This window comes from Gossypium hirsutum, chromosome A12, assembly GCF_007990345.1.
Source record: "Gossypium hirsutum isolate 1008001.06 chromosome A12, Gossypium_hirsutum_v2.1, whole genome shotgun sequence".
NCBI classification, from domain to species: Eukaryota; Viridiplantae; Streptophyta; class Magnoliopsida; order Malvales; family Malvaceae; genus Gossypium; species Gossypium hirsutum.
In genome coordinates this window covers 48,742,028-48,814,116 of record NC_053435.1, presented here as the reverse complement: position 1 = coordinate 48,814,116, position 72,089 = coordinate 48,742,028, and the positions used below count along the sequence as shown (strand labels likewise).

Below are 72,089 nucleotides of genomic sequence, written 5' to 3'. Positions count from 1 at the left end.
ATGCATGTTTTAGTTGTTAGTTTGAGTTCTACCTAGCCCATGGTCTAAATCTTGCTATGTGATGGAGATGATATTCGGCCATGGGTGTTGTCTTTCTTGGTTGGTGTTTTGATGTTGTGGTGATGAGGCATGAAGATGATTGAGCTTGAGTGTTTAATAAAACAAAAGGTTCTTGGATATTCGGCCTTGGTGTTTCTAATTGGAGGTATGTTGTTTTTATTTCTTGATAATTTATGTGAATTTGAGTTAATTGTTAAGCTCCTTTCATAGCCCATGAATTAATATTTGTTATTGGTTGGAAATGATGCATTCGGTTATGGGTTGATTGGGTGTCTTTCAAAGTGTTAAATGTGTTGGAAATGGTTTGATAATGATGATAGTTATGAGGTATAATCGGTCATGTAATTAGCTCAATTTGAAAATTTTGTTTGTTGTGTAAGTGCATGAGATACTTGGGTAAATGAACCGGTTTGAGTAATGCTTTAGTTGGGAATGTGTTTTTGCTAAAATGCAAAAATATATATATATTCGAGTGGGTACTAATTATTATGAAATGGATGCAATGACAATGTATGTGATTGTATCTTACATTGAAATGATTAGTTTGTGCCTTAATTGTGGCTCGACAAGAAAGTATATTAGGTCATTATGGGTTTATTTATATGATGATGCTATAATTGTAGTATTGAATAATTGTAGCCTAATAATGTGTTCGGTTTTGCATGAGTAGGGAATATATATATGGTGTTTAAATAACTAGTTATTAAGGTCATTTGTAGCTTAACTATATGATATACATGTATTAAATTAAATTGCCTATTTGATAAGTGATTAAATAGTAAATGATATTGGTTAAGTAATTAAATAAATCTATTTGTTTTATATTAAGCTCAAGAGCAAAGAGGGTCGAAGTTGGATAGGGGAAAAGAGAAAGTAATTGAGTAGCCTTTCCGCAACCGTTCAAGTATATCCGAGGTAAGTTTTAAGTGTTTAAACATTGAGTAAATCCAATTATAATAGGACATGATGAGTTGATTTAATAAGATATGATGTGGCCATGATATGTTCTAAGCTCAAATGGTAAGTTCTTATGTGTTTGAGCTTGGGAATTTAAGGGTAATTTGAAATAGTCTGCTTCGGACAGCAGCAGTAACGTGACTTTAGAAAATCACCATAAATTTATGGACTTGAATTAGAGGCTGAATGAGACATGAAATTAAATCTTAATGAGTCTAGTTTCTTATAAAAGAAACCGTGTAAGCAAAGGAATTTCCGATAATGAGATATTTAAAGTTGTGTGAGACGGTGTCAGAATGACTCCGAAATCCCCTGTTCTGTTTTTAGAAAATCATTATAAATTGTAAAAAATGGTTATAAGATAAAATTTATATGCTTAGACTCCTTAATGAGTCTAGTTTCAAATGAAATCAAATACAACACATTTTGAATTCTGTAAAATGAGAAATTTGATTCGTAGTGAAGAGTGGTCAGATTAGTGAAACAGTGAAACAGGGGAAACTTTAAGAAAAATCTGGTATTGATTGGCCAAACATAAAATTCTGGAAATTTTATGGATGGAAGATATACGAGTCTATATTCAGGAAAAATTAACGGAAAGTGATTTGGAGTTTTGTAGCTCCAGTTATAAATAATTTAGTGACTATTGCTCAGGAAAAACAGCTTGTGCTGAATTTGAGATTATGTTGTGAACCTTGATAAACTTGTTTTAGTTGCTCATAAGCTATTGATTAAACCCATACTTGAATTCTAAATCGTGATATTGTAAGTTTATGAGTATTCGAATATGAAATGATAGTAAGGCCTAATGGCCGATGTGATGAATGTGAAAGTGTATATATATGTGATAAGGCCTAATGGCCGATGTGATGAATGTGAAAGTGTATATATGTGATAAGGCCTAATGGCCGATGTGATGAATGTGAAAGTGTATATATATGTGATAGGGCCTAATGGCCGATGTGATGAATGTGAAAGTGTACATATGTGATAAGGCCTAATGGCCGATGTGATGAATGTGGAAGTGTATATATATGTGACAGGGCCGAGTGGCCAACGTGATGAATGTGAAAGTGTATATATGTGATAAGGCCTAATGGCCGATGTGATGAATGTGGAAGTGTATATATATGTGACAGGGCCGAGTGGCCAACGTGATGGATGTGAAAGTGTATAAATGTGATAAGTCCCGAAGGGCATTTGTGTCAGTACTATATCCGGGTTAAAACCCCGCAGGCTTTATGCGAGAATATTATCACTGATTAATGTCCTTAAGCTTCGTGCTTGTACTATATCCGAGCTCTAAAGACCCGATAACTTCGTGTGGAGATTATGTCCGGGTAAGACTTCGTAATAAGAATTGCTTATAAATATATTCAATGCGAAAGGTTAAACAGGTATGTACTCCAAGTTTATATGTGAGCTTGATTTGCACTAAATCATAAGGTAGTTATGTGATGCATACGAGAGCAATCTATGAGACTATTCCTATGATTATGTGACACCGGATCAGTGTGAGAGGTGATGTGAAATCATACGATATATCTATGTCACATGAGCTCACTTTTATGTGAAAGTTTATCTGCCTATTGTATATGATGAGATGTGCAGATTCGGTAAAGGGATGGTATGCCCGAAGGAAGAGTGAAATAAAAATACGAACAACTATGTTATAATTTGATTGTTATCTGTTGACACTGCTTAAAACTTACTAAGCATTGTAATGCTTACTCCGTTTACTCTGTTTCCTCTGTTTTATAGATCTCATTGCGAAGCTACAGGCTCGGGGATCGTCAGCAACTAGTCACACTATCACTATCCACTGTTTGGTACTGCTATGTTTCGGATTGTCTTATGGCATGTATAAAATAGACTAGTGGCGGAAGAATATTTTGGTTAATGTATATAGCCATGCGAAAATGGCTTATATATGTTTGAGCATAATGTTATAATCATTTGGTATGGAATGGTTAATCGCTATCATGATTTGTGCTATTTATGCTAAAAGGGCTAGTTGAATCATGGAAACTATGAAATAGGTAATGTCTACCTTAAAGGCAGATGCTGGCAGCAGCAGTGATGTAGATTTGGAAAATCACTAAAAATAGTAGGATTGGAATTAAATAGTTAATAAATTATGTAAACAAACCTTGATGAATCTATTTTCATAGGAAAGTAACGAAATGATCATATGGACAGTATGTTAAGAGATATTCAGGTTCTTGTGAGACAGGGCCAGAACGGTTTCTGGATTCCCTGTTCAGACTTTGGAGATTCATTATAAATTAACCAGAGATAATTAGGAGTCATGCCATATATGTATGGATTCCTCTCTGAGTCTAGTTTCTATAGAAACAAACGGCATCAGTATTGAAGCCCTGTGCAGGGAGATATCCAAGTTGTAATGCGCAAAGGTCAGTGTAGTCGATCCCTGTAACATGGGAGACTTTGACTAATAAACTGTACTAATTAGCCTGACCAAAAATTCTAGAAAAAAATATGTAGATGGGCATATGAGTCTAGTTTCAGGGAAAAATTACGAAACTGATTTTTGAGTTGTGAAACTCAAGATATGATTTTTAAGGTGACAGTATCGCAGTTAGCCAACTGCCTGGAAAATTTTAAAATGGACTGCGATAGTAAGCGAATTTAGTCTGTGAACCCCTCGTGTCCGACTCCGGCAATGGTCTTGGGTACGGGGTGTTACAAGTACTGTATGGACGAAGGTGTCGTACACCTAGTTGTTGGATCGAACTAGGAGAGCGACAAGTTCTTGGACCAGAGTTGGTAGCTGATACTGAGGATAAGGTCAGAATAATTAGGGACCGGTTAAAAGAAGCATCAGATAGGCAAAAGTCGTATGCGGATTTGAAGCGTAAGGAGATTGAGTACTCAGTAGGTGATATTGTTTTCTTAAAGGTTTCTCCTTGAAAGAAGATATCAAGGTTCGGTAAGAAGGGCAAGTTGAGTCCGCGGTTCATTGGGCCTTATCGGGTTTTGAAGCGAGTAGGCCCAGTGGCTTATCAGTTGGAATTGCCTCCAGAGTTAGACAGGATTCACGATGTTTTTCACGTCTCCATGTTAAGGTGTTATCGTGCTGACCTTGCTCATGTCCTGCCAGTTGCAGAAATTGAAGTTCAGACTGATTTGACCTTTGAGGAGGAGCCTGTGCAAATATTGGCTCGAGATGTTAAGGTTCTCAGAAGGAAATCTGTCCCGTTAGTGAAAGTACTTTGGCGTAATCATGGAAGGGAAGAAGCTAATTGGGAATCAGAAGAGACTATGCGTCAACAATGCCCTCAACTAGTTAGATCAGGTAAATTTCGAGGACGAAATTTCTTTAAGGAGGGTAGAGTTGTAACGCCCCAATTTTCAGGAATTCTGTGAATGTTTGCATAGGTTTAATTATGTTAGTGGGTCTCTAGAAGGCCCAAGCTTAATATAGAACCCGGCAATTTTAGTTAATTTTTGTTCTATAAGAAAAAGGAGGGTGAAATTATGAAATAGAACCTATATGAAAATGTTTGAAAATGCTATAGGCTAAATTGAAGTGGCCAAATAAATAGGAGTGCAAAATAGGAGGATTTGCATGACAAACCTCCCATTTTACATGAAGTGGCCAGCCATCATGTTGTTGTAGACAATATGAGCATTTGATATCCATAATTCATGGTACAAATTGATAATGGGTTAGGTAAATGTTCCATGATAATGGATTAGGTAAATATTCCATGATAATGGGTTAGGTAAATGTTCCATGATAATGGGTTAGGTAAATGTTCCATGATGGGCATTTCATGTCTTTTGTATTAAAGAATTAAATGGATGAAAAATGAAATTTTATTAAAAAAAAGGGGTGAAAAGAACAAAGTTTTGTCCATCTTTGTTCATCATAGCCTAAAGTTAGAGAAGAGAAATGAGAGGAGAAAGCTCTTGAATGTTCGGTCACTTGGGGAAGAAAATTGAAGGTAAGTTTTTGGTACCTTGCTTCTATTTTGAGGTTCATGAGTTCTTATTGATTCTACCTTAACTCTTGAAGCATATTTTGGTTTTTAGCTGTGTAGTGAGCATTTAGTCATGAATTAAAAAGAAGGAAATGGTTGTTGTTTCATGTGACACCCCTAATCTGACCCTAGTCGAAAAGTGGTTTCGGGACCACGAAACCGAGTTTTATAAATAATTGAAAGTTATATTCTATGTTCATGAGGTGAGTAAATGCATGTGTAAAAATTTCAAGCATTAATTTTGCCATTTGTATGTGAAATTTTGAAACGGGACTTATGTGAAACATTGGTAAAATAGGTTAGGTAAATATATAAAGTGATCTAATAGAGCATGTATTCAAAAACGTGGACTTGCATGTCAATTTGACCATTTTTGAATGTAAATGGCCGGCCAACACATGCATGTAACAATGTGTTCTCTTGTCTCCATTTTTAATTGGTGGGAATTATGTATAATAAAGACATAAATAAACATTTTATTATAAAATGATTTTTATATATTGAAATAATAAATTTATATTAGTAGTGGTGATAAAAACAAAGTTCCATCATCTTTTTTTTCATCTTGCCGAAACCATAAGGAAAAGAAAAAGAAAAATGGAAGAAAGAACACCTAAGGCATTCGGCCATCTTGTGTTGGGAATTAAGGTATGATTTCATATGTTTTTCTTTGGATTTTGAGAAATTTAAATTGGTTTTAAAGCTCCTAAAACGACCCATGTATGTGATTTTGTGTTTGTGATGCATGAAGCATTCGATCATGAGCTCAATGGGTTACATTGTGTATGTTTTGATAATTTGTAAGGAGAAATGTTTCTAATTGAGTATAAACAAACTAAATTACTATATGTGGCTCAAATGAGCTTGAGTAGTCGGCTAATGAAGTTAGTTGAGTTATAATACTTGCTTAATAATGAAAAGAACATGAGCTTAATGCTCAAATAGCATTCAGCTTTGGACTAAGTTAAATTAGTTAGGAAATGAGTTCCAAGATAGTGAATTATGTGTTAAAAGAGGGATTTAGGTTGTATATACGTGTTTAGATTGAAAACAAGAGGCTATGTTAGCTAATTGAGGGATTCGGCCATAGTATTATAGTGAATAATAATTTGAACAAGGGTTTTAATTGTATGATAGGTTTTCGGATATGGTTGATTGGATAATAAATTGGTGTGGATGTTTTGAATGAGATATGTACAATTATAAGTTAAATTTAAGGTTTGTTAAATTTGTCCTTATCATTGCCGAATGAGTTCAATGGCTAAAGAAAATTGTTAAGTGCTTAGTTAATGTGCATTCGGTCATTTAGGATGAGTATACATTTGATAATGTTTTGATACTTTGAAATGGAATTTAATTATTAAATGAGTTATAAGCTTGTTGAATTTTGAGATGTAATTGGGAGTAAATTTGACATGAGCATATTTTGTTAATGACATATTGATAAATGTTGAGTTATGATACCATGATATTAAGCTTAAAGGCATACGATCATGAGATGGATTAAGGTGAACTAAATGATATTCGGCAATGGTACTTTTTACATGAGGAATTCGGTGTTAATTGTATTAAATAAGGTTGAGGTAATTGCCGAATGTGTTTATAATTAAGTAAGGTTAATAATAGAGCAATGAGTGGCTAGTAGAATCTAGTTAGGCTTCTTGTTATATTTGGCCATGAGTTTGTATAATCGGTTTGTAATAGATTCAATTTGTTTATTCAAGCTCAAGAGCTTAGGGAGTCTAATTCGGATAAGAGAAAAAGCTACCTAACCGAATAGTCAATCTGTAATCGTTCGACAATTTCCGAGGTAAGTTCTTAAGTAATTGAGTTTGATTCCTTTGTAAGTTTTAAGTTTTAAAATGGGATGAGTATGAATTATGTATATACGTTAAGGTCAATGACTTTTCTAAATGACGGCATATATGATATTATGTTTTAAATATGTGAATGAGAACTTTACAGAGTAAATTGTATAAATCTGCTAGGGACAGCAGCAGTAGCGTGTTTTGGAAAAATTACCATAAATTGTGGGAGTTGAGTTAAAGGCTGAATAAATTATGTAATTAAAGCTTGATGCGTCTAGTTTTCGTATAAAAGAAATCGTGTAAGTAAAGGGGTTGCCGATAATGAGATTTTCAAAGTTGTGTGAGACAGAGTCAGAATGGCTCTGAAATCCCCTGTTCAGTATTTGGAAAATCATTATAAATCGTACAAAAATGAATATAAGATAAAATTATATGCTTAGACTCCTTAATGAGTCTAGTTTCAAAAAAAATAAACGAAAACATATTTTGAATTCGGTACAATGAGAAATTAAATTCTTAGTGAAGAGTAGTCAGAGTAGTCAAGCAGTAAAATAGGGGAAACTTTAAGAAAAATATGGTATTGATTGGCCAAACCAAAAATTCTGAAAATTTTGTGGATAGAGGATATATGAGTCTATTTTCATGGAAAATTAATGGCACATAATTTGGAATTTCGTAGCCCAGTTACAAATAATTTAACGACTGTTGCTCAGGAAAACAGCTTGTAGAGAATTTGTGGTTATGTTGTAAACATGGATAAAACTTGTTTTAGTTGCTCATAAGCTATTGATTAAACCCATACGTGAATTCTAAATTGTGATATTGTAAAATGATATATGAGTGTTAGATGGATCTTTGATATTAAAATTTGTGAAATTGTAAGTTTATAAGTATTCGAATATGAAATGATAGTATGGCATGAAATTGAATTATTCATTGGAAAATGATAGATGTAGATTCAGCCAAGACAAAGTGTATACATGAAAGTATATGTGGTATGTGAAGTATATTTGGATAATTGTGATGTGAATACATGAAAAATTATATTTTGATTTAGGATTTTATGAGATGAATGTGAATGTGTATATATGAGATAAGGCCTAATGGCCAATGTGATGAATGTGAACATGCATATCTGTGATAAGGCTGAATGGCCAATGTGATGAATGTGAACATGCATATATGTGATAAGGCCGAATGGCCAATGTGATGAATGTGAACATGCATATGTGTGATAAGGCCGAATGGCCAATGTGATGGATGTGAACATGCATATGTGTGATAAGGTAGAGTGGCTAATGTGATAAACGTGGAAGTGTATATATGTGGCGAAGCCGAATGGCTAATGTGAGATATGTATGAGATGTGTATATATATACATTGTGGCCAAATGACAGACGGTGGAAGGTGTGTTTTATTAGATATTTGATGAGGTAAATGAATTACAGATATGATAGTCGATGTGAATGTTGTAACATGTGAATAAATATGCATGAAACTCTATGATGTAAACCCGGGATTAAAGACCAGATGACCATATGTGGTGACTATGTCTGGTTAAGACCCGCTGACTTTGTGTGGAGATTTCATCTGAGCTAAAGGTCTCGCCAATAATCCGAGTAGAGTTTAAAGCTATAAGACTTCACAATAAGAATTGCTTATAAATATATTCAATACGAAAGGTTAAACAGGTATGTACTCCAAGTTTATATGTGAGCTTGATTTGAACTAAATCATAAGGTAGTTATGTGATGCATACGTGAGCAATCTATGAGACTATTCCTATGATTATGTGACATCGGATCAGTGTGAGGGGTTATGTGAAATTATACAATATATCTATGTCACATGAGCTCACTTTTATGTGAAAGTTTATCTGCCTATTATATATGATGAGATGTGCATATTCGGTAAAGGGATGGTATGCCCGAAGGAAGAGTGAAATAAAAATACGAACAACTATGTTATAATTTGATTGTTATCTGTTGACACTGCTTAAAACTTACTAAGCATTGTAATGCTTACTCCGTTTACTTTGTTTCCTCTGTTTTATAGATCTCATTTGGAAGCTACAGGCTCGGGGATCGTCAGCAACTAGTCACACTATCACTATCCACTGCTTGTTACTGTTATGTTTTGAATTATTTTATGGCATGTAAAGAATAGACCAGTGGCCGAAGAATATTTTGGTTAATGTATATAAGCCATGCGAAAATGGCATCTTTTGAATGTGTACTTATAGAAGTTTAAATTGTATCCCTGACTGTCTTTAGTATTTACCTAAAGGAATGTTCTTTATTAAAAAAAAATATTCGAATTTTTTACTGTTCTGATATGAGTTTCAAGTCCGGTAATGCCCCTTTACCTATTCCGGCGACGGATACGGGATAGTGGTGCTACATTTCATGTTCTTTTGATGAAAAATGGAAGATAGGTGAAGTTGAGCCAAACAAATGAGCATGCATGTGCCTTAGATGCTAAGGGGAAAAATCGGCTAACATGTTGTGCTTTAAAATGATGAAATGGAGATTATACTTAAGTAAAATCATAGATATGTGATGATTGATTGGTGATATACATGTTTAAATAACAAGCATGCAAGTTAGGTGTGAAAGAGTGATTTGGTAATAAATCTGCTTGGGACAGCAACAGTAATGTGACTTTGGAAAATCATCATAAATTCTGGGAGATGAGTTAGAAGCTACATAAATTATGTAATTAAATCTTAATGAGTCTAGTTTCAAATGGAATAAACGAGAACATATTTTGAATTCTGTACAATGAGAAATTTGATTCGTAATGAAGAGTGGTCAGATTAGTCAAACAGTGAAACATGGGAAACTTTGAGAAAAATATGGTATTGATTGGCTAAACCAAAAATTCTGAAAATTTTATGGATAGAATATATATGAGCCTATTTTCAAGGAAAATTAACGGAACTTTATTTGGAGTTTTGTAGCTCCAGTTATAAATGATTTAGTGACTATTGCTCAGGAAGACAGCTTGCAGTGAAATTATGATTATGTGGTAAACATTGACAAAAATTTGTTAATGAGTTGCTTATTGTTTTCTTATAAGCTTACTATGATCAGTAGGTGTGGTTGGCCGAATATTGTAAGGGGTTAATACGTAGTTTGTATTTGAATAGTTAGATTAACGTGTTAGTAATCCAATTGTAGGCAGTTTGTGTGTGGATTTCGTCAGCATATCGTCGCAAATAGGTGTGTAACTAACACCCTCTTTCTTAGTCTGGATCAGCAAAAGTCGAAAAGCCGAAATGCCAAAAACCGGTATTTTGTAGATTTGCGAGTGTGTGAATGCTCGTGAGGTAAATCGATTAATGTTTTTGGTAAGCTGCAAAATTTGGACTACAAAGTGCATGATTTCTATGCCCTCGATATTTTTGGGCTTGATGGGCCAAAATTGGAATGATGGGCCAACGAGTCCAATTCAGTAAGAACCCTCAGTACGTGATTCTGTTAGTACGTGAAAAGTAGGAATATGCATGAAAAACCCTAAAATAGATAAATTACTGAAATACCTTTAAAAAGGGAAAATTTACAGTTTTACCCCTAGGAGATAAATTACCGAAATACCCCTAGGGTTAAAATGACCTAAATTCATGTATGACTGTTGTTATTTACTGCATGCCATGTTGTTATTATTTGATGCATGGGATTGGGATATTGACGGAGGAAGTACTGAAAGTGGCTTGTCCACGTACTGGAGGCTTTGCCTCAATTTACTGTTAACTGAGCAGCAAGGCTGCAACTGTGGAATGTTGGGCTGGGTGGGTTGAGCTATTCGCCGCATGGAGTGTAGGGCTGGTACGGGTGGAGTGTAGTGGTTGGTGGGTTGAGTAGTCTCCCCAAATGGGCTTGCATATGTTATTAATGTTGCATATATTTTGAAATGGGCCTATGGGCCATACTGTTATCTGAATAAGGAGCTAAGGCCCAGTTTATTGTAATCTGAAAAGGGCTCTGGTCCAGTACCACTGTTACCTGAATGGGCTTAGGCCCAATAGGCTTGAGCTGACTTGGGCTTTGAATGGGTTTTCCTTACATATTGAGTTTCCCCAAACTCACCCCTTTTATTTTCATCCACGCAGGAAATCCCCAACCATAGTGGGCTTGGAGCTGTGAGGGAATTCGGAGTGGCCACCCGTTCTGAAAGTTTGATTTTCTTCTGGTGAACTGGACATCCTTTTATTTACGTTTGAAGTTTTGGGTTTTTAAATGTAATAAGGCCGCTTAATTATTTTTTATGGTTTTAATATGTATTACTAAGATAGGTATTACTTATTTTAACTGTTGAAATTGGATAGCTTTAGGGCGCATTTTCAAAAACAACATTTGATTTCAAAATAACACGACAACAAATAAAGCTTCCGCAATGAAAGTATTTTCCAAAATTATTCACTTTTCCTAAAAATGACTTAATCAAATCGGTTTCCTAGAAATATCCATGGCGTTAAGGTGTGGCAATGGCGGTATGCATGTCTAGGATTGGATCCGAAGGGAGCTTACTACTTAAGCAGTCCGATGGACTCACCACCTCTTTTCCGGTTTCCTACCTGGTGCACAGCTTCCATTCACTTTAACCTATAATGAAATTATCTTTTAAAACACTAAGTAAGTTTTTCTGGACAAATAATATAAAATGTTTTGAACGCATGTCAGATCTGGTCATAACGTCTGGGCCGGGTTTGGGGTGTTACAGTTATGGCCGAACCCGATGTATCACATTGAAGTTAAAAGTCCACGTTTCGTTTTAGAGTTTTAAAAACCGTCTTTTGTTAAGTTAACAAAGTGAATGGAAGCTGTGCACCAGGTAGGTATCCGAAACAGAGGAGGTGAGCCATGAAGGCTGCTCAAGTACCAAGCTCTTCGATTGGATCCAATCCTAGACATGCCCACAACCATTGCCACACTTTGATATAATGAGTTTGAAATCTATTTGAGTGAATATCTTTGATAAACCGATTAGTTGTGACGTGCGTTATTTTGAAAACAAGTATCATTTTGAAAATGCGCCCTAAGTCTAGCCCATTTGAATTGTTATCAGAAAAATTTAGAGTTATTTAAAAATAAAATAATCCCAGAAAAAAACAGTTAAAATGGCCTTATTACAACCCAAAAATAAACAGTATTTAAGATAAACTACAGAAAATCGGTTACTTATTTTAAAGTCCAAAAACGATCACCGAGGCCACTCTGAATCCCTTCCAGCTCCAAGTCTACACATCAAGGCTCACCTGCAAGGTTAAGGAAGGGGGTGAGTTTGAAAACTCAGTGTGCAACAAGCCCCTTTCAGAGCCCAAACCAAGATCAGCCTACTGGGCCTAAGCCCAAATTTAGTCTCAATAAATACTGGGCCGAAGCCTTTCGTTTACCGGTTACTAGGCCGAAGCCTTTTCATAATTCACATCACTGGCCGAAGCCTTTACTGTATATGGCATGGCCCATAGGCCCATTTCATTATCATCTGTAACATCAAAGAATGCATGCAAGCCCATTTGGGGAGACTACTCAACCCACCATCCACTGCTCTCCACCCATACCAACCAACACACCATGTGGGGAATGATTCAACCCACCCAACCAACACACCACTGGCAGCATAGCTGCTTTATCATATAACTGGAGGCCTAGCCTCTTTAAATAACTGGGGCAAAGCCCTTTTCGGTAAACTGGGGCAAAGCCCTTTTTCACTTCCTCCATTCATATAAAACCCAACCCATGCATATATGAATATAACATGTGCATATCATACATATCATGTGCATATCATTTCAAATCATGTCAAATCATGTCAAATCATGTATATCAAAATCTCATGCATCAAATTCATAATTAAACCCTAGGGGTATAATGGTCATTTTTACCTAGGGGCAAAACAGTCATTTTTCATATTATAAGGGTAATTTCATAAATTTTACCAAATATCAGGGTTTTCTATGTTCATTAACAATTATCAATAACTCCAAGTGTTTAAATAATGATTCTAACGCACTTTATCAAATTCGGGCTTTTGGGCCCAAAACCCCTAATGGGCCCTACGAATACTGATCTAACCCTTTAAGCCTTCATAATCCAAATTGTACATCAGATCCACTCGTTTAACAAGCAGTATATCCAAGTTCCATTTTCTATCAAAATTTACCCCAAATGGGCCCGGAAGCCCATTGGGCCCGATTTCAACCCCTCGAGGCCCAACTTATCGTGATGCCGAAAATTGTGCTCTTACCTGTTCCAACAATCCCGATCATCAACTTAGCGAATCTAACTAACCTATGAGCGTTCGCATGTTCACGAGTCCTCAAAATGCCAGAATTTCGACATTTCGGCTTTTCAGCATATATCGATTTAAGCTACGAAAGAGGGTTTGTTATACACCTATTTTGTGAAGTTCACCAACGAAGTCTCCCACAGCAACCTACAATTATCCACCTCCATTTTTAGTGTACAAATCACACTTATCAAACCTAAAATCTACCTTAACTATTCCACACAGTCTCCCTTCTTGAACCGTTTAAAGCTTAGAAGATAAAGGGATTGGCCACCAAAAAGTGAAGGGAAAAAGAGGGTTGCTGGTCAATAAAGAATCGACACAACCAAGCTTCACAGTTTCGGCTTTTGTGGCTTTTCGGCAGAAGTGGAGGTAAGGAAAGAAGTAGTAGATGAACAGAAGGGAGTAGTGAACTGGTTTTGGAAAAAGAAAAGGAAGAAAGATGATTGAGAATGGTGATTTTGGTGTAGAGAAGGAAAATGAAGGAAAAAGGAATCACTTTCAGAAGTTTACTTAAGGAAAACGGCACAACCTAAGTCCTTAATGCCGAAATACTAACCTAATACCCCTCTGCCGAAATCCCCTCTCCAATCCCCTTTATTCGGCCAACTCTATCCCTCTCTCAAATCCCTAAAATCTCTCCCCTTATCACTCCTTAATCCATGCATTTGACTGATTCAAACTCTCTCCAACAGAGTTCCATTCGGCTTCAAACCTCTGCCTCCTCAAGGCATAAAAATAACATCACATTTGCCATCACAGAGAATCGAACCCAGGTTTCCCCCAACCACTTGCACGACACCTTTTTAGCAGCCTAGTGGGGTCACTTAGCCACTCTGCCAAAGGCTCTTTTTCTGATACATTCCACCCACAATTTTTAATAAGACCACCTATCCAAAGCCCCTAACTTCTTAAGTCCAAAATTCAAAAATTCTATTGGGTTTTGGCCATCACATGGGCCTTCCATAAGTCCATTTACACACTCCAATTATGAATTTCACAACCAAATATCAAATTTTAAAAACTTTACCAAAATCTCGAGAATCACGAAAAAAAACCCGAAAATCAGGATGTTACAGGTGGCACATGGCCGTGTGAAGGAGACACATGCTTGTATGTTAGAGTTACATGGCCGTGTTAGTAGCCCATGTAACTTGCTGTGCATTTTGTGCAAAAATTAAGCAAAATTAAGGAGAGTAGACACGACCATGATGCAAACTCACATGTTTATGTGAATTAGAAACACGGTCATGTGTCCAAAGCACACGCCTATGTGAAAATCAAAAAAATCCCCAAACAGTAGCCATACAGTCGTATGGTACTAGAAAACGTCAAAATCTTTAATTTCACAGCATCACATGGCCGTGTGGACCAGCCGTGTGTGGCACGCATCCATGTAGCTACTCGTGTGGTCACGAAACCACACTGAAATAGGCTGTAAGTCGTGATTTTGCTATAGCAAAGCAACCCCTAATCACCAATAGTTCAAAAACACACCAGAATTTTCAGAATTCCATTCAACCCAACAGCAGTTCAAAACCTAAATTAAACAGTTTTAGAAACATACTTGATGAATGCCTCGAGGCACTAAAATTGATCGATTCTTCTCTCATTCTAGCAATACGCTACACTTTCAATGAATGTGAATGTTGATTCTCTAACGAAGTGATAGGAACAAAAGCTTTAATGCCCAACCAAGTTGATGCAAAACCCCCCAACAACTTACTCCAACTGAAAAGAACAAAACAAAAGAAAACAAAAAGAATAATGGAAGAAGGAGAAAGAAATAACGTGAGAAAGAGGGAGAGAGTAGAGGAACGTGAAGGAATTTTCTAATTTTCTATTATTATTATTTCTATTTCAAAAATAAAATAAAAAATAAATTTTATTAACAAGATTTTGATAAAATTTATCCTATCAAAATTTTCAAAATTGAAACCAAAAATAAAACATTCCCCACATTGCACACATGAACTCAAACCCAAGACCAGAGGCAAGCTACCTACAGAGCTAGCCATTGAACCAATAGGCTCATGCTGCTCCTAAAATGCGAAAATAGAATTAGAAGTCCAACCGAACACTAACCCTAATAAAAAAACCTTAAAACTTCTAACCCCAAATTTTGGGGTGTTACACTGCCTAACACATTCTTCCTCTTTATGACAATTGTTGTGCTCAACTTGTGTAACAATTGTGGCTATTCTTCATTCAACTTCTTCACTTAATTCAAGGGTATCATAATTCATACCAAAACTATTATACATATTGTTAAATTCATCCATAACCTGAAAAAGTAATCAAATGAAAATAAATTAATATTTTGTGACATTCTATACAACACAAAGAAACTTGAATAAAAGCATAACATAAAAATACCAAACATAAAAAAATATCATACATTAGTTTTACACATAAAAAAGTAGTATAGTTATATCACAGTAAAAATCCTAAGGAGCTTGTGATGGAGGTGGTTGATGGTATGGTTGGAAAGGAAATAAGGATGTTACTACCAAGGATGAAAATGATGCAATTAGATTTTTTTAGCAAACTGACGTTGAAGCCACTAAACCCTAACATCTGGATCTAAGTTCAAAAACACTTCATGTTTCACCAGTATTTGGAACATTTTGATGGAAAAATAGTACAGATCATCTTTTTTTGGAATTTCATCTCCCAAAATACGAAAAGCAACCATTGCATTTGAAATAGTATATTGAGAGTGAGGAAAAATAATTTCATTCACTAACTTCCTTGGACTAGCCATACTCTCACAAAATTTCTCAATCTAATAAGTTAATTTATTTGTTGATGATTTTCTACTTGAACTTTTTTTTTCCTTTACTGTGTACAACCCCAAGTGTTTGCTTTCTTCGATTAGGAGTTTTATGAGAAGGGTTTGATGGTGCCTCATGTAACACCCCGTACCCGAGACCGTTTCCGGAGTCGGACACGAGGGGTTAACAGACTTAATTCACTTATTTTCACAGTCCATTTTAAAAATTTCCAGACAGCTGACTAACTGCGTCACTGTCACCTTAAAAATCATATCTTGAGTTACAAAACTCGAAAATTAGTTTCGTAATTTTTCCCTGAAACTAGACTCATATATCCATCCACAAATTGTTTTCTAGAATTTTTGGTCGAGCAAATTAGTACAGTTTATGAGTTAAAGTCTCCCCTGTTATAGGGTTCGACTACCCTGACCTTCCTGCATTGTGACCTAGATATCTCCCTGTACAGGGCTTCAATACTGATGCCGTTTGTTTCTATGGAAACTACACTCGAAAAGGAATCTGTACATATATGGAATGACTTTTAATTATCTCTTGTTAATTTATAATGAATTTCCAAAGTCGGAACAGGGAATCCAGAAACCGTTCTGGCCCTGTTTCGCGAAAACTTAAATATCTCATAATATACTCTTCATAGAATCGTTTCGTTACTTTCCTATGAAAAATAGATTCATCAAGGTTCAATTACATAATTTATTCACTATTTAATTCCATTTCTACTATTTTTAGTGATTTTTCACATTCACGTCACTGCTGCTATCAGCATCTATTTTTAAGGTAGACTTTACCTATTACATAGTTTCCATGATTCAACTAGCCCTTTAGCATATATAGCACAAAATATGATCATGATTAACCATTCCAACGGCTAATCGTTCCCAAACATTTCCATACCTCTTAATGAACATCATACAAGACGATTATAATACTAAGCTCAAAGTGTATATAAGCCATTTTCGCATGGCTATCCAAATTTACACAAAACCAAAGGGTCCATGACCAACAACAAAACGGGTAGTCCTATACATGCTATTTCAAAGTTCAACCAAAAGTGTACCAAAAAGGGGCTTTGATAGTGTGGAAGACTTCGACTTCAACAATCTCGAGACCGATAGCTGACGAACCCAAAATCTATAAAACAGAGAATCAAAGAAACGGAGTAAGCATTTAATGCTTAGTAAGTTTGAGCCATGAAATTAGACACAACCAAAGTATAGCATTCATATGGCTAAACGGATAATCTCATATGCACAAATTCTCAATATCATACTTACTTCACATTGCCAACCCTTATATTCATACACAAAAGATCAACTTAGCCAAGGCCGGAAGCTCATTAATTTACTGAGCGAATATTATTTAAACGGAATCACCACCCTAATGCATATACGAAACGTACCTCATCGTTGGGTTTTACGAGCGTATCAATTTAAATTATTACAGCAAGATCACTCGTTCTCAAACCAAGTACCTTCGGAGTTTAGCCGGATATAGCCACTAGCTCAAATGCCTTCGGGACTTAGCCCGGTTATAGTAACTTGCACAAATGCCTTCGGGACTTAGCCTGGTATAATAACTCGGACAAATGCCTTCGGGACTTAGCCCGGATATAATAGCTCGCACAAACGCCTTCGGGACTTAGCAGGGATATAGTAGCTCGCACGAATGCCTTCGGGACTTAGCTCGGAATTAGCCACTAGCTCAAATGCTCTCGGGACTTAGCCCGGTTATCATCCGAACATTCATGCACATATCAATAAATCATGATACATCTAACTTCATTTTCTTAATTAGAGTTCAAACACAAGTCACGTATTAAGCATTCCCATTTCGGCTCACTAGCCACATACAAACAGCATGGTTTAGTTTGCTTTATAACACGATCTCTATGCGCATACATTATGACTTAATCAAATCATAAACTAAGTCTCATTGCTCGAAAACTTACCTCGGATGTTGTCGAACGATTTCGATGGCTATTCGACCACTTTTTCCTTCCCTTTATCGGATTTAGTTCCCCTTTGCTCTTGAGCTTAATTTAACAAATAAATTGATTTAATCATTTGAGCATCAAAAGAGGAACTCAAGATACTTAGCTCATATATATACATTAGACACTAAAGTCACATACAAATGAAATCATGAATCAACTCAACATATTAGCCAATATTCACCTTAGCCGAATTTTCTAAGTCAAGATAAAGCCATCAACATGTTTACCTATGGCCGAACATACCCATCAACCTATGTACTCATTCATGAGGTCGAGTATACATATTCCAATATGATTTCATTCCCATTTCGTTTAACACTTAACTTTTACCACATGTCAAATAACCATTTCTTTACTCATGTGGCCGATTATATTCGGTCATGCATACACACATAAAATCAATTTGGAGATTCTATCAATCCAACATACATTCGGCAATAGTCCATAATTCTCTCTCTCGGCCACTCATTTCCCACTTAACAAAGCTTCCATTCGAACTCATTAGTGAGTATCAATTAACTTAAGCTATCTTTTAAACCTTTATTTATCACTTTGTGCCAAACCAAAGACCACATTCGGCACTTTCATCCACCATTCTACCAAGCATGCAATATTCAACCACAACCAACTCACATTCGGCCCTAGTTCATAACAAGGTAGCCGAATTCTTTTTATGGTTCAAACACTCATCCATCATCATTCACCTAACTTTAACATGAAACAACAAAACTCACCATTATTTACTACCATAGTCAAAAACCTTACTCAATCCAAAATCAAAATTTCATCATGGGTTACAAAAAAAATAACTTGATATCTCACTCAAGATCAACTAAAATTTCAAGAACTAATATGAACACCTTACCTTAATATTGACCTAAGATGGCCGATTTCTTCACTCCTTTCTTCCTCCTTTCAATTCGGCCAAGAAGAATCAAAGGACACAACTTGTTTTCATCACCGAATGCTCTTGTTCCCTTTTTTTTTCTTTAGATTCGGCTGGCAAGAACATGAATGATGATCCCTTTTTTTTTTCTTTCATCATTTTCCTTTTTCCATTTCTTTATTACTAACTTTTTGTTTTGTTGTTCCTCCCATGATGCACCAACATAACATGTCTATGACATGTTTTGCCCATCACCCTTTGTCATGCCGGCCACTAGTAATTAAATGGGGGAAATTGACATGCAAGTCCACCCCTTTGATTACATGCACTAATAGATCCTTATAGATTAACCTATCACATTTCAGAAGTGTCACATATAAGTCCTATTGACTAAATTCACATGCAATTTACTAAATCGAAGCTTAAAACTTTCACACATTCATAATCACATATTTTAGACAATAAATATCATATTCAAATAATTTGGTGACTCGGTTTAGCGGTCCCGAAACCGCTTTCCGACTAGGGTCACTTTAGGGCTGTCACACCTCATTAGGAGGAATACATTCATTCTTATTCCTATGTTCATCTGAATCACCAAATCCCTCATTAGGTGTATCATCTCCCATAGGAACCCTGCTTGGAAGAACACCAAACGAAGGTGCCCATGCATTCTCTCTAGTGGCTACAATTCAACCAAACATTTGCCACATTAACTCATTCAATCGTGGTTCAATTCCTTTCTTCTTAAATCCTTTAAAATCAGGATTTTCCTACATAATATGTTAAATTTTAAATGTTAAATGTTATACAAAGATTTTCATATTTGTAAATTATTAATTTCAATAAACTTTATGCATTAAAATAATGATAAAGTTAACACTAACCTGTATTTTTCAGTCCTCTATTCTTCAGTAGCATCGACGGTCTTTTTATATGGACACCATCCTATACCTGTAGATTCCTTAAGCAACACCCTCCATAACTTCCATTCCTTTTTTAATGTATCCCACTTATTTTTCAATTGAGTTTTCCATAATTTTTTTTGTGTTTTTGCTTGAAAAAGAGCAATGACACCATCCTTTTGAGTTTAGATGAGTTTTTGGTCTATTACCAGTATTGACTTCATTCACGCAAAGTTCACAAAAATCAACGTCATCTCATCATCCCAAACAACTTTTATTGCTAAGGTACTATCTCCCTCCACAAAATTTCGTGTCTTTACCATCTATTATTATTTTGATTTTAAATGTCAACTGACATAAAACCATAAATATATATCTCATAATAAGCATCATTTTAAAGATCACCATTATAACAAATACAAGCAAACATATATCTTAAGATATCATCGTACATATACATCTACGCATTTGTAAAGCTCCTTCAATATTTCTCAAAAAAACTCTTTAACAATTTGATGTATTGGACTAAACAAAATAATAGAATATAAGTATTTAATTTTCACTAATATGGGCATGCATACATGTATATCGTGTGTCCGTACCAGTTTCCAAATATGAATGAAAAAACTAAAGGTGTCCAATATGAATACTTCAAAAAAAATTAAGAGTTTGTGTGACATAGTCTAGCATTAGCACCAAATCATACAACATTTCATTGTTTCTTTGATAATTGTATAACCATGTTAGATAGATTTTCCACACTACCTAAGCTTCATATATCTAGATTTTCAAAAGGCTTATAACAATTCGGCCTCTCAAATACAAAGATCTGTAGGGGATTGAGAAGGCTAAAATTCTTTCAAAAGGGGGATCTTTCAAAGCTGTGTTTCTCAAGATTTGTCGGTCTCAAAAGCTTACATCATCTGAAAGGAAAACTGAAGAAGCATAATAACGTATATACCTATATAGAAAGACTACATCTCTAATATCATTAGATAAAAACTCAATTCCTTATCCAAATGCAATAAATTAGCTTTTAAACAGACCCTTTATTCTTAGCCTACTAATTTTTTGTTCTTCAAGAAATTTCCCTAATTTTATCGTTTGTTTCATCATTTCAATCTTGTATTAAGAAGAAAAACTACAACTGAGCACTACACTACTCGAAAAAATTCACAATTACAAGCTAAATTTTTGTATTCATTGTAGAAGTGGAAACTACAACTCGTATTTGCAGATAACCCCAACTGATCAATAATCCAATCTAAACCAGGAAAATTTGGAAACAAGATGAAAACATAACACGAACATGATACCATACTCAACAGAAATATATATATAAATAAAAAAACTAACCTTTAGGCAAAGTAAAAAGTAGTAGCCACAACAAGAACAAAACAAAAAAGTAGGGAGAAACCAAAAATAATCACTATTTCAGTTCCCATATCTGAAAAACAAGTGACTGTTTAGTTCCCAAATATGAAAACAAATAAGGTTGGGAAAGAAATTAGTTTTAACTTTCAAAAAAGTAAAATAATAAATAAAAGTATGGGTACTTTTTTCTATTAAAAATACCTATTGCTTTATTATATTGAATTGGTGCTAAAACCTCCAGTCAATTTTGAGCCTATTAGTGTGATTAAAATAAATTTCAACGCACTGTTGATACTCATCCAAACAGAGCATCAGTGAGGTTGATAGCAGTTATCTATACCAATTGCACCACACTGGTATTAATTGCCAAACCAAAGGAAGCTTAAGTTTTAAACTGAGATTACTAAGCTTGACCCATGAATTGGTTGACTTACTTAGTTGCTACGAGAATGGAAGCTTCAACGTCCAAAAAAGCTAAGCAGACAAGGAAAAGAATCATCAGGTGAGTTTCTGCACTGCAACCCTGAAATGCTAAGTATGTTGAAAGTCTGCATGGGTTTATGAGTATCCACCATGATAGTTCAGTAAGTATGATTCCATAGTAGTTCATCTAGGAAATGCATATAGTGTATGATTGTTCTAGCATCACATGAATGAGAATCATTGAAGGGTTAGATGAAGTTAGGAATGGGAAAAAGGTAATTCAGTTGGATACCGCCATACATAGTTGTTGAGTGCATCCGTGATTAGCAAAGCTCCGGGCTCTTCGAAGAGAACACTATGATGTTTGAACATCAAGGTTAAGAATGGAGAAATAGAGGAATAGAATGAATGCAATGGAAAGAGTAAACAAGAAAGTTTATGGCTAGGCCAAGGGACTGATCGAAAGCTATACGCTTAAAATAAGTAAAACCATGGCTGAAAGATGCTATGATATCATGATAAAGATGAGGAAAACCATAGTTCAAAGACATTATGGCATCATGATAAGAATAGGACTAAAACCATGGCTGAAAGATGCTATGGCATTCTTTGATAGTTTGTTGGGATAGTAGACACAGGGTTATATTGTGTAAGACGATAGCTGAAAGATGCTACGATGTCATAGATTGTAACACCCCTCACCCGTATCCAACTCTGGGACAGGGTTCGAGGCGTTATCAGACTTAAACATTCACAAACATACAAAATTGGGTCACCAAATTTCACCTAAAATTAAAACATCTCAAACACATGCATAACGTCCCTTATACAGGCCTTCGAAGCCTATAACATACATCGGGGTGGTTCGGGACTAAACTGATAACTTTGAAAATCTTTGGGCAACTTAACCAATTTACATGCTTTAGAGAGTCACACGCCCGTGTGGGTTGGGCCGTGTGGTCGGACACGTCTGTGTCGCTTGGGACATGCCTGTGCCCTCAGCCCATGTAACTCCCTATTTATGATGTCAGCAACCGTTTAAGGGCACACGGCCAAGGCACACGCCCGTGGCCAGAGGCTGTGTCCTTCACACGGCTGAGACACACGGTCTTGTCTCTACCCGTGTGGTCAAGACTTGGGCTAATTTTCAAGCCTTTTTATCATCTTTACATGCACACATATACATGATTTCAATGGCATTCATCATTAGCTCATTATTATGCATTATTTCCACCTACTCATGATAAACTAGTCTAGCCACATCACAAGACATTAACACATATCATGGATAAATAGGCTTACAAGTCAAAATCATTATAAGCCACATCTCATGGCTATAATCAACAAATCAATATAAGCCAATACATTTAGCTATTCACAACAACATCCATCATAGAAAAACTAAGTCCCTATACATGCCACTCACATGAAAACATTTAATATACACATGCCAATACTCCAAGGATAATGACTCGATATTGTGATGTTGCCTCCGACGATCTCCAACCCGAGCTGACCAGACAAAACTAAAAGAAATATAAAAGGAGGGAGTAAGCTTTATGCTTAGTAAGCTCGCATGAAAATAATAAGCAATGTGATAACATGCTATTTTCATATTCTTTCTATTTATTCAAATTCCAGCTAAGTTATTTTCCCAAGTCACAGTCATTAAATTATTTATATCCGGAGCTATGGAACTCCAAATTAAGATCGGTTAATTTTACTAGAAACTAGGCTCATATCTCTTCTTACCATAAAAGTTTTAGAATTTTTGGTGTAACCAATAAGCACAGTTTATTATTCAAAGTCTCACATGTTTCGCTTTTTGACAGCTTCGACCTTTCATCATTAAAATTTATTTATCTCATAGTACGAGACTCAGATAATGTTCCCGTCTCTTTCTCCTAAAAGTAGACTAAGGATTTCAGTCATATGATTCCTAACTCATAATTATTTTTGTATAATTTCTAGTGATTTTCCCAAGTTAGAACAAGGGATTCCGAACTCATTCTGACTCTGTCTCACAAGAATTCAAATATCACATCATATGAGATTCTTTTACTTACACCGTTTCCTTTATGTGAAACTAGACTCATTAAGTTTTAATTTCATATATTATTCAGCCTCTAATTCGACTTCCACCATTTATGGTGATTTTTCAAAGTCGGGCTTCTGCTGCTATTCAACACTATTTCGGTGCAAAAATCACAATAGCTATCATAATTTCATTGTCACATTGATCAAGGACTCATTATTGCATAAATCCCATATTCAATTAGACAACGTAAGTTAACATGATATTGCAACACAATTCATAATCATAAGCACAAGGATGGTTCGTCTTTCAAATCTTTTCACTTGTTCATCATATATACACATACGTATGCATGAATTCGCTTACTCATCATTTATCACATTTCGATAAGGCATCACTTATGAGTATAGTGTACGTACTTGTCAATATCTATAGCATATCGTTAACTTTACCTTTATCACCATGCCCATCTCTGGACTTTCATCGCATTATTGATTATAATACCCGTTGAATTTCTCAGAAATATTGATGGATAATCCATTTACCGTCAAGTCATACAAGTGATCATCTCAAGTACTCACTCCTACGAACCTCACATCTTATGGTGGGATTACCAGTCCAGGCTAAATCCCTTATAACGACAAGCACTCTCAATGAGCTTGGATTTGAATTACCAGTCCAGGCTAAATTCAGACCCTAATCGGATTACCTGTCAGGGCTAAATCCTTAATGCATACATATTCTTCGGGAGGCTCGATCACTCAAGGAACACCTGTCCTGGCTAGATCCTTTCTATATTTGAGATCAACGGATTACCCGTCCGGGCTAAATCTTTTTCTGCAACACATACAGGATCTCAAGTCATGTAAGCCATGGTTTATCCATCGGACTTCCTTTTTAACCTCAACCGGGACATTTATCATGATGTCATCATTAATAACACATTTCCTGTATTTTCATGCCATCATCAAATACAATATTCATACATTCATAAAACATGCAATTACATGTATTATGAGTTTACTTTAAGTTATTTGAACTTACTTGTAACGACCCAATTTTTAAGGTTATAAAAAAAATTGAATTTTTGGGTCATAATTTTTGCAAAATGAATTTGGTTAAGTGAATTAGCTTGAATTAAGGCTAAGTTAGTGAAAGGACTAGATTGAATAAAAGGTAAAAGTTTAATTATAAACTATAGAAAAGTCAAGGGACTAAATTAACAAATAAGCCTTAGGAGACAAGTGTGTGGTATGTATGAATACATTTGTATTATTTTAATTGGTACAAATGTATGTATAAATATGTATTTACTTATTAAATAAGAAATAATATTAAAATAATTTAATAATATAATAATATATATGTTATAATAATAAAATAATAAAGAAAATAAAAGAAATAAAACATAAAGAAAAAGAAATGAGAAAGGGACGAAACAGAGCAGGGAAAGAAAGAAAGAAAAAGAGAAAGAAAAAGAAAGGAAAATAGGCTTTTGATGTTTGAAGTTCAAGTGGTAAGTCAATTTAGTCCGTTTTCTTGTAATTTTGGTGTCTATGGAATCCTAGGAAGAAATATTATTTCAGTTATGTTGAAATTTAGAAAGTTAATGAATTTTTAGATGTTGATTAAGTTGTATGAATTGATGAATTATTGGTTTAATTGATAGAAATTCAAGTTAAAAGTGGGAAAATGATTGATTTGTAAAGATAGATATAAGTTTTGTTATAGTAGGGATTAGATTGTTTAAATTGTAGATTTGATGTTTTATATTGAATATTAATAGTTGAAACTTGTTTAAAGTAAGTATAAAATGAAAACTATAAGGTTATTTGAAGAAAAAGAATGGTTATGGTGGAAGGACTTAATTGGAAATATAGTAAAAGTTACATAGAAATAAAAGAATGTGTTATTAAATAACTTGCATTGATAATTTTAAATGTTAAATTTTATGTAGCCAACGTAGCACCGGAAACGTCATCGAAAAAGGGGAAGGAAAAAGTGAACAAGGATATCGAATAAACTCAAGAATTTCGGTTTGTATTTCTATAAACTATACTTAATAATTTAGTAATTGTAATTGTTATTTTTATATGGCTAGTATGTATGATAAATGAAAATGAAGACAAGTGTTATTATTATTGTATGAATATTGATTTGAAATGTACATTGACATTATTTGAAAAGTGAAACGTAATTGAATACCCTATTAACAATGTCGGGCTAGTCGGATATAATTGGCATGCCATAGGATTGGAAGTGTTCAGGGATATTCTGACTGTGTGTCAATGAAATACTATATGTGTCGACTACTGTGACTGTTCCGGATTCACTCTGAAGAGGTACTTTGTACCTGACTATGACTGTTACTGTTACCCTACGGTGTATTTCGGTTTTGGCTGATGAAACACTATATGATATCCCGGTGTGTGGGTTGGATCTGTGTATCCGTCCAGGTCCAAGTTATGTTAATAGGGGTATATGAAAGTATTAAAGACTGACTACTATTGATTATGTGACTGTGACTGTTATATAAATTGTTGAAAGATATTGAATGATATGAAATGTAAATAAAGAATTGTTTAATTACATCTAAGAGCTATAAGTTAAAGGTAAGTGATGAAGTTATTAAGATTATGAAAGTAAAAAGTTTAAGTTACAATGTATATACATAGCTTATTATTGTTTAAGTATTAGTTTATAGAAATACCACTAAGTGTATACTCAGCGTATGGTTTGTTTTCCGTGTGCAGGATTAGGTACGAAAGAAAGTTAAGGACTCAGCATCCAAGCCAATCCCAGACCCAAAGTGGTGAATACTTTTCTTTTGGTAAAATGGCATGTACCTAGGTTGTTAAGGTGTTATTTTGTACATGATAGTGTATAAACATGAAAGTTGTTGAAGCATGGTATGAAATATGCATATTTTGGAAGTTAAACTTATATGAGTTTGACTAGTATGATAATGTTGTATAATTTTGATATGAATTGTGGTACATAATTCTTAAGAGGTATTGAAGTGAATGAATGAATATTTGCTAAGTCCGAATGGCATAATGAATGATATTTGATTTAAGAACTTTTAGTAAATGTTTGGGCATGAATTAGATGTGTTTAGCTTGTGAAAATAGCTTAAAAATGGTCAAGAAACATGTTTTCATACGGCCAAGTCACATGGGCGTGTGCTCAGGCCGTGTGGCTCTTTGTTTATGTCATATGGGCTATTCCCACGGCCGTGTGTGCAAGTCAGATCTGCCCACGGCTTGGCCCCACGGGCATGTCCCAGGCCACACGGGCATGTCCCAGGCCAGACGAACGTGTGCCCCTATCTTCAAGGAAAAATTTCTAAAATTGCCAGTTTAGTTCCAAATCACTTCTAAAACATATAGTGGGCCCCATAGGCCCATATTAGGGACTTTAAGATGAAATTTGATAAGAATTGATCTGGAATGTAAAGTTTATTACTCAGTTTTGTATAAATGTTAGTGTATAAGTCCGGTAATGCCTCGTAGCCCTATTCCGGTGACGGCTTGGGGTTAGGGGGTGTTACATTACTTGTCGAAATCTCGTCAGGTACAACCGTGTAGCAACTCATACAACCCATGTAATATTAATTTAACATTCAATTCATGTAACAATAATTTGCCATTCAATTTCACATGACACAACAAACATCACATTTTCCATATCATACACACCATCCATCAACTTCTCCTAAACATATTAAATCATACAATTTATGCCATATCAATAGAGGACTACAATTCAAGCATGGTATTTTATTATTATTAAGACACGAACTTACCTCGGATCCAGAAACGACAATTTACCATTTTAGTCCATAACTTTATATTTTCCCGATTTAAGCCCGAATATCCATTTCCTAGATCTATAATATCACATTTAGCCTACTAATTAGTCACATTATTCATATGGGTCCAAAAATCATATTTTTACAAATTTGTATTTTGACCCTTAGACTTTCACATATTTGCAATTTTGCCCCAATGCTCGTAAAATGATTTTTATTCAATTTCCTTACATTTCAAACCTAGCCGAATCATTTTCATAACTATGAAAGTCCTTAATTTCCACTAATTCACCCTTTTATGACCAATTTTACAATTTTTATAAAACGGTCATTTCGGACGTTTTCATCGAAAAGCGCCTAGTAAAAGTCGTTTATTTAACACCCAACATCATTTTCTACCATTAGAGATCAAAATACAAGCATGTCACTCATGGGTAAATTTTTAAACATAAACCCTAGCTCAAAATAATGGTAGAAATGAGTAGATCATGTTATCGGGATTTTAAAGATGTAAAGAACTTTAAGAATGGGGCTCGGGATCACTTCCAAATAAGCTTAGAAGCTTGAACCAAACCCTAGCCATGGCTTCCATGGGGGTTTCAGCTGGTACATGGAGAAGTTGACCAAATTTTGGCTATTTTGGCTTTTTCATTCTTTTAATTATTAGATTACCAAAATGCCCCTAACTTAAAAACATTTTATTACACCCATTTCATGTCTATTTTTGTCCAACAATTAACCAATGGCCTAATTACCATTTAAGGACCTCCAATTTAAAAACTCAAAACAATTAGACACCTCTAACATGTAGAACACAACTTTTGCACTTTTTACAATTTAGTCCTTTTGAGCAAATTGAATGCCCAAACGTCGAAATTTTCGAACAAAATTTTCACAAAATCATTCCGTGAAATTTTAGCCCATAAAAATATAATAAAAATGAAATTTTTATTATCGGATTTGTGGTCCCGAAACCACTGTTCTGACTAGGCCTAAAATAGGGATGTTACATAGATAGTTCGTTGGGACAATAAACAGGAGAAAATCTTTTAGGACACTGAACAATAGGATCCCGAGGTGTAGGACCATAGTTAAACTATGGCAACCAATGGAGTCCGTCAGGACATTAAACATGGGAGTATACTGTGTAAGACCATGGCTCAGCAATGGCAGCATAGAAATTCCGCTAGGATAATAAACATGGGTGGAAAGTCAAGATAGTAATTGTGGGAAATCCAACCATTAAATAAAAGGGTTCTAAGAAAAGGTTAGTAATGAAAAATGATAGTGAGCCAACTGACTATTGAGAAATAAGTCGAATAAGGAAAAAATGTAGAAAGAGAAATAGTCTGCTAAAATAGTAATGTAACACCTCTAACCCGTATTCATCGTCGAAATAGGGTTACGAAGCATTACCGAAATATACAGATCAAGTAAATAGATATTTCACTTTATACAGTATTTAGGTTAGAAGTCAAACATAAAGTTCCTTATATTAATCCTCAAGGTCCAAAACATGCATTAGAAACGAGTCGGGACTAAACCGGGTACTAAAAGAATTTTTCGCAAAATCTCAAAATTTTTCCTAGGTGCAGGGGTCACACGTTCGTGTGGTGAGGCCATGTGGTTCACATGGCCAAGGGACACGCCCGTGTCTCAAGCCGTGTAACTCTCTAACTTGGGTCACATGGCCAAGTCATATGTCCGTGTGCTAGGCCGTGTATAGGTTCAGGGGTCACACGGGTAAGCCACACACCTGTGTGTCAGGCTGTGTGATCAATTTTAGACATTCTATTTTGGCATTTTAAAGATGCAAGAGACACACAGCTAGGCCACATGCCCCATGTGCTATTCCATATGTCACACACGGTTGAGACACAAGCCCGTGTCTTTTCCCGTGTGGACGAAAATAGGCTATTTTTTTCAAGCCACATTTCTTACCCATCTTGTCTTTCACCTATACCAACACTTAAACACATTCACAAACCATATCAAAGCATTCAAAACAAGTCCAAATCATGTCTTAAACATGACATAATATCACATATAACCAATGTACCCTTAGGTACCTCAAATGACAATTTATTATCATGTTAATCTATCATTCATATTTATCTAGTTACCAAATGCATATATGCATGATTACATTCATTCTTTAAACATGATAGATCTACTCATAAACATATCAAAATATGTTCAATACAAGGCATTCCAAAACATTTACATGGCATTATTGGCTAAATAACCTATACATCCCATTATAACCATAATTAATTTATCTTATATATACCGAAATGGGTTGATAGATAGTGTGAGTAATCTCCGCCAAGCTTCCAATCCAACGAGCCTCCGAATTACTATAGAATAGGAAAAAAAATAAAACAAAGTAAGCATGTAATGCTTAGTAAGTTTATATAACATGGTAATTAACTTACCAATCATTCAAATTCAAGATAAACATACACGGTACATTCAATCAATTTGATCACGAGCCCTAACACATATCCTTATCACCCTTGTTAGTCATATATTTCATATAAATATCAAGAAATAGGTATGGGATCAACAGTAATCAAATTTCCATATAAATATGTTTTCCACATCATCTATTCATATAACATATACAAATCATATCCATGTATTTCAAGTACATTTTCATAATAATTCGTCTCGAGTTCAGACTATTTCATGTCGAACTTTGCCCATTAAATCAATTGAAATGTCGATGGTTACACGAGTAGTACGATCTAGGTGTACAAATATATAATCATAGATGAACATATTCATCAAACAAATTCCATGTTCATATAACATTAACCCATATTTCCATATATCATGTATTATCATTTTTATGTATTTCAGGCAGATATGTGTAATAATTCATTTCATGCTCATATTTTCTCATGTTAGGATTTTGCCTGTTGAATCATTTAATATATCGATGGATACACAGGTAGTACACTTGAAGTGTACAAATCAGAAATCTGTCAACTCATATTCAGGAGTGCTCTTTAAATCACATAATCGGGAAATTCTCTCTCAAGCCTTATAACAGAAGCTCACAAAGATCCTATCAGGAAGCTTATCCGGGCTATATAAAAGAAAGTTCACACAGAGCCATAATCAGGAAATTCACATAGAACTTTTAATCAGGAAGCTCACGAAGAGCCTTTAAACTAGAAACTCACGAACAGCCATTAATCAGGAGCCCTGAATAGCCATATATTAGGAAGTTCAAGCGAGCCATATCAGGACACTCACAAAGAGTTGCGTTTGTGTCCGTAATATTTGCAGGATCACAACCAATCATATAATAAGACGCTCACAAAGAGCTGCGAAAGTCTGCAACACATGCAAGATCACTACCGATCAGGATACTCGCAGGAACCATATAACGAGAAGCTTAAGAAGGCTTATAACGGGATGCTCGTAGGAGATGTGGTGTGTTGCAACATATGCAGGACTACAATCAATTCAGGAAATCCTGTGTCCATCAAATTCAATTATTCAAACGGGATTTACTATTTATCGGGCTTTGTTAGATATGTAATCAATTTCGTGTATATGGCATTTATACAATTCACATACATAACATTCGATTCAAGCATATAAATATACACAATTTGGTTACACGAACTTAACTCGACAAATGTTCATTTACGTAAAATCTACTCATCCGACACTTTATCTTTTCCTCATTCTAACTTTGAATTTGGTCTATCCAAATCTATATGAATGAATTTAACATTAATTTATGTTAGTTTCAATTCAATTCACATCTTAGGCAAAATTACCATTTTACCCCTAAAGTTTTAATTAATGACGATTTCGTCTCTAGGCTCGGAAAATAAAATTCATGCAATTTAATCCTTATTCCAAGCCTAAAAAAATTTTTCATATAACATTTATAGCCCATGTATTTCATAAAAATTCAGAATTTTCCATGAATTTTACAGCTTTACAATTTAGTCCTAAAATCATAATTTCATCAAAATTCACTTTACAAAACTTATTTATCTATCAACAATCTTTCAATTTTTACCATAAATTTCAAAATTTCAGCATACTCATCCATGGAAAAACCCCTAATACTTTGATAATTTTACATATTAGTCCCCGAGATAGCTAAACTAAGCTATTACAATTTCAAAAACATGAAAATTACTAAAAACGGGACTTGAATACTTACCCAATTAAGCCAAAATAGCTTGCTTGAGCTCACTTTCTCTTAGCTAGGGTTTCCAAGTTTTATTTGGGAAAGATGATGATAAATTGATGATATTTGCATTTTTTATCATTTATCATCTTTTAAAATTTCACTTTCCAATTTCATCATTTTCTTTAATTAATTTTCCATGGATAAATCATCATCCTTAACCACTAAGCATTTTTAATGGTCTATTTGCCATATAATGACCTCAAATTTTGAATTCCATAGCTATTTAATCCCTTTAGCTATTAGAACTCAACTTTTGCACTTTGTACAATTTGGTCCTTTATCAAATTAATCATGTAATCGATAAAATTTCTTTACAAAATTTTCATATGACATTATTATTGTATTATATATTATAAAATAATATTAAAATAAAATTTTCTTTTGAAATCGAATTTGTGGTCCCGAAACCTCTATTTCGATTTTACTGAAAACAGGCTGTTACAAGTAATCATGAAAGTTGGAAAGGCGAAAAGAGGGTAACCCGATGGGAATCAAATATGTAAATTGCCATGCTAGTAGTCTTGGTGTATAAGCAACAGAAAGAGAGAGTAAATAGGGGATCAAAATAAGGATCCACAGATAAGAACTGCTGAGAGACGCTCAATGAAATTGGTAAGTTAGAGTCAAGACTGTAAGCACCCTGGCAAAAAGGTTCTTGGAATAGGAGGGGTTGGCCGGGGCCCTAAGATAGAAAAGTACTATGAGGGATTACACTAGTGATAGGACTATTCCTCTTTAAGGGGGAACCATTAAAGAAGTGTTAGCTAAAGGGCTAGTTATGTGGGGATACAGTATGAAAGAGGAATAATGAACCTAAAAGGCCACTCTATGATAGTTGGCTGAGTATGAGGTCATAATGACTCGTAACAAAGGCATGCTACGTTTCAAGGTAATAAAATACAAATAGAGTGGATTATAAAGTAGTCCAATGATCTGCCACAATTTGATATGGCAAATCAGGGTCTTCCAACACACTTAAGGAGCTTTTCCTTTAGTAAAATTGCATATTTAGCGTAGTATTTTGTTATTTTTACATTTTTAGTTAATAAGTGAAAATGTCTCATTTTTGCTCATTTTGTGACCCCAATTGGCTGATAGACTCATTTGGATGCCTAATGTGTGAATGAATGGTGTAGGGACGTGTTGGAGATCGAAAACGAGTGAGAACGACACCAAAGGAAAAGGAATCGCGATATCTCTAATAGTATGAAAAATTGAAGACTCTTTTTAGTAGTATCGTGACATCCTCTTCACGTATCGCGATATCCACACTTCAAAGAGAACCCTAAAGCTCAACACTACTCGAGATATAGCGATATCCAGTTCTTGGAATCATGACATCGCCTTCGTCAAGGGGACAAACTTGGACGAAAAGGGTAGTACTTGTCCACTCAGTCCACCAATCACCCAAGGCCCGTGTAAGGACATTTTTGACAACAAAATGAAGACTGGGCTGAAGAGGAAAGAGACACACATTAGCTTAGTTTTAGGTTTAGTTTTGTCTCTTTTTTTTGCATTTTTTATAAGGTTTTCATTTTCTCTTCCTCTACCTTAGTTTAGAGTTTATTTTCCTTCTTTTACTTCTTGTTCTTGATGTTCTTAGCTTTAGTTAAGTTAGTTATTATCGTCGATAAGGTTTATTTACACTTTTATTAATTGTACCTTGGTTTCAAGACATTTTAAGCTTTAGTTTAATGTATTTCAATTTCTTTTACTTTAAATCTATTAAAGCTTGTTCCTTTTATGTGTATTACTCTAGATTTTCTTGTTATATGTTTTTAGTTTCATGTTATTTATGTTTTCTTGCATAAAAATCCCAACTTTCATATTTTTCTTAAGCTTTACTCTCATGGATGCTTTGTTTTCCATTTCCATGTTCATTTCTTTTACTTTCAACATAAGTAGCTAAACCTCAAAGGAGGTTAGTTGATGGAGATGTGGGTAAGCTAAAATATTTGGACAAAGAACTAAATCGTAACAAATTTGACTAAATCGAATAGACCTAAAAACTAGAAAGTGACTCCCCTAAGGGAATATTGAGGCAAGTGAGACCGAAAGGTAATCTTGTTGTGCACCCATTCATTAGTCTCAGATTAACCAATGAGATCGAAAGATAAATTGGAACTAATTCGTCTAAGTTACGTAGTTTTCTGGGATTAGCTAGTTATTATCATCGTTTCGTTAAGAAATTTTTCGATAATTACATTACCAATGACTAAGTTGTTACAGAAAAATGTTAAGTTTATTTGATCAGATAAATGTCAACAGAGTTTTGATCAGCTGAAAAATATGTTGACGGAAGCTCCTGTATTGACTCAGCCTGAATCCGAGAAAGAATATATTGTTTTCAGTGATGCGCCACACAATGTATTGGGTTGTGCATTGATGCAAGTCGGGAAATTTATAACATATGCTTCTCGCCAATTAAAGCCACACGAAAGAAAGCACCCAACTCATGATCTTAAATTGGCCTCAATCATTTTTTCTTTGAAGATTTAGCGACACTATCTGTATGGTGAAAGATGTCATATATTTACAGATCACAAAAGCTTGAAATACTTAATGACTAAAAAAAATTGAATTTGAGATAGCGACGATGGCTTCAATTGTTGAAAGATTACGATCTCGTTATTTATTATCATCTGGGAAAAGCTAACGTGATTCCAGATGCACTGAACAGAAAATCATTATTTGTTTGAGGGCATTGAACGCTCATTTGACTTGGAATCATGACGGTTCACTTCTTGCAGAATTAAAAGTTAGACTAGTATTTCTCCAATGAATTTGGAATTATAATATAATCACCCAAAATTTGTAGCTAAACGAGAACAAATTCAGAATGATCAGTCTGCAAAATTTAGGGTTCTAGATGATATGTTGTAGTCTTGCAACAGATTGTATGTTCCAAACGATCCAGAATTGAAACAAGATATTTTATCTAAAGCTCACAATAGTACATACTCAATTCATCCAGGTAATACTAAGATTTTTGGTGATTTGAAGCAAATGTATTAGTGGTCAGGTATGAAATGAGATATTTCAAAATTTGTGGCAAAATGTTTGGTTTGTCAACAGGTGAAAGCAGAGCATCAGGCACCGTCAGGATTATTACAGCCAATTATGATTCCCGAGTGGAAATGAGATTAAGTAACGATGGATTTTGTATCTAGATCACCTGTATCACTGAGAAAGAAAGATTTGATTTGGGCTATTGTTGACAGATTGACAAAGTCAGCTCAGTTCATTCCAGTCAAAATGCATTAATTGCTTGAAAAATTAGTTGAATTGTTTGTATCCAAGATCGTTAGATTGCATAGAGTGTCAATATCCATTATTTCAGATCTTGACCCGAGGTTCACATCTAGATTCTACGGTAAACTTCATGAGGCATTGGGCAATAAGCTCAATTTCAATACAACATTTCATCCACACACAGACAGACAGTCGGAATGGGTGATACAAATTCTGGAAGACCTGTTATGATGTTGTATTATTGACTTTGCAGGTAGCTGGGAAAAATATCTGTCGTTAGCGAAATTTACATACAACAACAGTTATCAGACCAGTAATAAAATGACATTGTTTGAAGCTTTGTATGGAAGAAAATGTAGAACATCGCTTTATTGGTCAGAGCTGAGTGAATATAAGTTAGTTGGCACTGATTTAATTCGTGAAATTGAAGATAAGGTCTGTATTATTCGAGATTGTTTAAAAGCTGCATTTGATCATCAAAAATCGTATGCAGATTTGAAAAGAAAGAATATAGAGTATGCTGTTGGTGATCGAGTATTTTTTAAAGTTTTATCGTAGAGAAAAGTGTTCTGGTTTGGCAGAAAAGGGAAATTCAGTCTAAGGTTTATTGGACAGTATGAGATCATTGAAAAAATCGATCCTGTAGCATACAGATTAGCTTTGCCTCTCGAACTTGAGAAAATTCACAATGTCTTTCATGTTTCTATGCTAAGGCAATACAGATCAAATCCTTCGCATGTAATTACTTCCAGTGAAATAGAACTAGAGCCAGATATGTCGCATTCTAAAAAATCGGTGAAAATTTTAACTCGCGAGATAAAAGAACTTCGGAATAAATGAGTACCGTTAGTAAAAGTTTTGTGGCAATGACATGGTATTGAGGAAGCTACTTGGGAGACTAAGAAAACAATAAGATTACAATACCCGAATTTATTCTCATTTACAATTTCAAAGACAAAACTTCTTAAGAGGGAGAATTGTAACAACTAGATTTCCAGTGGTGTCAGAAATAGTGATTTCGGGACCAAAATTCTAACGTGTCAGTCTATAAATATTATTAATATTTAATATTTACAAGGTCATTTGTGTTGAATTAAATTTTGGTTATAAAATTTTAAGGTTTAGATAGTTAATTAACTACAAAGGATTAAACTATAAAGCTTTGAAACTGAGTTCTAATAGTTAAAGTATTAAATGGTTGGTATAAGGTGAGTTGGAGGATCAAGGTGGTAATCAAACCATATAAAACTTTAGTGGAAAAATATGGACTAAGTTTAGTCCATTTCTAGGTTATTATATAAAGGTAATTAAGGATAGAAAACATAAAAGAAAAACAAATTAAATTTTGTCATCTTCTTAGTGCTCTTTCGAAAATTATAAAATAGAACAATTTAGAGGGAGCTTTCATTTTCGGCCTTTAATGGTCTTGCATGTAAGTATATTTTTATCCATTTTTCATGAATTTCATGTTTTGGGGATCGTTTTAACTCTATCCAGCTAACCCGAGAACTTATTTATTAAATTGTTCAATGATTTAGAAGATGCCATTGATGAATATTGTGGATATTTGTAGTTTAATGGTGGACAAATATGCTTTGATGTTAAATAAAAAGATTTTATGAAAGAATTTTTTCATGATTTTTAAGTTTAGGGATTTATTTGAATAAATTAATATTAAACATGATTTATTTGTAGAATTTGTAGAGTGTGAGGACTGTTTTGGGATAGGTATAAATTTGGTTTATTGGATATTAAGTTTAATTGTGCAAAATAATCATGTTTAAGTCTTAAGAATTGAATTGAGTAAAATGTAAATATTTGGGGCAAATGTGTAAAGTTGTAAATAAAGAGTTATAGGTATCAAATTGAAAAGAATGTGAAATTAAATCTATTAATTGAATTAAATTATATTGTAGATCAAGAGCAAGTTGATAATTGTGGAAAAGGGAAGGTTGTCGATTAGTTCCTAAACTTTTGTTGTTTCTGCAATTTAACCGTAGTAAGTTCGTACAGTTTAATTATTGTATAATTTAAATATTTAATTACTTATATATTGAAATTTATTAAATGACTTGGAAGTATTGAATTGTCGTAAGTGAAATGATTTGGGAAAGAAAGTGTATTAGATGTTGTTAAATGATAAATATGTAAGCCGATGAACGTAGGATAGGATACAATTGGCATGCCAATAGGTTATATCGCGCGTTGTAAGAGAATGGTTGATGTTGAAATGATGATTCTGATCTTATTCATTTTTACTGAATATACTGAAGTTCAACATTTATTGCGAATTATCGCATTATATTACAGTGCTTCAGGTGTGTTTCAAGGACGGATATAAAGTATACGGGCTTGGCACTTGGTGCTGAGATGTGTTTCGGAGGGATGTTAGGCTACAAGCTGGCACTTGGTGCCCGGGTGTGTTCTTGGATAGTTACCTCATTTGAGCAATTTGGTGTTTTTGGTTGGTTAACCTTGTATTCGAATCCATTACAACGTTCATCGAGTATAATTAGTTATAACGTAATTGATTGAATTAATTCATTCATATAAAAGTTTACGAGTCACCTATGATTTGATTATGAATGACAGGATTATGATTTATGACTTTTTGGTATTCTGTATTGATTAAAGTTATTCGGTAAGTTAATTATTTAATACGTTGAACTTACTAAGCTTAAGTAAGCTTGCTTGTGTCTTTTCTATTGTTTTCTTGTGGATACGTACTTGTAGATACAAGAGATCAAATTGACTTGAAGAATCACACTATTCGGAAATCTTTTAGTAGTTTTTGAATGTTTAACTTGGGTTATATAACATGTAATAGGTGAATTGAATTTATGATAGTAAGTTGTAATGTTGATAGTTTGAATGATGTTTGTAACACCCATAACCGCTTCGGTCGCCGAAATAGGGTTACAGAGTACAACTATACATTTCAGAATATTCTGTAACAATAGCATCTAGTTCACTAGAATAATTAACAATAATTTTAAAAGAAATAATAATTCAGATCGAAGCAAACATACACTTTTAGACCCTATACCAGACCTATGAGGCCTTAAAATTAGTTTGGGAACAATTAGGGGCTAATTTGAAACAAATCAGAATATTTAAGGAAAATCTGTAAATTTTCAAAATAGGGGTGACACTGCTGTGTGGCCAAGTCGTGTGACACAACCCAAGCCGTGTGGTGTAGGGGCACGGCCATGTAGCCAATCGTGTGATAGGTCGTGTGCCTTTCAAAATAATTTCACACCGTCGTGTCGCAGGTTGTGTACTAGCCTGTGTAGCATTTGAAATACCCTCATATGACTGTGTTGTAGGTCGTGTGCTAGACCATGTTCGATTTGATGTTGAACCACACGGCCATATTGTAGGCCTTGTGTCAGCCCGTGTGAGATTTGAACCTATACTATTTTGATACACGTTCAGGGCACACACCTATGTGGGTTGCTCGTGTGCATCACACGATCGTGATAGCCCGTGTCCAAGACCGTGTGTGCCCAGAAATGACCAATTTCAAGCTCAAATTTCACTCGTTTGCTTAGGTACCTGAACACATTCAAATACATAACTTTATAAGCCAAAAACCATATTCAATAACACCCAAACATATCAAACAAATCAACCTATGTACCTAACCAATGTGCCATCATTGACACCACAATGCATTTCATGACATTACACTTTCAAATGTGCATATACAGGATATAGATTACACATCAAAACATCTATTTCCATTTCATACCATAGTTCATCATAATATCAATATTTTCATTCTTGATCAACAAACTTATCTTAGTAAAACATGCCTAATTTCATTTGTTGTTCAATCACACAACACAAGTTCAAGTAAAACTTGCTCAAAAATTAAGAACCAATATCATACATACAACAGGGTCCTAATACATGCCATATATACCAACCAAAATCAAAATCTACCAAAGTTTTCTCGGATAGTGTGATTTCTTGTGTCGATTTAATCTTTCGAGCCCTCAAAATATAATCTACAAAATGAAACAAATATAGGTAAGCTTGAATAAAGCTTAGTACGTTTAATAAATTGGTATGCTTTTCCAACCAACATTGTAATCAACTTAAATTTAAATAACGAAATTCCTATAAATCGCAACTTTCGTCTGAGAAGTAACAATCTGTATAATATTTTAGTATATTCAGTGAGTAATGCTCATTTGAGAAACTTTCAGTAGAATCAGTAGGTATGGCTCGATAGAGCATACTTTTTAGTAAATTCAATAGGTATGGCTCGATAGTGCATACATTTCAGTAAATTCAATAGGTATGGCTTGATAGAGCGTACTCTTAGTAGAATCAGTAGGTACGGCTTGATATCACATACATTTCAGTAAATTTAGTAGGTATGACTCAATAGCCCATACAAATCAGTAGATTCAGTAGGTATGGCTTAATAGCGCATACATTTCAGAAGGTAATGCTCATTTGAGCTTTATTCAGTATATCAGTGGATATCGCTCACTGAACTTCAATCGGTATATAATATAACATTCAATAATAGTATATTAACAAAGAATATAAGAATTATTAGAAGCATAAATAAATGCACGAATTTACAGGATTGATTTGTAGTAACGACTTATAGTATTTCAACTAGTGATCGATGCCATTTCAATTCATTATTTCCATTTCCAATTACACACATCAATATGATCCAATGTTATGCAATTAAGTTAATATAATACATATATAAATGTACTAAAATTAAACCAAACGTACTTACCTGACTAAATTGCAGCAATAACAAAGGTATAGGGACTATTCGATAATTTTCTATTTTCCTCGATTTTCCACTCGTTCTTGTTCTAAAATAATAATTTCATTCAATTCATTAATTCTAACAGAAAAATTAATTAATTTTATGCAATTTAGTCCTTTTTAACATTTTTACAAAATTACCCCCAATATTTCACTTTTATACAATTTAGCCTTAAGCTCAAACCTGCAATTTAACCAATATTAAATAAAACCAAGTCTAGCCAAACTGTATAAGACCTCTCTACAGCCCATAATTTCTTTTATTTCAGAAGAAGTCCCTATAATTTTATCACTTTAACAATTTAGTCTTTAAATATTAAAATTACCAAAAGTTACTTTACAAAATAGTCCTACCTAGCAACCAAGCTCAATAATCTTTCAAAAAATTTCAAGAATACACTAAACTCATTAATGGCATAATCCAAAACATTTAACATATTTACAAACTAGTCCCCAGGTTAACTAGATTAAGCTAATACGAGCTCAAAAACATAAAAATTACTAAAAACGGGCAAGATTTACCTACCAAACCCAAGTAACCTAGCTTGGCTGAAGTTTTTCTCTCCTTACTATGGTGTTTTCGATTTTCAATTGAAAGAACAAAGAAGATGAAGCCTTTTTCATTTTATTTGTTAACTTTTATTTTATTTACTTAATTGTCCTTTTACTAAATTAACCTTCAATATAACCTATAAAACTACTAATTCACATCCATACATATCCACAATACATATGGTTTAATTACCATCTAGGTCCATTGATTTACGTTTTTAACTAATAAATCCATCTTTTTTTCATATTTATAATTTAGTCCTGTTTCTTAATTAACCATCCAAACGTTAAAATTTCCTAAACAAATTTTAATACAACTAATGACCTCCTAAATATTAAATAATTAATATTTACGGCCTAACACATCAGAGTTGTGGCCTCAAAATTACCATTTCCGATCATACAAGAAACAAATTAATTAATAAATCCTAATTTAATTAGGATTTAATTGCAATTTACCACAATCTAGAGAATTCCACATCATTTATATTATTAAACCATTAAAAGAAGGTCCAATTACACAATTTGTCCTTCAACTATATTAAATTCCAACTAAACAAATTTAATTTCAATTTAACCCAAACTAATTAGGACTAAAAGAGCAAATAGCTCAAAAGTTACTAGATTAATCATATCCACCACCGCTTGGACTTTTTGACCATAGTATAAGTACCATTTTGGTCTCTTTACTATTTTAAATCTATAGCAATTAACTTTTACCTCTTTTACAAATTAATCATTTTACCATAATTAAATAATAAATCATCAAAATTACCTGGCCAAACTTCAATTCACTTATAATACGACTCTGTAAATATTTAATAAAAATATTTACAGCCTTAAAATACAGGAATGGGGTCCTGATACCTCATTTCTAGTAACCATTTGACTTTTGAACTGAACCATTTATACTAACTTTTAATTCAATTGGTTAAATTCATCATATCAAAATTCAATATAAAAATTATTATTGACTTGTATAATTTAAATACTAATTATGTGAACTTACTCGTTAGATTTGTGGTCCCGAAACTACTATTTTCGAAACCACTAAAAAATGGGTTGTTACAATGTTGGTTTTAAGATAGATTTTGAGTACTTGTGAATATTGTGCTTGGTTTGGTACATATGTGTGTTGGAACTTGTTTGGTATATGTAGATAAGCCTTATAAAGTGTGTAAATATTGCTAAGTACTTTATGAGTGAAAAGAATAGTGTTTTGGTATAAATTGTTATTAATGGTTGTGTATTGTGTTATTATACTATGTTTAGAACATGTTATTGATTTGATAATTGAATTGTGGTGTCAATGAAAGCACACTGGTTAGAGTTTTTACGTGTTTAACTAGGCATCAATATTGTCTTTTGTGTGATAGGAAAATTTAATTTAGTATAAAATGAACTTTTAAAGATGAGATTTTATCATTTTGAACCTAGGTATCAATACATTGACAATTAGTATCAATACTTGACCATATGAATAGTTTTAAAACAAACAGAATGCCAAAATGGTAGCGATTTTTATTTGAGTATCGATACTTTTTCATAATATATTGATACCCTAATATAAGTATCGATATCATTTTTTTACAAATAAAATAATATTCAATTTTGGTACCAATTTTCAAAAACGTATCGATTTGGTATCGGTACCAACTATGGATTTTCACTTTTAGCTTTAAACTTTAAATTTTTATTTTTTTTTGTAAATCAATCCTATTCCAATCTTGGATTTTACAATTAGATACTTTTAAAGTTTTTAAATATTTAATATGTTTGATTAAGTAGAATATCAATTATTACTAAGTATGTATTGTTTAATAACGCGGTTATTAATCATTGAAGGTTACTGTAGCATCTCTTTACTTGGGTCTGGCGACCAGGCTAGGTAAGGGGTGTTACAGTTGCTTAATTCTTGTTTAATAATTCTAGACTTTTGATCCATGTTTGATGTGCTTAAATCAAAGGAGGAATAGACCCTGTTTAAAAGTGGATCTTACATAATTGAGTGGAGTTGCATGCAATCCTAGAAATAGGACGACATAAATCTACTAGATTAGAGTCAAATCTAATAGGGAATCCATAAATCGAGTTAATGCAATAATAGGGTTTTAATTAGAAAGAAATTTTAATTAATCAAATTAGAGTCAGTTGCTCTTACTCTCAAAAGAGATATTAGCATAATTTAGGGATTTTTACGGATCAAGTTACTAAGTAAAGAAATTGCGTAATTTAGACTGATAGTGACAGATAAAATCTAAGCGAATTCTTTCCTGGGTATTATTTCGCTTCTTGGTTGTTAATCATTTATTTGCTTGTTTTGTTCTTTGTCGTGTTCATTAGTTAATTAAGTTAGTTAATTTTATTTTTTAATTAATCACTCGAATTTATCGGTTAAAAAATAGAAAGATGGTAGTTACTAGTACTTTTAGTCTTCGTGGGAACTATATCTATGCTCACCGTAGCTATATTATTAATTGATAGGTGCACTTGCTTTAGTTAAAATTTTAATTAGCTCATAATGCATCAACTCACAAAAGGGGTATAAAATACTATCCATAATTGCAACGAAACTCTCATCAAAACTCATATCCCACTACATCTTGTCGCCCTCAATAAAAAGCCCTTGTTGATTGACATATCAAAACATGGATACAATGACCCATTTAAATAGGCTTAGATTAGAGTTCTAATTATACTAAAATATCTATGGAATAATTAGATTCTAATTGGGAGAAGCAGTCCTACTTGAAGTCTAAAACACGCTACCAAATAGGAGAACAAGCCATGACATCGCAACATCCCATTCGCCTAGTCATGATGTCGTCCATTACGTCGTCCCGACGAGCTAGCGCTCCTCTTTGTCTCGACATTATGCCTGTTTTGGCTCTTATTCGGTTGCTCGTCGATTCTCATTTAAGGTACCTATCAAATGTCTGATAAATGTGAGGCATACCCCACATATATAAAATACTATTTTCTACTCTTTATTATTCGCTTGGCCTATATGCATGAGAAAATCTGAACAAAAAAGTAGTGTTAACCTTATTTTTCTTAAAAGAATGAAATTGTTTTCATGAGTAGAAAGTATTGAATATATGCATGTGATAAATATATATGCTTAATTTTTAAATTTTTTTATATTAATTGAATGGTCAAACTTTTATATATATTAGATTTCTTTTTCACCTGCATAGTAGATGAATAAATACTTAAAAATAAATAAAATAAAATGAACATCATATTTAAAATAAATAATATTTTATAAATAAATAATTTGAAAATAATATAAAATTTTAAAATCATATTAGAAAGTAAATTATAATATTAAATTAAAATGAAAAAAGGTAAAATAAAATGCATCAATTATAATAATGATTCATGATAAGCACAAAAAATATTTACATGAAATTAATAAATACATTTAATAATGATAATTAAAAAATAATTATTGAAATTTTATATGGTAAATCTTTTTACTTGTATTTTTAAATCTCTCTCGTCCTTTTACGTATAATAATATAATAATAATAAAGTAAAAAAAAGTACAAAATAGTACTTGCTTCGCACGAAATAAACAACTTATAATTTTTAAAAAAAATTAAAACATTATTATATAATGTCATCATCAATTAAAATGATCTTACATATTTATGTGATGCTCTCCGGTGCCATTGTCGTTTAATGCTAGCAATTTTCATTCCTTTTACTAATGGTTTTTCTTAGATACTACTGATGGATGTTATTTATAAATCTAAACTTAAATTTTAATTGATATATAACTCTAACACCAATTAAGTGATAATTAAAAGATAAAATTAATTTTAATTTCTGTTCATACACTTAGACTTTTATTCAAGTTATAACTTTATTCTATTATATTAATAGATATGAAAACAAAAATAATTACTTATAAAAAATAAAAATAATTCACAATTTTTAAAATAATATTTTAACCTTAATTATTAGTTATTTTGATTGGCAAAGTGAGTATGCTCAAACTTTTATTCTAGTTATAACTTTATTTTAGAGTTAATAAGATAATCACAACTTATTTTTAAATAAAGTTATAACTAGTAATTCTAAATTAAATTATAAATATTTTTAAATGTTAATTTTGTAATATTATGGAAATAAATGATATTCTCCTTGGTTCAAAAGTTTTTTTAAATTCGTGCTTTTATATATATTATAGATAAGTCTTGACTTAAATGAAATAATGGTTAAAACTCTTGTTAAATATCCATTTGACAAGGATTCAAATAGTATGAGCCCCATTCCCTACCCCAATATTATATAAAATACTTTTAATGAAGTTGGGTGTTACAATAATGTCTTTCACAAATATGAGATATGTTTTCAAACATACAGAAAACTATGAATAAGAATTTTTTTTATATAGTTTTTTTTAGTGAGTTTTAACTTGATTGGAATTGATATTGTTATCGATGTAGGATGATGTGGGGTTCAAGCACGTTGAAACACGTTTATCCTCTTATTTAAAGGTTGGGAGGGGTTATGGGTAATTCTAACTATTGTATAAAAAAATACAAATTAGTCCCTCTCAAAAAATTGAAGCAATTTAATCCTTATCAATTTCAAAAGTGAGCAACTAAGGACAATTAATCATAACATTAATGTTTTTCATCAACTGTACATAATTTTGATTGATATAATAAATTTAGCCCTCAAGGTTTACATATCTTGTTAACTTGATCCTGATTTAATAAATTTAGCTCACAATGTTTGTGTAAATGTGTAAATATTGAGGCTAAATTTGTTAATTTTTTAGAATTAAAACCAAATTAACAAAATATGTAAACATCAAAGGCTAAATTTGTTATTATAAAATTTTTTATTATACCAATTTAAAATTAACGTAAGACATTAATATTGTGACTAACTGTCCTTCACTGTTTACTTTCAAAATTAACGGAAATTAAGTTACTTTTAAATAGATTAATTTACACAATATTAAAATTGAAAAAAAATTGAAGAGGTCTTTTTGCCATTTTATTTTAAATGAAAAAATAAAAATAAAAAACATGTACTAGAAGTGTAGGATGGACTGGTTCTACAATGTTATGTTGATTCAGGATTCAGTTGACCAAATAGAACACACTGCTTTTAATATGAGGAACATCCATATCCTCAACCCTGTAAAACACTGGTTTTAGTTGTGCTGATGGGATTACAACTCACCCAAATTGTCTTCACACGTTTGTGGTAATTCACATTTTGGTTTTGAATTAAAGATTACTTACCTAAATTCAATCATATCACACCTCTTCATTTCCCCCCTTTTCTTTTACTTATAATTTAATGATTTTATTGTATTTTTCCAATGAAATAAATTTTACTTTACTCCTAACACTAAATTAAATCAAATATTTTATTATTGTTTTTATCAACCACTTGGAATGCAAATCTTCTTCTTCAAAAAAAGAATAATGTTCACAATAATTCAGGTAAGCCCTAAATATATATTACATACTATTGTTTATTACTTCTAAGGTTGGAATAAAGAGATTACAAATATTCAAATTTATTAAATGTTAATCTCTTTATTTAAATTGGTATAACGATTAATTCGAATTGATTTCAATAATAATATAATTTTAAGGTAGTTAAATTTAAAAATAAGTAAAAAATAGATTATGAAAATTATAAATTGAAAAGTGATTTATTTAAGTGTAGGATTATTGTTATTGTTATTATTAAATAGTAGCTTGAGTGGCCCAATGATCAAAATTTCCATGATGCTGCGTTCATGGTAAGAGACAAGAAGAGAGACGGAGGCAGACGAAGTTGAGAGGTTGTTCAGCTCCATTATTTTAACCCAAAATTTTAGTACATTTTGATTACCATCCACCACCAAAACAAATTAAAATTAGTTAATGCCATTATTTTAACATAAATTTGATAATCAAACTTTTGTATTATATTCTAATTCCTTCTTAATTTCTCAGCAAATTAATCTCTCTAGTTTTTTCTTCCTTCTAAAGTCAAACCTCTATTATTTCCTTCTCCTTGTTCCATTTGTCGGACAATATTCATTGCAAAACTTCAATGCTTCAACGATCTCCAACAACTTCTTGTTATTATTGGGTTAATTACAAGACTTTGATCATAAGTTGGAGAACTTGGTTGGGTTGATTATGATTTTGATAACCCGACATGGGGTGTGTATGATATGATGGAAGGATTGGTTTACTGGATTTTAACATGTTTTGTGTTTTTAATCGTTTGTTTCTTCAATATTGTTCAATCAACTAATGCACAAGGTTCGTATCATTAATGATCTCATTGCAATATAGTGTTATGTCTTGTCAGAATTTATGTTGGATACTAACGAGTTTCATGTACGATGTTCATTGGAAAATAGAATTGATTAGGACAAGTCAATCCAGATCTTGCTTGATAATTGGTGAATTTCAGATGATCTGTAAAAATTGATGTTCTAAACTACAATACTTTTTTTTCATGCAGGGTTTTTGAGCATAGCATGCTGCGTTCAATCCAGTTTTACAGATAAAAATTTGACTTGGATACCCGATGATCAATGGTTTACAAACAGAAAAGGTTGCAAGAACTTGAATCAGGGAAACCAAAGTTCTCGGATTTTCGAGATTGAATGGGGGAAAAGATGTTATAGCTTACCGACGGTTAAAGATCAAGACTATCTGATAAGGGGTTCGTTCCCTGTTGTTGAAACAGAGGGAGCTGCTGTGTTTGAATCTTCATTTACTGTTTCAGTCGGTAGCACGCCACTAAGCGTGGTGAACTCATCGGCGGACTTGGTGGTTGAGGGGATTTTCCGAGCTGCTAATAGCTATACTGACTTCTGCTTAGTGCATGGAAAAGGAGATCCCTACATATCGAGTCTTGAACTAAGGCCTTTTAATGATTCAGGGTATTTGAATGATAAATCATCCAATATTTTGAAAGTGGTTAATAGAACTGATCTAGGAGGCTTTGGAGAGACCAGGTATATGATTTTCCATATCCTTAAAAACATTATAAATGATTCTAGAGGATGAACAAATGCAGGAAATGTCATCCTTTTTATTGCATACTTAACCTATACAAAACAAGTGCTAATTTGGTTTCGTATTTATGCATATTTGGCAACTTCAGGTACCCAGAAGACAGATATGACAGAATTTGGAAACCAGCATCAAGTCTTTACTCACCAGCAGCCAACTCCACTGTTATTATCCACAACAATGTGAATACAACAGTGCCTCTCAATGTTCTACGAACTGCTGTCACAGATTCAACACGGTTGGAGTTCCTTCAAAATGACCTTGATAATGGGGATTACAACTACACTGTGATCCTCTACTTTCTTGAGCTCAATGACAGTGTTAGAATTGGCAAAAGGGTGTTTGATATTTACATCAACAACGAGAAGAAAGCGGATAATTTTGATATATTGGCAAAAGGATCAAACTATGGAGAGTTAGTTTTCAATGTGACTGCTAAAGGGTCTCTAAATTTGACCTTGGATAAGGGATCAAATGGATCTGAACTTGGACCACTTTGCAATGCCTTTGAGATGTTGCAGGTGCGCCAAAGGGATCAAGAGACTGATTACAATGATGGTAAGTCCAACAAATTGTACTGGTGTTGTAGTAATGCAAGATTCTGACTTATTTCTTCATATTCAGTGGTTGAGATAAAGAAGGTAGAAGAGGAGTTGTTAATGCCTAACAAAGGAAATGACTTACTGGAAACTTGGTCGGGAGATCCATGCCTGCCTGATCACTGGCCAGGTCTGGCCTGCAACTCCATCAATGGTTCCACTGTCATCACAGATCTGTAAGTTCTTTTCTATATTGCACTAACTCATTATTTATCTTCTTGACATGAGTAGGGGTTGATTACTAACTTGACAGCTGCTTGCTTTCTTAATATATAATTTCAGGGATCTTTCTTCAAATCAATTTCAAGGGTCAATTCCTCCGAGTATCACAAAGCTAACCCACCTGAAAACAATGTATGATCTCCCACCATCTTTGATATTTGGTTTTTGGGTGTGGTCTATTATCTAATTTGTATCATGTCACTTGATTGTGTACTTTTAGGAACCTGAGCAACAATGACTTCAGCGGCGAGATTCCAACATTCCCACCATCCTCCGATCTCACATCAGTGTAATTTTCTCTTCAAACCAAATTTCAGCCATTTTTTTATTAGCTTATTCATTAGCCTTAAAAAGCTATATGTGGTTATTGTCAGGGATATAAGCTATAATGAACTTGAAGGATCTGTACCACAATCTCTCGTCTCACTTCCCCACTTGAGTACACTGTGAGTTGTTTCTTACAAAAAAGAAAGAATAAAATGTGCAAAACTAGCTATTCTCTATCTGAAATTATGAATATATAGGCTTGTGACTCAATAATTATTCAATTTCTTCTCCAGAAACTATGGATGCAATTCTCAACTTGACAATGACCTGCCATCTACCATGAACAGCTCAAAGCTAACCACTGAGTATGAAATTATTCTATTTTCCTACTCTGAAGAGCAATGGAAGCATTTAAAGAAAATGGACTGATGTGTTGCATTTATGTCTCAGTTCAGGAGCATGTTCCAGAAAATCAAGGGGTCCAACAAAAGGAATTGTCATTGGTGCTGCTGCATGTGGGTCTGCTGTAGTTACTATTGCTCTTGGAACCATTTTGGTTTGCCTTTATAGAAAAAAACTAATGGCTAGGAGAAAATACAATGGGAAAGGACTCTCCTTGGGAAAGAGTCGGTAACCCACTCTTCTTTAATCATTCATCCCTTAGCTCCATTTCCAGGAAGCTAATATCAGAGTTCCTGTATGTATTTTGCTCAAAATGCAGATGTGGTGTTCTCCCTTCCTAGCACAGATGAAGTTTTTGTTAGGCCAATATCTATACAGACATATACTCTACAATGCATTGAGATGGCCACCGAAAAGTACGAAACATTGATCGGTGAAGGAGGGTTCGGATCAGTGTATCGAGGTACTCTTCCCGATGGTCAGGAAGTTGCTGTGAAGGTCCGATCAGCTACCTCAACTCAAGGAACTCGAGAGTTCGAGAACGAGGTATACATCTATATGCATAAATAATCAGCTTACAATCTTCAGGCTATGGCTTTGATACATATTAAAATATATCTGAATTCCTAACTATTTTCGGTCTCTCCATAGTTAAACCTTCTTTCGGCTATTTGGCATGAGAACCTGGTTCCTCTTCTTGGTTTTTGTTGTGAAAACGATCAACAAATCCTCGTTTATCCTTTCATGTCCAATGGCTCTTTGCAAGATCGACTCTATGGTACTTTTTCACCAGAAAGCATCGCACTTATTTCTTGTGTTGTTTATCACTTTTCTAACCATCAGTTATTTTAACAGGGGAAGCAGCAAAACGTAAAATTTTAGATTGGCCAACCAGGATTTCCATTGCTCTTGGTGCTGCTCGAGGTAAGTTGCTTAGCTATATTAATGATTTATATATGATTTGTTTCTCTACATCAAAATAAGAACATTGATCCGGTTTGAAGTGTATAATGAGCATATCCAATATTCAGGTTTGATGTATCTTCATACCTATGGCGGGCGTAGTGTTGTACATAGGGATGTAAAATCAAGCAACATACTTTTGGATGATAGCATGAGTGCTAAAGTAGCAGACTTTGGTTTTTCAAAATATGCTCCTCAAGAAGGTGACAGTAATGCTTCCCTTGAAGTAAGGGGCACAGCCGGATACATGGATCCAGAGTAAGAATCATCATTTTCGAGCTAATTTTCATTTTCTTGAACTACTTGAGTACGCAACTTTACGTTACTGGGGTGTGGATACGAGAACGTCTCACACGTGGTTCAGTTTTTCCCAAGTAGGCTGAATCATAATTTGTGTTGTTATTCAGGTATTACTCAACCCAGCAACTATCTGCAAAAAGTGATGTCTTCAGCTTTGGTGTCGTTCTACTTGAAATTATAAGTGGAAGGGAGCCTCTAAACATACAGAGGCCAAGAAATGAATGGAGTTTAGTTGAATGGGTATAAATCATCTGATAATCAGTTTTTTCATCTCTAGATTGTTGATTAGAGAGTAACAAAGAAATTACCTTTCCATGCAGGCAAAACCTTATATAAGGGAATCAAAGATTGATGAAATAGTTGATCCTAACATAAAAGGAGGGTACCATGCTGAGGCAATGTGGAGAGTAGTAGAGGCAGCATTGGCATGTATTGAGCCCTTTTCGGCTTACCGACCGTGCATTGAGGACATTGTTCGAGAGCTAGAAGATGCTTTGATCATAGAGAACAATGCATCTGAGTACATGAAGTCCATTGACAGCATATATAGCTTGGGAGGGTCCAATCGCTTCCCAATAGTGATGGAAAAGAAGATAGTTGTACCACCTACACCAACTGCTTCAGAACCCTCCACTACTAATCCACAAACAATGGCTCCTCCTGAGCCACGATAGTAGGATGAGATGTTCATCAGTTTAAAATTGATAAATCAGCTAACTGCAAGAATTATTCCCCAGTTTTTTTCAATGAAAGACCAACAAGTACCTTCATCGCTTCCATTTTAATTTTCAAGTTTTAGTATTATTATTGCAGAACTTCAATGCGGTGTTAATGCACATTCCTTAGTTCCTCTCCTGCTCCTGTTTTTACCGGTTAAATTAGCCAAGCCGTTGCGACTGTTTATCAACCAGCCCTGCTTTGTAGTTAGGCCAAGTATGTAACGCCAATATTCAAGGCATTTTAGATGATTTAAGCCGTAAACAATTGAATGATGATGACTTTAGACTAACTGAAACTGTCTGGTTGTACAAAAAAAATGTTTACTTAGCCTTACAGAACAAGCACTTATAGAATTATTGTAGTTTTAATCTCGTATGCTAATGTGAACTTAATTAACCCATCTCACTCACCGAAGATAATCTATCCACTCACTAACGATAACAAGATCTCTAGATTTGCCCTTAATCAAATATTCCTCTAAAGAATTCGTTAGTGCCCTAAAAACTACACCCATGATGAAGGATGAAAGTCCTTTATAAAGCTCCAATCCGACTTGAATTGTCTATAGAATCATCCTCCTTTTAACATGAAGATAAAGCAATAGACAAACTACCAATGATACTGAATATCTGTTAGGACCTTAGCTATCCTCATATCTGAAGTTTTTTTTTATCATGTTTGAACAGCTCCTTAAACTGCACCAAAATGAAAAAATAAGTAAACTTCCAAAGGTTAAATCGTGAATTAAGCCTTTTAAAGGTATGTTTTCCACAATTCTAAAACAATGATAAACATCCTTAATATTATACATATCTTAACATTAATCCCATCAAATCTTTGATGAATATTAAGTTTTCACCATCGATTTTGCTTCACATTTTCGTAAAATATTACAACTAGAAGCTGCATCCCAACATTTGACTTGATTAGTACATGATTCCTTTTCTTTCTTTTTTTTTTTTTTTTTTTTTGGATCGAAGAATAAGATCTGAATCTCCATTTTCATGTGAAGTGATGATAAAAAGAGAACACCAAACCAATGAAAATTTCAGACTATATATGTCCTTGTAAGGTTTTCAGGCATCTCTAAAGCACTACCCCACATGAATTTAAACCTAGATGGGTTGTGTTTTCTTTTTCTTTTCTTTTGAGGACAATAACTAGCAAAGTTTTGAAGAGCTGAACTGAACATAAACATGGTGTATAATAGCAACTTGAATGACCTGTAAAAACTTGATTCCCATGTCTCATTTGGTAAAACCCTGAATGGCAACTCAAAAAGCAGCTTATTTCAAGCTGTGACTGATAATAACCCATTGTGCTTGAGCAATGCCTCGGGTGAAGGTTCACGTCCACGGAACTCCACAAACACCTGGACATGCAACATCAAACATGTTAAGCAGATTCAATGAGGAAGCACTTCTAGGGTCAACATTACAAGTTTCAGTGCCTATCGAGCACTTTAATGGTGATAAGAGTAAAGATCAAAACTTGGTGTTTTCTTCCATTAGAAAGTTGCTGAGAACGGAAAAGAAACAGAATATGATTAAAAAATTTCAAATTTAGGAATGTGAATATACAATTTGCATTCACTAACCTCTAATGGTGCTTTTCCACCTCCAAGAGCAAGAACAGTCTCACGGAACTTGTGGCCGGTTTCTTTAACAGCCTGTAGGAAAACAATCAATGCATCATGGCTTAAGTACTAACAAAAACAGGATCATATATTTGTTTTAGCAAGCAGTGACTCTTGAAGCAGAGTTTCTGTATGCAACAAAATCAGCATTAGAGAAGTATCCACATTCAATGAACATGTTTGTGCTTTTATAGAGAAATGAACGTATTGTTGAATATTTTATTAGGACCCACGGCTCACCAAATGTAAGCAAAGCCATAAAAATTGGTAAGATTTTGATATACTTTATGTACACAATTGAACAGGAAAATATATAAAAGAGAACAAAATATTTTAAAAAACAACTATGAGTAGCCTTTTCAACCACCATACCTTGTTGTCTTCTAATCCAGCATCCTCAAATGCTGAGAAAGCATCTGCAGACAACACTTCTGCCCACTGCAAAATAGCATTTTTCAAATCACATAGCAAAGAGCAAAGGACAAGGAAAGAAAAGGTATAACAAGGATCCAAATCATGCCCACAATCCATTAAAACATCACATGAACTTAGCAGACAAATACTTGATACAGGATAGACTGAAAATGCAGGCTACAAGAGTAAAAAAGAGAAGGAAAAGGAGAGGCGAACAGAGGAGGATCATTAGTTACTTATACAATCTTTCTCAGATTGGTGATAATCAGATCGTTGTAGCTAGTTCCAACAACAAACATTTAAAACATGTTCCACAGTAGTTTTCTAAGAAAGAGACTAGAAAAAAGATAAGAATTTTACCTTGTAACTGTAGTATCCAGCAGCATATCCACCTGGCATTCACAAAAGCTATCAAGTCAAAAATCTCCTTGGTGAAGTCTGCACCAAAACAATAGTACTAAAAAGTACAAAAGGGGGGAGAGGGGGTGGGGCTGGAAGAAGTAGAATTAAACCTGCAAATATATGGTTGAAACCACATAGAAATCTATCTTCTGGCAATGGGGGGATCACTTGTGTTTTTCTGGAAACTCTCTGATCAACATCATAAACAGATTCTGGTCCATCTGGTATATATTTTGTATGTAGTTCCAAATCCAAGCTAGCAAATCGAATCTGGAAAAAGAAAAAAGTTAGAAAGGATCAAAGTATTAGAGCAACGAGAGATCAACTTCTCCAAAAATTAGTCTCCTTACATTAGAAGAAAACAACTTAGAAGAGTTACAGAGTTTACAAGAAATACTGCACGGAGTCACAAAAGGTAGTAAACACAAGTTACAATAAATTATACCCATTGTGTCCATTAAAATCATCTTATGCTACACATTTCTGTAACACCGTGTGATTTTCATGGACATAAAAGTGCCTGCTTTAATGCATAAAAAACAGATGGTTCAGACAAGATATTTCAATATCATTACAAAGTAGGTCCTTTTCTTTTTCTACAGCCAACTACAAACCTTTTTAGCTAACACAGTTAATACTAAAGGGAAGAACATACAAAATGAACCCAACATGGAGGTAAGAGAAGGGTTAGAAGGAAAGATAAGTAAGAACAAAAGGAAAAACGAGGAAAATGAAGGAAGATGAGAGGAACGAGGAGCTAATGAACCCTTACAATGTACCATACCATGTATTAAGGTGCAGGATTCGGTACCACAAGATGCACTCAGGAAACACATTGTTTCTGCATAAAATATATACACCAAGATGACACGAGGGTAGAACGAGTTCAACTGACCTGACGAAGACTTAGAGAACCAGCACGGAAAGTCCTTGCAGCAAGGAGCTTCAGGTATACCTCTTCAGGGAGGCTCTCCCCGGTTTGATAATGTTTTGCAATGCTCATCAATGTATCCCTGCAGCAAAAAAAAAAAAAAATCAAATAAAAATCTACTTAACAAAAGTTATAATTGATTTGGAAGATGAAATACACATGATGGGTATGGGACACATATTCAAATAAAGATCCCAAACATATGGGTATGGGACACATATTCAGACAAACTAGTTAAGAGAATTAAGAAATTTTGATGTTAGTCCATTCCCAGGCAACAAAATAATGAGAACAAAGCTCAAGCTTCACAGCCGTAAGGATCAAATTGCCATATCTTCTCCTAACCAGTTGTTGTCACATTGTAATATTATGATAAGATGCAACAAGATAGACAAGAAACAGTGTAGTAAAAAGATTAAAGAGTTATAAATATCCAGAAACCACAAACAGGAGACCATATAACATACCATAAGTATTGGGCTGCTTTACAAAGCCATACATAGAATAGAAAGTTATTATATAGGGCCTTGTTTGCATATTTTCCACATGCAAGTACTTCTAATTTATTTCTTTTAGCAAGAAAAAGGGAATTTAGTCTGAACTCTGAAGCAATCCCAGAGATGATAATTTGGTGGTTAGATATGTTAACCTGTGGTAACACCAATTTTCCATGAATTGGGAAGGCAACTCAACAGCATCCCACTCAACACCCCGAATGCCAGCAACTAGACCTTCATCTTGCTTGGTCAGCATATGCTGAAGAGCATGGCCAAATTCATGGAAAACAGTCTCAACCTGAGAAAAGAAAACCGATCAGAGGCGGGAAAATTTTAGCAGCCACTTTGAACATCCAAAGGAGCCATTATTGCTACAATAATCAGTAAAAAATGATAGGATAAAAGCATATCCTATCTTAATCCATAAAAACCACACATGGGAGCAGTATAAGATGGAATAAAGCCAAAACATTTGGAAGAAAGATCTGAGGTTAGCTAAATATATAAATAGTTCATCCTCTCAGACTTGGCTAGTCTTGGCCTTTGTTTAAACAATAACATTATAGAAGATTAGGCTCCCATAGAACCAGGCAGTCTAGCACACAGATGCATATTTCTGTAATGGGTATATTTATTTAAAAGTGTGTACTAGAGCCATGCTTTTAATTGTAATAAGTTCTAAATAGAAGCATTCGCGCATGAAGCCTTCTAGGAAGGTATGTTGCTTAAATATGCTAACAGTAGAAAACCACTGGCTATGATCATATGTGCTCAAGGATTACCACCTCGGTACTTTAACTTGAATGTGATTTACATGAGACTGCCTTAATTGATATATTGATGATAAAAGCAAATTGCTTAGGCAGCTAAAATCTTTGTTTTTGGGGATAAGATCAGAAGCACTACTCCAAGAGGAAAGGAATTGAGAAGGGCTACAGATGGGGAAAGCACTAGGCTTCAGGACCTCAGTTTGCATGTCCAATCATTCAGAAATCAGAAGACAAGAATTTACTAGCATTAGCATCATACTTAAAACTAATATCTTCAACTTACTTCACGGAATGTCATGAGGCTTGGCTTGTCCCCAACTGGTGGTGTTTGATTGCAGACCATGTGAGCAACAGGTAACCTTGCTGTGGTACCATTACGGGACACTACTCGACTTCGAGAAACAACCTCATCCATCCATGCACCTTCCCTTTTCTCTAATGGACGAGAGTATGGATCAAAATAAAAGTAGGCAATCGGACTACCTGAAGAATCTTTAACACAGTAGAACCGCACATCTTTGTTCCAAACCTTCAAAAATAATAATTATAATAATAAAACTTGTTAGGATGTAAAATTAATATTTCATGTGATAGGCAGTGAAGGAAGGTGTAGAGGAAGCAAGAAATACTTACAGGAGCCAGACCATCAGCTGGCTCAATATCAATCCCAAAAAGTATCTTAGCAAGGTTGAAAAGGCCATCCATAACCTTCGAAAATGAGAAATATGGCCGGAGTTCTTCCTGTATGATATTTTCATTGGAAAGACATGTTTTATCACAAAACGGAGGTCTTGAAGGCATGATTTTTAACTAAGAAATAGAGAAGAGTGAGAGAGTCAACCTCATTGATGTCATATTTTGACTCACGAAGCCTCTCACTCCAGAAGCTTATGTCCCAATGGCTCAAACTATCAGCTTCTGAAGCAGCTTGACTTTTGGAGTAACTTTTTAGGTCTTCAACATCTGCAAGGAGCAGAAAGAATTGTATACTAAAATCTCTTTCCATTTATCTTTTGTCTAGAAAAGCTGGCAGTAGTAATGAAAATATCAAACGGGAACTGTTTAGGATAAATAGGGAAAGCAAGACATCTTGGCTTGAGGAAATCAGGTTCTAAAATTGTATCAAAGAAAAAGCAACCTTCCCAAGTATACCATGAACTTGAATGCAGCATTAAGGTGAATTAAAACAAAGTCAAATCAGAGAGTAGATAACGCAAGCTAGTGGTGTCCATCGGCTGGGCCAAGTCCAACCAAAATTTTAGGCCCGTTTGCTTGGCTTGGCCCGGCCCAGCCCAAAAATGGGCTTAAAACTTTGCCCAAACCTGGCACAGATAAAAATGCTAAAACTTGGGCCCGGCCCACCCTATTAATTTTTTTATATAATTTTTTTTAAAAAAATATAATACGTCAAAAATACTAAAAATCTTAAAATAAACGTTTCCCAACAAATTGAAAATAAATTTTAAAAAAAATGTACACTCAAATAACACTAAGATAAGTGCAACTTAACAAGTAAATGCCTCTAAAATACTAACAAAATTAAGAATAAAATAAAAATTATACAATATTCAAACAATAACAACAAAAGGATAAAAACATAATAGTGAAACCGTAGTAAAATAGTGAAAAAACAAAAAAAATATATAGCAACAAAATAGTAAAAAACAGCAAGAAAACAATAAAAAAAAAAACAGCAGTCTTTTTTTTGCATAATCTGGCCAGGCCAAGCCAAGCCAGGCTCGTGCCAAAAAAACCTTACCCGAGACTCAACCCATTTTATAAACAAGCCTTATTTTTTTACCCGAACCTATTTTTCGAACCTATATTTTTACCCAAACCCTTCCATTTTTTGAGCGAGCCTTCTGGCCGGGCTAGGTGGCCCAACCCATGGACAGGTCTAATGCAAGCCACCATAAAATTAATTGTTGTAGGTGCAAATTTCATTTAAAATAAGCTAGCATATTAATGCATTCCTAACAAGAAAAACAACATCCACTAGCTAAGAACTGAACTTTAAACTATAAAAAGACAAGGAAAGAAAGAAGTGTAGAAGAAGGGATCAATATTTTTTTATTTATTTAGAAGATTAGATTTAGTTTCTGATTATAAAGAATTAGCTATTGTAATTTATTCACTTTCCTGTTTTGTTGGGATTCCTAATTAATAGGAATTTTGTTTTCTATTTTAATGGGTTGTGATACCAGCCACTCTCTAACCTATATTAGGTTGTAATACGATTCTACTAAGAATAAGAAAAAAATCAGATTTATCTTTAGAAAAAATTATATTTATTTCTTGGTATCGGAGCCATGACTTTTCAATCATCCGCCTCGAAAATCACATCTCAATCCGAGTCTCATCCCTCAGTTTCCTCCATTTCTGACACTTCTCACCTTGTCACAAATCACAAACTTCATGGCCATAATTTTCTCCAATGGTCACAATCTATTTTCATGTACATATGCGGAAGGGAGAAGAACGGTCATCTCACAGGCAAAACTGTTGCTCTTGAAAAAACAGATCCAAAATACCGATCCTGGAAAACAGATGACCACTTGGTTATGTCATGGCTGATTAATTCCATGACCACAAAGGTTGGAGAAAATTTTTCGCTTCATCGTACAACAAAAGAAATCTGGAAAACTGCTCAAGAAATGTTAACACCTCGGAACTCTTCGAAATTGAAACTAGGTTGTATGACCCAAAACAAGGAGATTTAAGTGTTACTCAATACTTTTAATGCCCTCACACGTTGTTGGCTACGACTGGATCTTTATGAAATACACTCATGGAAGTGTGTTGATGACTCTATGTTTGTATAAACAGATTGTTGAACAAAAGTGAATCATCAGATTTCTCCTTGGTCTCAATAAAGATCAAGATGAGGTCAGGGGGAAAGTCATGGGAATTAAACCATTCCCAACTATTCGGGAAGTATTTGTAGAGGTTCGGAGAGAGGAGAGTAGAAAGAAACTGATGATGACAAACACCAACATCAATCCTATAGTTGAGGGTTCAGCCTTATACATACACAGTTCATCTCAGAACAAGGCTGGCAAAGGAAGCCCTTGGTGTGACCACTGTAAACGGCTTGGTTATGTGAAGGCAACATGCTGGAAGTTGCATGGTAAACCTACATATTGGAAACCATCTATTGGCAAATTTGAGAACCGTGCAAACACTGCAATCACAACAGAAACCAGTGCTAAGGCTAATCCATTCACAAAAGAGCAGATTGAGGCATTGCAAAAAATGCTTAGTCAAGTCACTAATACAGACCAAGCACCTCCACCCACTATAGAACATCACACCAGTCTCTTTGCACATCAAGGTATCCAATCCTATGCTCTTAGTGTCAAAAATAATCACTCAAAAACATGGATAGTTGACTCAGGGGCCTCGAACCACATGACTGGTGATTGCATAATGCTCAGCAATTTCAGCCATGCACCAATCACGAAGTCAAAATTGCAGATGGCTCTTTCTCTCCTGTGGCCGGAACAAGATCAATTTATTTAACAAAGGATTTTCATCTTTCTTCTGTTCTTTATGTCCCTAAATTGAATTGCAATTTACTTTCCATAAGCCAACTTACACGAGACCTAAATTGTGTTGCTAAATTCCATTCCAATTGTTGTTTTCAAGCAATGAATTTGGGGAAGGTAATTGGCACTGTTGATATGCATGGTGGTCTATATCTGGTTAAGGAAAAGAATCTTTCAAGTAGACAAGTTCACTCATCAAGTTGTGGTTTAGATTTTAGTCAAAAGTGTGTCAAATTTGCTTCCAAATCAATGTCTATTTCCAATTCTAATTTTATTTCCACTGAAAATCAAGTTATGTTATGGCATTATCGTCTTGTTCATCCTAACTTTACTTATATTGAGAAATTCTTTCCTCATTTGTTTATCCATAAAAAAACAAATTCTTACTTTTGTGAAGTTTGTCAATTAGCAAAACACATTAGACATGTCTATTCAAGTTTGCAATATAAACCCTCACATCTATTTTCAATGATTCATAGTGACATTTGGGGTCCCTATCGTGTAAAAAGTATCAATGGAGCTAGGTGGTTTGTCACATTGATCGATGATCACACTAGAACAACATAGACATTCCTTATGAAAGAAAAATCTGAAACTGCCTCTAATTATCAATCTTTTCATACCATGATCTCTAATCAATTTCAAAGCAATATCAAAGTCCTAAAACCTGATAATGCTAGAGACTATTTTAGTTTCATTCTTGGGTTATATTTTTCCAAACAAGGTATCATTCATGTAAGCTCTTGTGTCAACACACCACAACAAAATGGAGTATATGAAAGAAAAAAAAGACACTTGCTTGAGGTAGCCCGTGCTACTATGTTCACCAATAATGTACCTATACATTCCTTGGGCGAAGCAATTCTTACTGCCACTTATCTCTGAACAAATTTAGGAAGAACAAGAATTTTTATTTCTTCTAATCTGAATACAACCTTTTAAAGAATAGCAGGAAAAATATAAAAAAGGAAATAATATCTAGAAATTAGCCAATCCCTAAAAAATAGTAATTAGATTATGGCTAATAGTACAAGGAAATTCCTAGAACTAAGGTAGAAAATCTGCTTAATTTAAGGAATTCCAACACTCACCCTCAAGCTGGAGTGTAGATGTTAATCAAACCCAGCTTGCCCATAATTTCTTTGAACATTTTTTTGCTTAAGCTTTTGGTTAACACGTCTGCTACTTGTTGTCTTGTAGGTAGATATGAAACACAAACTTCCCATTTGTTAATTTTCTCCGTAATAAAGTGGCGATCAATTTCCACATGCTTGGTACGATCATGGTGTACAGGGTTATGAGCTATGCTAACTGCTGCTTGGTTGTCACAGCATAATGTTATAGGTTTTGTATAAGATAATTTTAATTCTCCCATTAGCCGTTGTAACCACATTCCTTCACATATACCGTGGGACAAAGCTCAATATTCAGCTTCAGCACTGCTACGTGCCACAACAGACTGCTTTTTACTCCATGTCACGAGATTACCCCAAACATAGCTGCAGTAACCATTTGTGGAGCGCCTGTCATTAACTGCCCTTGCCCAATCTGCATCAGTGTTGACTTCTATGCTTCGATTTACATCTTCTTGAAATGCAACCCCTTACCAAGAGTCCCTTTTAAGTATCTCAATATCCTGTAGGCAACTTCCAAATGTTTCTCCCTAGGAGCATGCATAAATTGACTAATAATATTTACTCCAAAAGCTATGTTTGGACGAGTGCGAGAAAGATAGATAAGTTTTCCCACTAACCGTTGATATCTCCCCCTGTCTACTTCTTCTCCATCCTTATCAGTTCCTAATTTAAGATTGGGTTCCATAAGAGTCTCGGCTGGTTTGCAACCCAACAATCCTAAGACAGCTTCGAAGACGAATAATGCTATGGCAAACCCTACTCATCTTTTATCTGACTTCAGAAAGTAGATCAAGAACATACTTTTTTTGAGAGATTGAAATACCTGCCTTTGACCTTGCTATCTCCATTCCAAAAAAATATTTAAGATTCCCCAAGTTTTTAAGTTGAAATTCAAGAGTTAAGAACTCTTTGTCTTTCAATTTCAATAGAATCATCCCCTGTCAATATTATGTCATCTACATAGACAATGAGAATACAGCACTTCCCATTATCCGAGTGTTTGTAGAATAAGGTGCGATCAGCTTGACCTTGAGTATAATGTCTACAAGTCATGGCTTTGGCAAAACGATTAAACCAAGCCCTAGAGAATTGCTTTAGTCCATACAAGGACTTCTTCAACTTGCATACTTGGCTCTTGCTTCCTTCGAATCCAGACGGAAAATCCATGTAGACTTCTTCGTTTAATTCTCCATTGAGAAAAGCATTCTTTACATCCAATTGGATCAAAGGCCATTCTAAATTGACAGCAATTGAGAGAAGCACTCGAATAGTATTCAGTTTGGCCACTGGTGCAAATGTTTCCTCATAGTCCAACCTATATGTTTGAGTGAAACCCCTAGCCACAAGTCTAGCTTTGTATCGATCAATGCTCCCATCTGGTTTAAATTTTGTGGTGAAAATCCACTTACAACCCACAGTCTTCTTCCCAGTAGGTAGTTTAGATATTTCCCAAGTTTCATTGTCTTCAAGAGCCTTTATTTCTTCCAACATAGCTTGCCTCCATTTGGTTGACTTAAGAGCCTCTTCGATGTTCTTTGGAGTTTCTACAAAGTCAACATTAGAAACAAAGGCATTGTAGGATTTAGACAAGTTTCCATAGGATACAAACCGAGAAATGAGATGTTGAGTGCAGCTCCTAGTGCCTTTTCTTACTGCAATTGGAAGATAGATGGAAGATGAAGGAAGTGAAACTTCTTCCTCAGGACAGTGCTCGGGTAAAGATGGCATTGGCACTGCTGTTTCGGTCACAGGCAGCTGATGTCTCCAAGAGTATACACGAAGCCCCTGAATTTTTCATTGTTTTTCAAAATGAATGGGCTGTTTTTCTTCATTAGTATGGTTAATCACCCTTGTTTCTTGTTGCTGAACAGTGAAGATAGGAAAACAGGGTCCAAAACAGGAATAACAGTGGCTGTAGGATTTTCAACAGGTTTTGTAGTGGTAATAGGGCTGATAGAGTCTTGAGGTATAATGAAAAGATTGCTCAAGGTCTCATCTTCACTAAGTATCTCCCCCTGAAGATGAGAGGCTGAAAAATATGGCTCGTTTTCGAAGAAAGTAACATCAAGGGACACAAACATCCAGTGTAAGGTTGGAGAGTAGCACTTTTACCCTTTTTGTGTAGGTGAGTAACCAATAAAGACACAAGTGTGGGCTCTAGGATCAAGTTTAGATCGGTTAGGTTGATGGTTGTAGACAAATGCTTTGCAACCAAATGTTTTGGTTAGGAGATTAGGAACACGAAACAAGGGAAAAAAATTTTGAAGAGTATGTAAAGGTATTTGAAAGTTTAATACCTTTGATGGGAGTCGATTTATAAGATAACAAGCAGTGAGGACAGCTTCTCCCCATAAATACTTTGGTACACCCATAGTAAACATAAGGGCACGAGCCACGGCTACAAGGTGTCTGTTTTTTCTCTCGGAAACCCAGTTTTGTTGAGGGGTGTCAGGACAAGAACTTTGATGTACGCTTCCTTGCTCAGAAAGATAAGGACTTAGGATAGAATTAAAGTAATCTCTCCCATTATCAGTTCTAAGGGTGTGAATATTTGAATTGAATTGGGTTTGAATCATTGAATGAAAATTTTCGAAGACTCTAAGAGACTTCGGATTTTTCTTCAAGGAGATAGACCCAGCAAACTCTAGTGTGGTCATCAATGAAAGTTATGAACCACCTAGCCCCTGTGATGTTTTTTACTCGACTGGCTCCCCATAGATCACTGTGGATTAGAGAGAAAGGTTGAGATTGAACATAAGATTTCAAAGGATAAGGAACACGAGTGTGTTTAGATAGTTGGCAAACTTCACAGTTCAAGGAACTTATTTTCTTATTTAGAAATAGTAGAAGAAACAGTTTCTTCAAGTACATGAAATTCGGGTGTCCTAGTCTACGGTGCCATAGCATGATAGAATCTTCTTTTGACGTAGATAAGGCCATTCCTTCTTGTGAACTATTTTTGTTCCAAACATATAAGCCATCATCAACTTTAGCAGTGCCAATCATCTTCCCCGACTCCTGTTCCTGAACCACACAACCGAAAGTAGAAAATTCAGCAAGTACTTTTTCATCATTGGTAAGCTTGCTAATTGAGAGTAAATTACAGGAAAGATTTGGAAAATGTAAAACTTTATCAATGGAAAAATTTTCAGTAAGTCTAACTGTCCCCATTTTAGCCATCGGCGAGTAAGATCCATCAGCTATGCGAATCCGAGAGTGATCATGACAAGGTAAATAGGAGTGAAACAAACTTAGATTACTTGTCATGTGGTCGGATGCACCCGAGTCTAGTATCCGGGAAGTTGTGATAGGTTTGTGTGTAGTATTTAAAGCAGTACCTTGAATAGCTAGTGACCCACTAGTTGTAGGAGTCCCGAGTATTTTATGAAGAACCTCAAGTTGAGTTTTGGTTAGCCGAACATCTTGAGCATCTTTTTCAGTAGTTGATATCATTGCTGCCTTGTTTTCTTTCTGTTTTTTTTTTTAGGATAGCCATGGAGTTTGAAGCATTTCTCCTTGGTATGCCCAACCCGGTTACAGTGGCTACACCATGGCCTATTTGAACCAGAATCAATTTTATCTTTGAACCTTTAAGATTGTGGGCCTCTTGAAATAAGAGCAGAGTTCTCGGAAGGACGATGACTAGCTATGGTCAATGGTTTTAGTTATCTTGTGTCTCCCAACATAATAAGACGTCATTTCTCTTCCCTCCTTACTTCAGCAAATGCTTCTCCTATGGTTGGCAGAGTGGTTCTGCCTAGTATTCGTCCTCGGACCTCATCAAGATCATGATTTAGTCCTGCTAAGAACTCATAGAGACGCTCTTTGTTAAGATGATCCATGAACTTGGTGTGTTCCGAGCCCTCGGCCCAATCAACTTCATAATACATGTCTAACTCCTGCCATAAGATCTTTAGGTTGTTGTAATATTGAGTGACTTCAAGTGTTCCTTGTCCAATATCTTTCAACTTTAATTTGATCTCGAATACTTGGGAAGCATTTCCAAGATCTGAGTAATTCTCCTTGATTGCATCCCACATTTCTTTGGCAGTTTTGAAAAAAAGATACGTTCGGCTTATATAACCTTCCATCGAATTTATAAGCCAAGCCATAACCATTGAGTTGTTAAGCTCCCAAGTTGCATAACCAGAGTCTGTTGATGCTGGTCGAGGAATTTGTTCATAATGTACCCAAATTTTCCTCGACCACGAAAAACCATAAGGACAAATTGTGACCGTTGCAGGAAATTTTTTTCATCTAATCGATGATTTGTGATTATAAGAGAAGAGTTTAAGGTCACCTTGTGGGATTTCTTGGCTGTGATTTTGAGTTTTTTGTGAGATCTCAGTCTCAGAGAAATTTTCGGTGTCACCTATGGGAGTAGGGTTTCTAACAGAGAAAACAGAACAAGAAAAGAGAAGGAGCAGGATCAACTGGATTCCTGATGCTCTGATATCATGAACAAATTTAGGAAGAAGAATAATTATTATTTCTTCTAATTTGAATACAGCCTTTTAAAGAATAGCAAGAAAAATAAAAAAGGAAATAATCTCTAAAAATTAGCCTATCCTTAAAAAATAGTAATTAGATTATGGCTAATAGTACAAGGAAATTCCTAAAACTAAGGTAGAAAATCTTCTTAATTTAAGGAATTCCAACAATCTCATCTACAAAATGCCTAGTCGTGTCCTTAAATTCCAGTCATCTCATCAGGTTCTTATCTCTTAATATCCTCATACTCTCACTTTTTCTACAGACCTTCCATTAAAGGTTTTTGGTTGCACATCCTTTGTTCATATCCACCACAATTATCGTGCCAAACTCGATCCTAAGTCTCTCAAGTGCATTTTCCTTAGTTATTCTCCTAATAAAAAGGGCTACAAGTGTTATCCACCCATTATTAGAAAAGTGTACAATTCCATGGATGTTACCTTTCTTGAAAATCAATCTTTCTTTCCCAAATCCGACATTTAAGGGGAGACTCCAAGGAAATATCAAATTTGAGATCTCCTTCAAGACACTCAAACATATGTCAATCCATCAAATTCATTCATTGATCCATTCATTGTCCCTATCAATGAAACAGAAACAACCCTGATTCCTATTCAGTCAATTGACTCAAATCCTCCACAACTTGGCACATTCGATCCTCCTGAGCTTCGTGTCTATAGAAGAAGAAGACCAGCAAAGCATATAGAGGAAACTATGCAAATTCAGCATTCTCAATCACAAGAACCAAGTCCTATTGCAACCGATGTTCATGATGGTAAAGATCTCTCATCCCATGATCCTCTTGTTCCTATTGTTGATAATTTAAATCTGCTTATTGCTTATAGAAAAGGTGTGCGTGGGTGCACTGAACATCCGATTGAGAATTATGTTGCATGTAGGAAACTATCATATCTTTATAAGGCCTTTGTCACAAATCTGGATAGTGTGAAGGTGTCAGATTCTACTCAAGAGACTCTCAAGAGTCAAGCGTGGAAAAAGGCAGTAGAAGAGGAGATTCGAGCTTTGGAAAGTAACAACACATGGACTCTTGTTAGGTTACCTCCAAGTAAGAATCCAGTTGGATGCAAGTGGATATTTACTATCAAGTATAGGGCTGATGAAAGTGTCGAGAGATTCAAGGCCAGACTTGTGGCAAAAGGGTTCACTCAGTCATACAAAATTGACTATCATAAAACATTTGCACTTGTAGAAAAACTTAACACTGTTCGAGTTCTACTTTTTCTTGCAGTTAATCAAGATTAGTCATTGTATCAACTGGATATTAAAAATGCATTCCTGAATGGGGATCTTGAAGAAGTCTACATGATTATTCCTCCTGGTCTAGAAAACAAGTCGAACAATTATCTAGTTTGCAAACTGAAGAAGTCTTTGTATGGCTTGAAGCAATCTCCTCATGCATGGTTTGAAAGATTCACTAAAACAGTGATAGCCAATGGATATCAGCAGTGTCAAGTCGATCACACACTATTTGTTAAAAGTAGAATAGAATGAAAGAAGACTATTCTCATAGTTTATGCGGATAATATCATCTTGACAGGAGATGATTCTAAGGAGATTATGAATTTGAAAAAACTACTGGCAACACAATTTGAGATTAAGGATCTTGGGACTCTCAGGTATTTTCTAGGAATAGAGGTGGCTTGCTCTAAGGAAGGGATTGTTATATCTCAATGGAAATACATCTTGAATCTATTAAGTGAAACAGGGCTAATTGGATGCAAACCAATTGACATACCTATGGATCCAACAAAAAGATTGAACAGAAGTGAAGGAAGCAGTCCAATAGACAAGGGAAGGTACCAAAGGCTAGTTGGAAAGCTCATTTATCTATCTTAAATCAGGCCTGATATCGCATATTCAGTCAGTGTGGTCAGTCAACATATGAACAATCCAACTGAATATCATTTAGAGGTAGTAAACAGAATCTTAAGGTATTTAAAAATGACTCCGGGACATGGTCTACTATTCAGGAAGTGTGCAAACCTAGAAGTGGAGATTTACACCGATACTAGTTGGGCAGGTGAGCAAACTGATCGAAGATCAATCACTGGTTATTGGTCCTATGTTTGGGGTAATCTTATTACTTGGAGGAGCAAAAAGCAAGCTGTAGTCTCACGGAGTAGTGCAGAGTCAAAATATTGTGCTCTTGCACTTGGAATATGTGAAGGAATGTGGTGGCTACAAAGATTGTTGAGGGAACTCAAAGTTGAGGTACAGGACTCAGTCATGATGTTCAATAACAGTCAAGCAGCTATTAGCATAGCTAAAAATCGTGTACACCATGACAGGACAAAACACATTGAAATTGATCAACACTTCATTTCAAATAAGGTCAATAACAACATTGTCCAGCTCAACTATATTCCTACAAAATGATAGATTGCTGATGTTCTTACTAAAGCACTCCAAAGGGATAGTTTCAATGAATTGATTTCCAAGCTTGGCTTGTATAACATATATAGCCCAGCTTGAGGGGGAGTGTAGACAAAGAGATCAATATTTTTTTATTTATTTAGAAGATTAGATTTAGTTTCTAATTATTAGGAATTAGCAATTGTAATTTATTCACTTTCCTGTTTCGATGGGATTCCTAATTAATAGGAATTTTGTTTCCTATTTTAGTGGGTTAAGATTCCGGCTACTCTTTAGACTATATTAGGTTGTCATATGATTTTACTAAGAATAAGAAGAATTTCAGATTTATCTTCAGAAAAATTCAGATTTATCTTCAAGTTTCATACATAAATTAGAGTCCTTTTAATCAAATAGACAAGCACTGAGGAAAAAGGTTCATGTGATAAATCAAAGATCGAAAAATTGCCAATCTTTTCAACCAAAAATAAACTAAATTTAGCATAATACCTTGGACAGCAGCATCCCATGAAGCACTACGAATCTTTTCTAATAGTTCCTCAGCTTTATCAACAGTGGCCATCTTTGTTGCCATGCTTATCTGATCAAATATGCTTTAGTAAGCCTATGAAAAGGATGCAGTCTAGCAGATACTCTAGATTCATACCTCAGCATAATTATTGTAATTGAGAAGCTTAGCCTTTTCCAACCGAAGTTTCAATATCTGGTTGATGATTGGTGTATTATCCAAATCACCACTTGATGCCCGAGTTATATAAGCACGGTAGACTTCCTCACGCAAGGCACGATTACGAGCATGTTGCATAACAGAAACAAAACTTGGAGCATCCAATGTAATCATCCATGGTCCATTCTCAGCAGTTGCATTTTCATGCCCCTAGGCGAGTATAGAGAGAGAACATATATTATAAGACCAAAAACTGAAACTGCACTAGACTTAACAATGAGAGACCATTAATAAATGCAAACACGTGGTGAAATTTAGAAAAGAATACCTTGGACACTGCTGTTTGAGCAGCTAGCCCAAGAGCAGTTGCAGGCAAACCATCAATTTCTTTATTATAAGTTATCAGCTTTTCAAACTTCTTTGTGGCATCCAAAACATTCTCACTAAATTTGTGAGACAACCTCTCCAATTCCTGCAAATTAGCTCATAGTAAATAAAAAAAAATAGCCAAAAGGAATGAACATGATACAATTGAGCATAAATGTTTATATGGTTACAAGAAGAAACCAGACACCAAGAACTTCGAAGAAAACTTGTACAAGTACTTTCCCTTCATTTTACTTTTCACAGAAGCTGACTTCAAAAGAAGTATAATATGACACATTCATTTAACTTCCAACTTCATAACTACTATATTGTACCTGTTCAATTTTGTTAAACTGTTCTCTTTTATCATCTTCAAGTGAAACACCATTAAGAACAGCTTCCTTTATCTGGGCTGAATACATACAATAAAACAAAAGAGATATCAAGTCAAACACTCATAGAAACTAAAAGGAATGGAAGAAGCATGTTGTAATGAGAACACTTTTATATCAGCAATATCTAGCTGCAGCAACACTAAGTTGGTTTGTTTGTTTTGTTTTGTTCTTTTAACAGAACGCTCATCTTAATATCTGCTATAGCGAGCCAACTAATAGACGGTGCACTCAGTATTGAGTAATGGTTCTAGCATTGAATTAAGGCACCAAAATGAAAAAGGAACATATACTTACCATCTACAATACGATTGCGAGCTTCACTCAACGATTGCCAATCAGGAGATTCTTTAATCGCCTTGAAAGCATTATAGATGGGTTTACTTTGTCCCAATCTTAGTTGAAACTTCACTTTTTCAGGCTGTAAGGAAAAACTAAACATAGTAAGCACAAGAAGTTTGATGAGACTATGGAGTAAGGCACCGATGCATATTTCATTAATCTCTACAAAATACTAGAATCAAACTGAACAACTGCCAAAACAAATTGCTTCAAAACCAATAGGAAAACCACAATTTCTGATTCAACCAATAAAAATTAACTCCCTCCCTAGTACATCATGCTGTATGCTAATTCTAATATGATTTATGTCAATATAATAACAAAAATTCATGGTTTAATCTAAGATAAGAATGAGATAGTTATTAGATGTCTAAAAGATTGATGCCAAATATTTTGAAGATGGCAATTCAAGCATAAAGATTACATTATTAGTTTTTACATATACATACTGCATGTTACATATCTGACTGCTTGCAATCATATAACATAAAGAAACAACAATGTACCTGGACTTCTTCAATGGCAGCACGGAGCTCAGCTGAATCTTTAACAGCCTTAAGATGATTAACCATTCCCCACACGACAGTCAACCGATCAACAATCTTTTCCAATGGCTCCACCAACTTTGGCCATGACGGCTCCACTGTCTTCTCCAATTCATCCAAGCCACTCTCCTACTCAACCAATAGAAATATATCAAATCAAACACAAATAATCCAGAAACCCCAGATGCTAGAGCATAAAAAAGTTTCAAATTTTAAAAACTCGAACAAATAAAAAATCAAGGCAACCAAAGTTTTGAATTCTCAAACAAGGACTAAAACCAGCGAATGATCTAGCAAAGAGAAAACTCAAAATCGAACCCTAGAACAAGATAATAAAAAAAAATCAAAACCCAGAAATGAAAACAGCCCAATAGATAAAAACGACATACGAGTTTCTTCAACAAGGCACGAATCCCAGGCCTAACATGTTTGGCTTCAACAATATCAAAAGGTGGAAAGTCGAAATCTTGCAGGAGAGGATTGGAGCCGATGCTATCATCGACGGTAAATGAGGAAGCCATTGAAGGAGGAGAAAAAGAAGAACAAGAAGAAAATGAAAAGGAAGAGGACGAGAGATAAGGAGAAGTAGAGTGATGCAAGGTCTGAAGGCAGAAGGAGAAAGAAGAGGACCAGAGAGGACAAGGGTAGGATTTAAGCAAAGCCTTGGGGGCAAAACGGGGAGAAGAAGAACAAGGGGGGCGTTTTAGGATGGGATGAACTGAGCGGGAGAGAGAGAAGCGAGTGGAAGCCATTAGTATGTTGACTGTAACAAAGATAGTGTTGAACAACACTGTGTTCGGAATGCGGCGTATAATTCTCATTCTTTTTACTGAGCTTGATATGTTTTTCCTTGAAGGATGATTGATATTTTGAGATGGATAATATATTTTTCCTTTTTTACTTTGATTAATTAAACCACTTAACAAATCAATGCTGACATGTTTCAAAGGTTATGTTCTTATTGGTTACAACTGTCAGCGTTTTTCTAACACCGATCCAATTGTGTAATAGCAGAAGACTTTAATTTGGACTCCTAACGAAGAGTCAATTTGTTTGAAAAACTTTAAATTTATGACTCCTTTTATTTTGTAGACTTTGTAATTTGAGGTGATAAATTTGGTAACACTTTTAACTTCAATTTCATGCACTTTGTTAGCTTATTTATCTCTACCACATTTAATTTAACTATTCATAAAAGAAAAACAAAATGAAGGAAAAATATATTTAAACATATTTCAACCCCCATTCCCCTTATTATTACATTAGTAATATTACCAAATGAAAATATATTTTTTTAAAAACAAATTTCAACACCCATTCTCCTTATTATTCCAATTTCCGTCTTGATCCCTAACCACCCCCGGTAGCAGCGTATCCTGAACCTATTTTCACAGCCCCATCAATGGATAAAAAGATCCATGTATCATCTGAATTGTTAAGTGAGACCGAAGTGGGATCATTTCTTTTACTACCGCGAAAATTTGATTCATATTGGCGTGCCCAGCAGCTAAAGACCTTGATAACTTCAGTAGCTGTCCAGGAGATATTCTGAAAAATAAAAAGATTTCTATTCTTCCATATGCGCCAAGCAATTAGTCCAAATAAATATGACCAAATGAGACCACTATCCTGCATTCTTTCATGAAAACGAAGGTTAAGTAAAAGCCAATTTGAAAAAGAGGTAGAGAATAACCTTTGTTTAAGATGTTGTGGAAGCACAAGCAACCAGAAATCCTTTGCGGAAGGATAGCCTCGAAGCACATGAGCCAAGTCCTTAGACTCGTATCCACACAAGGAACAAGAACTACTGTGTCCAATTCCTCTTCTTACACGCTCTGCATTGGTAAGGAGTCTATTCTTGAAAGCCAAACAGAAGAAGGCCTTTACTCTTTGTAGTCCTAAATGTTTCCAAATAAGCTTCCAATACTCATCTCTAGAATTCTAAGTGTCTTCTTTTAAAGCCCAATAACCACTACGGACAAATAAAGCCCCGGAAGAAGACCGAGTCCATATCACCCTATCCTGTCTAGAGTCTGGGTGCGGAGGAGGGATATTAGTAATTCTACAAATCACGTCCTTTAATAGCCAGACACGGAATAGATCCAAATTCCAACTCCCATTTGAATTGACAAACTCCTTAACACAACAGTCCAAGTCAAGATTAGAAAAAGATAGAATTTTTTTAGATTAAAGAACCCATACTTGGAATCCAAGGATCTTTCCAACAGCGAGCAGCAAAGCTATCTCCAATGGACCAAATTAGATTCTCTCGGAGTGTAGGCCAAATTTTAGAAAGAAACCTCCATAAGTGTGAGCATTGATTCTGGCTAATAGAGTCTGGAAGATGGTCTTTCCATCCATACTTAAAACGAAGAACACAAACCCAGAGCGCATTACTCTTATAAGCAAGGCTAAACTCGATCTTTATAAGAAAAGAAATGTTCTGATCACTCAAATGTCTAAAGCTTAGGCCACCCCGAGCCCATGGCTGACAAATAGAATCCCATCCCACTAAGGACATTTTAGTATGGCCTTCTGTGTTTCCCCAAATAAATTGTCTAACCAACTTCTCAATATCAGAGCAAACACCTTTCGGGATCATCAAGGATTGCATAAAATAATTAGGAATGAAAAGGAGTACTGACTGAGCCAGTGTAATCCTCTCTACGATGGATAACTTCCTCGTATCCCAATTCTACAGTTTTCACCTTACCTTCTCCACAATAAAGCTCAACGTACGGCTAGTAACCCTTTTATGTAGAAGAGGGACTCCTAAATAAGTGCCAATGTTTTGAACTTCCTGAAATCTGAACATTTGGGAGATTTGATTGTGGACACCTCCTTCAGTAGTCTTGGAAAAATAGATATTGCCCTTTCTAACAC

At 34.6% G+C, this 72,089-nt stretch overlaps 2 protein-coding genes across 2 annotated transcripts; one reads left to right on the top strand and one right to left on the bottom strand.

Moving 5' to 3' along the window:
• Window positions 1-46,115: 46,115 nt before the first annotated feature.
• On the top strand, window positions 46,116-50,728 carry LOC107926048 (nodulation receptor kinase). Its single transcript, XM_016856820.2, has 15 exons — window positions 46,116-46,443; window positions 46,649-47,147; window positions 47,297-47,763; window positions 47,830-47,980; window positions 48,087-48,158; window positions 48,247-48,315; window positions 48,401-48,472; window positions 48,587-48,658; window positions 48,744-48,919; window positions 49,015-49,241; window positions 49,347-49,473; window positions 49,551-49,619; window positions 49,727-49,916; window positions 50,066-50,198; window positions 50,279-50,728. Exons 1-15 carry the CDS (start codon window positions 46,353-46,355, stop codon window positions 50,630-50,632), a joined length of 2,769 nt encoding a protein of 922 aa, XP_016712309.1. The 5' UTR covers window positions 46,116-46,352; the 3' UTR covers window positions 50,633-50,728.
• A 990-nt stretch (window positions 50,729-51,718) lies between these two features.
• Window positions 51,719-70,091, bottom strand: LOC107926056 (probable cytosolic oligopeptidase A). Its single transcript, XM_016856826.2, has 17 exons — window positions 69,596-70,091; window positions 69,168-69,335; window positions 68,617-68,740; window positions 68,263-68,339; window positions 67,890-68,033; window positions 67,541-67,771; window positions 67,384-67,474; window positions 56,170-56,291; window positions 55,962-56,069; window positions 55,612-55,857; window positions 54,711-54,856; window positions 54,026-54,143; window positions 53,241-53,400; window positions 53,089-53,120; window positions 52,687-52,752; window positions 52,276-52,347; window positions 51,719-52,050 (listed from the first exon to the last, which is right to left on the bottom strand). Exons 1-17 carry the CDS (start codon window positions 70,025-70,027, stop codon window positions 51,970-51,972), a joined length of 2,418 nt encoding a protein of 805 aa, XP_016712315.1. The 5' UTR covers window positions 70,028-70,091; the 3' UTR covers window positions 51,719-51,969.
• Window positions 70,092-72,089: the final 1,998 nt, after the last annotated feature.

What these genes read in the sequence shown, in the direction of transcription:
- LOC107926048 (XM_016856820.2), top strand. Translation starts at nt 46,353, where the DNA reads ATGATGGAAGGATTGGTTTACTGGATTTTAACATGTTTTGTGTTTTTA. An exon ending in TCCACTGTCATCACAGATCT is followed by an intron (nt 47,981 to 48,086) that starts GTAAGTTCTTTT and finishes ATATAATTTCAG; the next exon opens with GGATCTTTCTTCAAATCAAT. An exon ending in TCCTCCGATCTCACATCAGT is followed by an intron (nt 48,316 to 48,400) that starts GTAATTTTCTCT and finishes GGTTATTGTCAG; the next exon opens with GGATATAAGCTATAATGAAC.
- LOC107926056 (XM_016856826.2), bottom strand. Translation starts at nt 70,027, where the DNA reads ATGAGAATTATACGCCGCATTCCGAACACAGTGTTGTTCAACACTATC. An exon ending in GTGCCTTGTTGAAGAAACTC is followed by an intron (nt 69,336 to 69,595) that starts GTATGTCGTTTT and finishes TTGGTTGAGTAG; the next exon opens with GAGAGTGGCTTGGATGAATT. An exon ending in TCGCAATCGTATTGTAGATG is followed by an intron (nt 68,340 to 68,616) that starts GTAAGTATATGT and finishes GTATGTATTCAG; the next exon opens with CCCAGATAAAGGAAGCTGTT.